General features: G+C 39.6%; 2 protein-coding genes and 1 long non-coding RNA gene across 3 annotated transcripts; 1 reads left to right on the top strand and 2 right to left on the bottom strand.

Annotated features, from left to right (window-relative positions):
* Positions 1–28,035: 28,035 nt before the first annotated feature.
* LOC125260766 (patched domain-containing protein 3-like) lies at positions 28,036–36,687 on the bottom strand. Its single transcript, XM_048179281.1, has 4 exons — positions 35,943–36,687; positions 30,798–30,925; positions 30,568–30,713; positions 28,036–30,489 (listed from the first exon to the last, which is right to left on the bottom strand). Exons 1-4 carry the CDS (start codon positions 36,621–36,623, stop codon positions 28,865–28,867), a joined length of 2,580 nt encoding a protein of 859 aa, XP_048035238.1. The 5' UTR covers positions 36,624–36,687; the 3' UTR covers positions 28,036–28,864.
* Positions 36,688–46,187: 9,500 nt separating this feature from the next.
* LOC125260669 (probable polyketide synthase 16) lies at positions 46,188–57,908 on the top strand. The gene is made up of 6 exons (XM_048179146.1): positions 46,188–46,245; positions 46,339–46,492; positions 50,256–50,416; positions 50,780–50,986; positions 51,212–51,393; positions 51,486–57,908. The coding sequence occupies exons 1-6, from the start codon at positions 46,188–46,190 to the stop codon at positions 57,051–57,053; spliced, it is 6,330 nt and encodes a 2,109-aa protein (XP_048035103.1). The 3' UTR covers positions 57,054–57,908.
* A 10,918-nt stretch (positions 57,909–68,826) lies between these two features.
* Positions 68,827–69,210, bottom strand: LOC125259909. Its single transcript, XR_007182929.1, has 3 exons — positions 69,120–69,210; positions 68,975–69,039; positions 68,827–68,837 (listed from the first exon to the last, which is right to left on the bottom strand). It is a non-coding gene; the product is annotated as an uncharacterized LOC125259909 (long non-coding RNA).
* Between the last annotated feature and the right edge of the window lie 2,879 nt (positions 69,211–72,089).

Below are 72,089 nucleotides of genomic sequence, written 5' to 3'. Positions count from 1 at the left end.
AGAACACAGGTATGAAGAAAAAGTGTAATACAATATTTGATTTGGGGTAAAACTAGCTACTCATGGACAGCAGGCAGTTCATCTGGCCAGTACGTCTGTTCATACACACACACACGGACAGTAGATGTGTCGACCTTCCTTAATGGTGTCATTATGTGAGGAACTGTTTGGACTATGGTAATCCCTATTTCTTAAAAAAACATATTTGTCAAAATTATTCTCTTGTTTTATCATATGTTTAATTAATATTTACTAGGAATTGAAACTTTGTAGAAATAAGAAAAGTAAAATCAGATGGCTTTGTGTGACATGCGTCACCTTAAACTGTAATTTTAAATGTAAGGTTTTTAAACACAAATAAACATTTAACAGACATCATACACTAGTTTTAACAGTATATATATATATATATATATATATATATATATATATATATATATATATATATATATATATATATTCTGTCGCAGGACATCAGGGTCTAATGCGAACATGCCAGGTAGTGATTTGGCCTAATGTTTGGTTTTTAAGCACAATTACATTTTCTCTCAGGAACTCTTCTGAAAGACCTCACATGTGTGAATTCACTCGGTTGAAAAATAAATAAATAAATAAATAACTGAAATTAATGACTACCTTGTAGGGTGTTTAACACCCTGCAAAAACGATGGGTGTCAAAGAGCATTCTTCCTGCTAGAGTCATCACTGCGACCAACAGACAAACTGTCGCATCAACATTTTTAAAAATCTACATCTATTTTTGAGTAGATAACCGATATTATACATTTTTGTATATTTTCAGTAAAGGGTATGTTTCCACACTGATAAAGACCACATTCAAAAAATGAACTGTTGGTTTTACTTACAAAAATAAAATAAATAAATAAAAAGTAAAATTTTTAAATAAAAAAAATAAAAAGTGTCACAACTATATTGAGTAATTTGTACAAATAACAATTTAAAGCTGACAAAATGTCTGAGTAAATACAAATCATTTGAATTTGTCAGTTACATAATATATATGTGCAGTTTATTGTTATGTCCATGTTTATTATGTATGGTGAATACATTCATTGACTTAATTTACCTTATTGAATTACCAATTTGTTATACAAAATGCACTCAAAATTAACTCATTGATCAAGCTCGTTTGAACTGCGAGCAAGAACTCCATCCTAAACATGCATATACGAGTGCACACAGCCTAAACACAGGCGACACTCTTCTGCATAATGGTAACCACAAAATTCAAAAACATTACAGAAACTTCTCTCAATGTCCAACATAACTGAGCATTTAACACTATCATAAACAACCAACATATTTCCCTTTACTGAAAAACTGAAAATTTTCTCTCCTAATGCAGACCCTTGCAAAGCATGCTGGGAACTATGGATCCACTGCCCAGTTAGTTATGTTTACATTAATTTGTGTGTTTCACTCAGCAATGTTACTTGTGCAGTTGACTTGAACAAACACTTATTATGTAAATCTGACAATATTCATTTTTAGTAAAAACAACTCAGTTAAATTATGTTCATGTAGTTACATGAGTTTGAAGAGTTACATGATTTTTTTTTTTTTTTTTTTTTTTTTGTGCATGTGAACAAGGATGGATTGAGTGAAATTAACAACAGTGAAAGTTCATTTTTTAATGTAACTTATTTTGCAGTAGCCATGATCTAGTATTGCACTTATGTCAGATGTTGAGCACACCATAAGAGTATGACAACATATGACCACTTTTTTATTTGAAGTTTAAAATAATATAATGCTTCGAATTAAGACGAGTAAAATTAAATATTCACTCAAGACTATTATTTTTTCATGGGAACAGCACAGAGGAACACCTGGTCTCTGTTTGAATATGTGTGAATTTCTTAAAGATACAACTTAAGCTAAACAAGAGCAATGTTAAGCCCTCGTTCGAGGTTACGTGAGAGTTGTGAGGCATCAAACACACAGACACCTTCACATTTGGATTTTTAAAAATCGAATTAAACATTCGCAGTTTATCTTAAAAACATACAGATTTCTCAAAAACCTTGAGTGTTGCATGGACGAAAATACTGTTAGATCTTATTTCTCAAAGATTCAACGAAAACTAAGTACAGGTTTTTGATTTCAACATTTTACAGTTCTTGATTAATTAAAATAAAAATAATACTTTAGGTTAAATTTAAGCAAATCGTTTCTACCATCGGTCATCAGATGTTATCTTTATACAGCAGACTTCCAGAAAGATAAACAAGATACAATATTATTAAATCTTTAAAGACTGGATTTAAACAACCTTTTAAAATTAAAAGATCATTTTTAAACTTTTAAGATTGTGCTTTGAAATAAATTTAGTACAAAACATTCACTCTGGAAAGGAGTTGGCGGTCTTAACATATGCTGTGACACAGAGTGCTCATGTAGTCTGACTCCACCCGTCCATGTGAGGGTCTGAAGCATCATTTCACACTGGAGTTTATCCCTGCATGGGAGGATCTGGGAGTGTCTTGTTTATGATACAACTATTTATTTCACTTTTATTTTATTATTATTTTTTTTTTAATCTTTGCATAAAGGACTACTTTGTCAGCTCTCTGAAAATGTAAGTTGTTTTCATATTTATATGTTATTTATATATATATATATATATATATATATATATATATATATATATATATATATATATATACATTTAATTTAGGTAAAACTATAACTAAAATGGTTTAAATAAATGTTAGTACCATATTTGTGTCACAGTTCCCTCGTCTCCAGGACTCCATTTCCCATGTTCCTCGTGTTTCCACACCTGCACTCACTTCCCTCGTCATCTCCCCATCATCACGGATCACCTGCACCTGTTCCTGATCATCATCACTCCCTATATAATGGACTCACTCCCTTCACTCCTTGTCTGTCCTAAATGTTATATTGTAGTGTTTGGTTGTTTGTTACGCTCCTGCTTTCATTAAATACCTATTAATTGTGGATGTCCGTATACGTCTCGTCTCTTGCAACCAGCACCCGTAACAATTTGTTATTATTCATTGTCTTATTTTTTTTTTTTTTTTATAATCATTTCATTTAAAATAGAGATGAATTGCTTTTAATTGTGTGGACAAAATGCAGCCAAAAGTATAGTAATACCACCCATTTTTACCCCTGAGCAAAATTTGTCCCATAAGAAAGCTTTTAAAATATACTTATTATTTATTACCTAAATGTAAAAATGCAGAAAGGTTTCTGCGAGGGTCGTGTGTTTGTGTTTGGGCTAGAATATACAGTTACACTACAAAAATCATGTCTATGGAAAACCCCCATAAAACATGGAATCCCCACATGTGGAAGTATCCAGAGATTGTTCCCTGCCCCACTGCTGTGACTGTCTCACATTCCACACCTTGGTGTGAGAAGTGGTTAGAGAGATAGGGTGAGAGAGAGTTTGTTTCAACTTATTGCATTCAATAAATATACATCATATAGCCTAAGGAGTTACATCTTCAAATATAAGATATTTTATACTTTTATTTAACTAAAAACTATAATAAATGTTTAACATTGTTTTAGTAGCACGTTTATTGTAGGGAGTGTTATATACAATCATAAATACTATTTATAATCGTTTAAAAGAAGTGTATGTTTTTTGAATGAACTTTTGATCTAACATTTTAAAGTTATGGTATTTATTTATTTGTATTTATATTTTCATTTAGCTAAAACTATAACTATAAAGGTTTAAAGAAATGTTAGTAACATATTTGTTATTATTCATTGTCTTATATATTTTATTTATAATCATTTAATTGAAACTAGAGATAAATTCCTTTTTATAGAACCAATTGTGTGTGTTTGTGCTAACTGAGCGAAATTTGTCCCATGAGCAAAACAGCTTATAAAATATATTTATTTATTTTATTTATTTGAACTATTTATTACTTGAAATGTGGAAACATGGAAACCCCTACATGTCTGGACATGACACCCTATATCTCTTATGGTTTGATCTGACTGTTTCTTCATTAGAATCTTATTTTTGTTACTTGCAACATAGAGAGAAGGTATTGACAAGATTCATTGAGCAGGCCTAGAGTAACACTTTTAGTGTGTAAACAATTTAAAAACTGTAAGATTAAAATGTTTGGTAAGATCTCTGTCATGTAAACTACAAATATGTAATGCAATAGAAAAAGTGAGTAAAAGTCTTAATAAAAACAAAATAAAACAAATGGAATATCTTCAGTAGGCGTCAGAAATGAGGTGTCATTTTTTGGGGGGTCTCCCAGGTTGTCAGTGTCAGGGGAGCCAGGAAGGAAGGAAGAAAGATTTAGCTTTCATCCCTCGATAATAAACCATAAGAGGTGCTATATCCACCCTAACTCACTTTTAATAGTTTGACACATTGCAAACCAATCACATCCGCAGACAGAGTTGGACCGGCCCACAGCATACGGGAAACAAACTCATTTTCAGTTTAGCAAATGGACTGCATGCATCTCAACTCAACTAGTAAGTTGCCTTAAAAATACTATTTCAGCTTATTACATAAAATTACTGTGGCGACCAGGGCGGGCGAGAGCCGTGAGGGAACGGCGCGAGGCCGGTGACGCGAGTGATAATGAGCATCACCTGCGAGGCGCGCCGGCCTCGAGTCTCTCACGGAGGAGCTCCGGAGGCATAAAAGGAGGAGCGACATCAGTGAAGGACGAGAGAGGACCAGGCCTGGACTTTATTTTACGTTTTATTATGTTTGTGTGGCCGGCAGACGTCCGCGAGGGTCTGCCGGCATTACTTTCGTTTTGTTCTTTGTTTATTTTGAATTAAAGTTTTGTCTAATGTTCGCCGGTTCCCGCCTCCTTCTTCCCACATCTATGAACCACGTTACATTGGTGCCGAAACCCGGGAGGAAGGAGGGACATGCTGTCGGAGAGCCCTCGCTGCTGAGGGGGATCGCGGTGCTGAGGAGTTCGGGCAGTGCGGGAGTGTGAAGACCGCGAGAAGCTGCCCGAGGCGATGGTGCTGGAGCCTAGTGACAGGTGGGACGGAGAGCTCGAGGCCGTGCCCCTGGGACGAGGTGGGGTGGCTGCCGTACAAGAGGGAGCGGAGGAGTCGCCGCCGTTCGCCGTGGGCCGGAGCCTGCTGCCGTCCGCCATAAAGGGGAGGAGCAGGGAACGGGGGACTCGCTGCCGGCTGCCCTCAGCCGGAGGAGCCATCGCCGGCCGCCAGGAGGCGGTCGAGGATCGGGCCGTCCACCGTGCGTCCAGTGCCACCGCATGGCACCGCGAGGAAGAGCCTCCCGGCTGGCTGAGGACCGAGCGGCAGTGTGTCTGGGAACCGGACCAAGATTTTTTTTTTCTCTCTTTTTCCTCTCTTTTTCCTCTCTCCCCTCTCTCGTTCTGTCGCTCCCTTTGCTTCCGTCTCCTTTCTCTCGTCTCGTCTGTCCTTACCCCCAGGTGCTGCGACCGCCGAGACAGGCCCCGGGGGGAGTAGAGCGCAGTCTCGGGAGTACCCCCCGGCCTGCGAGGGGCGATGGGGGTATGTGGCGACCAGGGCGGGCGAGAGCCGTGAGGGAACGGCGCGAGGCCGGTGACGCGAGTGATAATGAGCATCACCTGCGAGGCGCGCCGGTGTTACAATATATTCGGTTCCTGAAATATTATGTTCCACTGGGTGGCGCTTACGCGAATATTCATGATATCCTCCTGTTGTGGGCGTGTCCTGAGACAACGCGCAAGCGAATGGAACTGAAAATATTAGTACACGCTTCTCAAATCGCATCGGTTTAATGGATTATTTCGAAAAGGTAATAAAATATTCCTTTGGAATATACCTTTGGAACTTAGTTTTGATTACAGTCTTCATGCCAGCAGCTACTTAAAGAATGTTATTTTTGTTCAAAATATTATAATTATGATAGAAAATTATAGTTTAGTTTCATTATATTTAAAGTTTGACAAGGCAGGATATTGCAGCACAAAACCCTGAAATGTGTCAAATAACACATGGGCCACTCAAACAACCTTATGTAGGCCTACCTGATTTAAAACAATTTAAAAAGCAGTCAAATAAAATAATTCTGATAATAATAATATCATTTATTTCTGTGAGGTAATACAGCACAAATGCACAGAAAAAATAAAGGGTATAAATAAACAATTGGGTAGCTCTGGCAGTGTGTGATCCAGACATAATGAAGGCTGTTCCCGAATGCCAAGGCCCTGTTTTAATATTTACCTCAGAACCTCACATTTAGCATTTCTTCTTTTCACATATTGTTTTGAATGTCTTTTCAATTTGAGTTACATTCATAGCAATTACTACTGTACTTGTTATAACATTTAATGAAATTAGTATTTATATGATTTGTTTTAAAAAACACCCAAAAAAGAAAAGTACATTTTCAGGATAATATTTTAAAGATAATTTTGTACAATCCAAATGAGCTTTATAGATCTTTAGAAAGGGTTTTAACAATGTTTGTCATGTTTTTTTCAATTATTGCACATGCATCTACAGTATAGGTCATCAGTTACAATAACTTAGAACACTAAAGAGACCTTTTTACTAACTCTGAAAAACAGCAGAATAAAGATGCCCAGGGTCTCTGAACGTGAATGTGCCTTAGTCCTGCTGCAGGAGACAAGAGGACTGCAGGTGTGAACAGAGCAATAAACTGCAATGTCCGTAATGTAAGATGCCTGAGACAGTGGTAAAGGGAGACAGAAGGACAGCTGATTGTCCTTCCAGTGCCAAACCACATGTAACCATAAGTCTTTCAGTGCCAAACCACATGTAACCGTAAGTCCCCCCAGACATGTTTGAGAATGTGAAATGCCTTGGTGGAAGATTGGAGTAACATCTGCAAATCTGGTGCTGAGGATGAGATGCTCTAAAGCAGCTGGTGCCACTTCAGACTTTCAAATACTCCGTTCATCAAATGTACCTCTTCCGATTTCTTCGGAAATCGGTTGATGGATCTATATAAACCCTTACCTCGCCTGTGCCATCGTGCTCTGGACCATGTATATATGTTTTGATTTATGTTATCTGGGTGCTTACGCATGTATTGTGAAGTGCATACTTACCGTAAAATATCCTGAAGTGTTGGGCTAAAATTCCACCATCCATTTGTTTGTGTAAAATGTTTTATGAAGCACCATACAGTGCTGAATGGGGATTGGTCACAGTGTGGGGGGCCCCGCCCCCGTTGCCTATAAAAGCTCTGTGGGGAACTCAATTTCAGTCATTCTGGCCTGCCTGAAGAAGGAAAACAGACTCCGAAACGTCGCGATTGACCCGAATGACTCAGCAAAAAAGCAAAAAAACTAAAAAATATTTAAAGCCTCCACCATTTTGTGGGTAAATGGTGTCGGAAGAGCTTCACAAAAATTCAAAAGATTTATTTTGTTGTTCACTGCCCCATACAGGGCTAAACAACTTTTCTGTGGCCTCCATCATGTGTGTGGGTGATGTAGAGTAGCCAAATAATTCGGAAACTGCCCCCTACACTACACCAGACCCTAAACCTAACCATATTTTACACAAAGAGCCCTCAGAAGGCTAAAATAGCCCTCCTGGGACGAGCCCTGGCTTAAAATAGCCCTCTCTATATTTTTTGCACGACACTAAACGATATTTTCGGCGAGTATCGCCTTCCTGTATGTGTGTGTTGGCCTATTTAGTGTACTTTGGAGCTTATATATGTGGAGCGGCCAGCTGAACGATAGGACCGTGCTTAACCTCTTCCGATTTCTTCGGAAATCGGTTGATGGATCTATATAAACCCATCCCCTTCTTCTAACCCTAACCTCTAGACCTACAGCAAAGGAAAACCCCTTTTACGGCTAACCCGCTACTTTTTAAACCCCACTCCAATTCTAAAACCTAAACCTAACCGTCACTGTTCTTTCAAAAAAATTTTTTTACCCCTCCTCAGTTCTTTTATGTTCAAAATCTACCCACCTTCTAAAACCTAACCCTGAGTCCGCTAGCCCGCTAGCTCGCTAGCCCGCTAGTCCGCTAGCCCGCTGGCCGCGAACCCTGATGACGGTTACCCGTATGGAAAAAAAAGCCCTGATTATTTTTAATTCCTCTCTTTTGGATCCCTTTTCATTTTAACACCAAAATTCTTAAATGACCTTTTGACCTTTCGGATACACAGGGCTTATACAGGGCCACTATCACTCACAAATAAATTAAAAAAATATATTAATAAGGCTAAAAAATAGCTATTTAAATAAAATCTTTTTACAAAAAATTCATGAGGGGTTAAAAAAGTTCATATAGAGAAATTACAATTCAGTGAGTACTAAAGTTTATAAAAATGGAGTGAAGTACAGGTAACTCGACACAGAGTTCCTGTAAAATATCTATCCCTTTCTATCACCTTTTTAGTTTGTTAACATACATTGGGGAATTTTTCTGTGATGGTTTTGGTTTATACAATCTTATTTTCCTTCTTTCTATCATCATGGTGCGTGTATATTTTCATTTTTTGCAATGGACGGGGAAGCGTTCTTGGGCTGTCGATGCGACATCTTCCGATTCTCGTTCTTTTATGCACGTGGAGCGGCCTCTGAGAGAATGGACAGTGCACAACCATATTCGGACTCCTTTGGGGTCCGTTTATTGGACTCATATAAGCCTAACCCCAAACACAGGCGATTCTTCAGATTCGTGTTCAAAGGTGTGGCTTACCAGTATACGGTCCTTCCCTTCGGGTTGTCCCTAGCTCCTCGCACTTTCACGAAGTGCATGAACGCTGCGCTCTCCCCTCTCAGACAGATGGGTATACGCGTTCTGAACTATCTCGACAACTCCAACTCATCCTAGCCAGCTCGCGGTCAGAGTTGGAGCACCACAGATCCGTGCTTCTCAGCCACCTGCAGTGTCTGGGTCTCAGGGTCAATTTAGCCAAGAGCTCGCTGCTTCCCACTCAACGTATCTCGTTCCTGGGTGCAGTTCTCGACTCTGTCAGTATGACGGCAGTAGTCTCGTCAGAGCGCGCTCTGACCATTCAGCAGCTCGCGGCCTCCGTCAAGAACAAAGCTTACCTCCCTCTGAAGCTATTCCAGAGGTTGCTAGGGCTGATGGCTTCCGCCTCCCCGGTGCTGCAGCTAGGCCTGCTACGAATGCGGCCTCTTCAGTACTGGCTGAAATTTCGGGTCCCTCCTCACGCATGGCGGCACGGCCGCTTGCGCCTCAAGGTCAATCAGGCCTGCATAGCAGCCCTGAGGCCCTGGACGTACCCCTCTTGGTTCAGTCTTGGAGTACCCCTACAGGCGGTGTCACGGAGGACGGTGCTTTCCACGGATGCGTCCAACCTGGGTTGGGGCACTCTGTGCGAGGGCAGTCCGGCCTTCGGCTCGTGGTCCCACGAGGAAAGCCATCTGCACATCAACTGCCTCGAGATGCTGGCAGTGATTCGAGCCCTACAGGCCTTTCAGGCTCATTTGACGGATCGCCACGTCTTAGTCCAATCGGACAGCATGACAGTGGTGTCATATATCAACCGCCAAGGAGGTCTTTCATCCAGCCGCCTATGCGCCCTGGCGAAACGACTGCTAGAATGGGCTTCTTCACGGGTTCGGTCGCTCAGAGCGACCCACATTCCCGGAAAGAACAACCTGGGAGCAGACATGCTGTCCCAGAGCAACGTCCCCTCAGACGGGTGGACGCTCCATCCCCAGATAGTTCGCACCATTTGGGAGTTATTCGGGAAGGCAGAGGTAGACCTCTTCGCCTCTCAAGACAGCTCTCATTGCCCAATTTATTTTTCGAAGAAGGAAGATGCGCTGGCCCACTCTTGGCCCAACACTCTTCTCTACGCTTTTCCCCCAGTCGCTCTGATCCCCCAGGTGATCAGGCGTGTCAGGGAAGACAGACACAGAGTTCTGTTAGTGGCCCCGCTCTGGAGGTGCCAAATTTGGACCTCGGAGCTATTCAGGCTTTCCACGAAAGCCCCCTGGCCGATTCCTCTGAGACGAGACCTCCTCTCTCAGGCGAACGGAACAATCTGGCACCCACGGCCGGAGCTGTGGGCTCTGCACCTGTGGTCTCTCGACGGGAGCCTTCTGGCCTCCCGAGAATGTGCTAAATACCATTTCACATGCTAGAGCCCCGTCCACTAGACGCCTCTATGCTCAGAAATGGGTGGTCTTTGTTAGCTGGTGTTCTACACGCAGCATAGACCCTGAGGAATGCGACGTAGCCGATATACTGTCCTTTCTCCAGGAGCGCCTGGACGTGGGGCGAGCCCCCTCCACGCTCAAAGTATACGTAGCAGCCATCGCAGCGTTTCACGCTCCTATTGCTGGCCAGTCTGTAGGTCGGAACAACCTCGTTGTTAGGTTTCTAAGGGGTTCCAGGCGGTTGCATCCACCACGGACCCCTACGGTTCCTTCCTGGGATCTCCATTTGGTCCTCAGAGCTCTAAAGGGCCCGCCCTTTGAGCCACTGCGCCAAGCAGACCTTAGGCCCCTGACGCTTAAAACCGCCCTGCTTCTTGCACTGGCGTCGATCAAGCGTGTTGGCGATTTGCAGGCCCTTTCTGTTAGCCCTGCATGCCTCGAGTTCGGGCCAGACGACTCTAAAGTCGTGCTGAAACCTAAGGTGGGCTACGTTCCCAAGGTGCTCTCTACACCTTTCAGATCGCAGGTCATTTCGCTCTCTGTGTTTTCCCCCTATGCTGGGCGATCAGGAGCAAGAATTACTTTGCCCTGTCAGGGCACTGTGCATCTACATTGAGCGATCACAACCCTTCCGGCAGTCTGATCAGCTCTTTGTTTGCTTTGGCGGCCGCACCAAAGGGTTTCCGGTCTCAAAGCAACGTCTTTCGCGTTGGATTGTCGACGCTATCACGCTCTGTTATTCCTCGGTGGGGACCCCTTGCCCCATAGGAGTAAGAGCCCACTCCACTAGGGGTATGGCCTCATCTTGGGCCTGGTCCAGTGGAATTTCAATTAAAGACATTTGTGAGGCGGCCGGCTGGTCCTCGCCGTCCACTTTTGCCAGATTTTATCAGTTGGACATTCCGACCTTACAGGCTCGGGTCCTCTCGACGTAATTACGCAGCCATCATAGTTCTGCGTTTTACGCAAAACCCGGGAGTCTCTCCCTCGTAGTGCAAGGGTTACGGCGGCTTCGGCCTTCTCACTTGACACTCGGTCCCCTCGCGGTGTCCGGTCAAGTCCAGTCGTTCCCCAGCAGTGGCACGGCGTGGTTGAATTCGTTCCCCCATACGCAGTACGAGTGAAGTATCGAAAGGGAACTTAGCGGTTACTAACGTAACCTCGGTTCCCTGAGATACGGAACGAGTACTGCGTTACTTGCCGTGCCACTAGGCTGCGGCTCAGTATCGTCGCTTCAGTCGATATGGCCTGAGTTGCCTATGGCGAAATGCTCACCTATATAGGGCCTTTCCCCGCCCATTTTGGCGGGAAAGTTCGCACGCTTTGTCGCCATAGGCTGCGCAGCAAAGCCGCGCCGTCATTGGTTCAACGACTTGCAATGAGTGAACCAATGACGATGCAGCTGCACTGCGTTATTGAAAAGGCTTCAGTAGCGGGGAAAAAGGGAGACTTTTCCCCCCATACGCATTACTCGTTCCGTATCTCAGGGAACCGAGGTTACATTAGTAACCGATAAGTTTCCGTTTGAATTAAGATTATTTTTCTTACCCCAAGTGTCAGATCATTTTACTTGTTTCAAGCAAAAGCTCACTTAATTTTGATTTTCCCATCACAGAAAACAAGTAACATCTTATGCCATTTTACTTATCTAGTAAATGCATCTTGATTTAAGAATTTATAGATATTCGGACTGGAAACTAGACAAAAATAGAAAAACAAAAAATTTCTCCCCAGTGTAGACAGTGTCTTGGATTGGATCTTGAAGGAGTTTATGATGCTAACTGCAAATTCTAAACTGTTAGGCATTGCAAATAAGAGATAAAAGCTGTGCCCACTAGAGGGAGCCACAGAATAAGAAATCTTTCAAGATTTTGAAAGATCTTTCTTTTCTGTTGATCAAATGGAAATAAATGCATTGATCTAGCTAGTTTTTTATGTAGTGACAGTATTGTTTTATGTATTTAGTGTACATAAATGTTTAACTTTTGTTGACCCCAATAAAACATTTTATTTTTCAAGTTCTTTTAGTTTCAAGTTGCCAGACATGATTAATATATTGCTGTCCATTTAATAATAATTTTAAAATATCTATAAAGATGTATTTACTATTGTGGTATGAATAATAAAACATTCAAACTGCAAGCAAAAGGTATTCATGTCATCTTTATTTATATAGTGCTTTGTACAAAACAGATTAAGATTATTTTTCTTACCCCAAAATGGCAGATAATATAACTTTTTTTTTTTTTTTTTTTTTTTTTTAGCAAAAACTCACTTAATTTTGACCCCTCCCCAGTAAATAAGACATAATATCTCATGTCATTTTACATATTTAGTAAATGCATCTTGATTTAAGAATTTATAGATATTCAGACTGGAAACAAAACTAAAATAGTAAGAAAAACGTTTTTTTTCTCCCCAGTGTAGATAGTGTCTTGGATTGGATCTTGAATGAGTTTATGATGCTAACTGCAAATTCTAAACTCTAAATCTTTTTCTGTTGATCATTTCTATCACTTTGAATGGAAATGAATGCATTTATCTCATTTATTTGTTTCATATATTGACAGTGTTGTTTTATATAATTATGGTACATAGAATCTGTGAAATGCTTATAGATTGTCAAATGTTAGACTTTTGTGGACCCCAATAAAGCTTATTTTCCAAGGATTTTTTTTTTCATATTGCTGTCCATTTAAAAGGAATAGACAATTTTATCATGCTAGTAAGTACTAAATCCCCACTTTTACAAAGGTTATATTGTCGAGAACTGCACTATAATGTTGCGCGATGCTTGCTTGTGTGGGTGCAGTCAGTTTTGACCGTGAAAGATGAGGTAATTTGATTGAATGTCGTGTATATACGACATTTTACCTGCTAGAAATACATTCAATTTTAAGGTGGAGTAGAATGAAATGAACGGCACTTTTCGCATTCGTCAGTTTGAGAACCACTGCTACACTTTGGTCATTTTGACATTTGTGTCATCTCTCATTGTCTCGTCTTAGTCATGGAAAAAAAGGTCGTCAAATTTTTCGTCATAGTTTTCGTTAACGCAGGCGTGCCGTTGGCACGGGGGACAGGGGGGTCAGGACCCCCGCAGTTTTGAAAAGACAGAAATCGACCCCGTACTTTTGATAAGGGCTGCTTCAATCAGTCACAATATATCATCTTTTAGCTTGGGATATTTTCTTTCAAATTAGACTATTTTCTGTGAGCTTTCTTTCGTAAATAATCAACTGTTTTGTCGCAGATGTGAACAGGAAATGCGAACGGAGAAACACGCGATCTCCAAGCAATCGATCACAGCGTGCTAACGTTTTAGGTCAAGTCGATGGTAGGCCTATATAAATCGTGGCCGAATGTTAGCGTTTGTCAATCAAGCCAAACCGTCCATTTAGAAACCGAGAAATTTGACACTTTAAGGTAAGGAGGCTGATCTCTCAGGTTGACGCGCGAGCTGGCTTGACTGGCGTTTTCATGAGGATTTGTAGTTTATGGACTGTTTTGATTTCGGTAATTACATCTAGAAAGTTAAAAGCATTGATGGCATCTTTAAAAGAGATATCTAAAAGCGAAACGAAAGTTATTGCCTCGACCGGCGACACAGCGGGGAGGACGCACGAGAGGAGACCTGCGAGTTTAATTGATATATACTGTAATATTGCATTTACAAAGCTTATCAGTGGCATGCACTTTGATCGCGAAAGTGAAAGTGCCCTTTCGCATCGCAGTGCCCCCGCGTTCCCATTTCTCTCGATGTGAACTGTGAGCTCCAGTCCATTACAATTTAGGGCCCTACCCTGGTATACTTCATTTCCCGCATTCCGCTCAGTCTCGCGCGCGAGCCTTTCAAAGAAACTCCTTTGCCCATGAGCGCGGAAAGACGCATTCGGTATGCACACTTGCGCCGTCCGTGGTCACAACAATAACAATCTAACCGAAAAGTTCCTCTCGTTACTTTATTTTAATGCTGTAAATGTTAAGAAATGCATAGTTTATTCCAAGCGCGCTGTCTCTTTTTTCATGAACGATGCCCTATCCACAAATTAATCACTCTTTTGAGTCGATTCAAAGACTTGATCAAACAAGTTGGTAAAACTGTCTAAATTGGTTTGCGAATCAGTTTGAATGATTTGTTAAGTTCCTGCACACACTGAATCGTCTGAAGCGGTTTCTCACTCGGAGCGCTGGGTGACAGTGGACCTACAGTCAATTAAAAACAAATCTGCAAATGCATCCTATTGTTTGCCAGCGATGAAGATCCTATTAGTGTCAGGTTTGGTGGGTGGTGGAAGGATGAGGACTCAAATGCAGGAAGAGGATGGGTCTTTATTAAATGAATAAAAATAAAACACAACACAACACAACACAACACAACACAACAAAAACTACCCCGTGGGGGAAAACAGACTTGAGGGCTTGACTTGAACTTTACTTGGAGGAAAACATGAGAGAATAAACGACAACGATCCAGCACAGGACTACAAACACAAGGAGAATAAATAGGAGAGCAAACAAGGCAGGTAACGAGGGAGGGCAGGTGGGGCAAATGAACCAATAATCAGGTAACAAGATGGGCGGGGTCAAGACAATAGACATGAGAGCACATGGCACAAAGAAACACTACAAGCCATGTGCTCACACCAAACATAACAAAAACACAAGCACATGGCCAATGCAGACAACCCACAAGCCATGTGCTTACACAAGAGGAGACATGAACACGCAACTATGAAAACTCATAAGCCACGTGTTCACACAAGACAAAAACAACATGAAAGCACACGGCAGGTGGAAACAACCGCGTGCTACACAAAACATGACAATACAAGAGCACAAAACACAAGAACGCATGGCAAGTGAAAGTACACTCAACCGTGCGCTCACAATAAAGACAGGACTGGGAGCGCGAGCGTCCGAATCCCGACACGAAACCGAAACCAAACTAGACATGAGTGATCCGAACGCCACACTCCCAACATGAAACAAGGCACGCACGCAGATAAGAGAGCGCACGGCTCGAGAACACTCGAGACCGTACGCTCACACAAGGACATGACAAAAACGGGAGTGTCAGAGCTCTGTCACAAAACCAAGAAATAAACTAGGCAGAAGTGACAGAACCCTGACAATTAGTTGAACTGCGTATGGTGTCTATGAACAATTCCACAGGTATCGATTTTATTTGATATTCCAATTCATACAGCCAATAGCCAACATTTTACAACCAAACAGATTAGCCTATTAGGCCACGATAATAAAGTATGTAGCATTTCTTTACCGTTGTTTTGGACATATAGCTATCCTGTTTGTTGCTGCCGCACTGTTTGAGCTAGAGCTCTGTCGAGCTGATTCCTAAGTGCTTGTTTTTGTCTCTTAAAATCAAACTTATAACATATCACTCTTTCTTTTTCGGCGGGGGAACACATCCCCAACAATATTTTACATAAAAAACACTCGGATTACCTTGATATCGCTAGTTTTATCCGACTTCCCGAACATTCGCTATTAGCTTTAGCCAGTTAGCAATAGTGGCGTGGCACACTAGCGTTTGTACTCTTCTCTCACTATATTATTGTTCATCTATTCTAATGGTGAGTGTATCGGATGCTTCTCTACCTTTGTGTGCAGGTGAGGACACGTTTGAGCTGCATACGGTGCAGTTGGAACTGGAGGACGTGGAGCGACAGATCCGGATCCTTCTCGAGAAGCAGGCCGAGCTACGCGAGCGGCAGACAGCGCTGGAAACTTCCCGTGCTGACGCTCACCGCTCCTCGGTAAGTTTACAGCGCGATATTAACACTCCTGCTTCCTCTACGCCGTGTGTTTCTCTGCACAGGGCCCGAGCTCCCAGAACGCGTTCATCCCAGCCCTCGTTCACTCCGGCGCCGTCTCAACAGGGACCTTGGGTGCTTCAGCAGCGGAAGACGTGAGCCAGGCCTCGGACCAGGACCTCTCCTCCGCCACCCCCGATCTTCGAGGTCTCGACACGGAACCGCTTCTCCCCTCTTCGCGAGGCAGAACGCGACGCCGTGGTCATCGGAGACTCCATCGTCCGCCACGTCCATGCTACCACAGCCAAAGGTAAGGTGCGCAGTCACTGTTTTCCTGGTGCTCGTGTTCTCGATGTCGCTGCGCAGGTTCCCGCGATCCTCAACGGTGCTGAGACCATCGGAGCTGTAGTGCTGCACGCGGGGGTGAACGACACCAGGCTGCGGCAGACGGAGGTGCTGAAGCAGGACTTCAGGAGCCTGATCGAGACGGTACGAGCCACATCGCCCGCGACGAGGATCATCGTGTCCGGACCGCTTCCGACGTACCGACGAGGACATGAAAGGTTCAGTAGATTATTTGCTTTAAATGAATGGTTGATGTCTTGGTGTAATGAACAGAAGCTGCTCTTTATAAATAATTGGAATCTTTTCTGGGAGCGTCCTAGGCTCTTCCGTGCTGATGGCCTGCACCCCAGCAGAATCGGAGCTGATCTTCTGTCGGAGAACATCTCCAAGATGCTTCACACCATATGACTAGTAAGTCAAACCTCTAATCACAGTCTGTGTTCTGCCCACTTAATTGATAGAAATGTGAGTGTAGTACAGTCCATAGAAACTGTGTCTATTCCCCAAATAGTGAGGTCTAACAATAAAAATAAAGGATCTAGAAAAAATCTGATCGTGATCAAACCAGAAATTCGCAAAATTACTGAACAAAAACAATTTCTAAAGCTAGGGCTACTAAACATTAGATCACTGACACCTAAGGCGGTTATTATAAATGAAATGATCATAGATAATAGTCTTGATTTAATTTGCCTTACTGAAACATGGCTTAAACCAAATGATTATTTCGGTCTTAATGAGTCTTGTCTACCTGGCTACTGTTATAAAAACAAATGCCGTCTGATTGGCCGTGGCTGTCACGATCACCTGTGAGAGTGCCTTCAGCCTCTAGAGGGCACTCCTTCCCGGACTCATTGTTTCACTCATTTCATGAACTACATTTCCCATATACACTCCCTGGACTAATTACCATTCATCATTGCACCCAGCTGTTTTGTGTTTGTTAATTAGTGTTTGTCTATTTAATCTCAGTTGTGTCTGTCCCTGGTTGTGGTTCGTTGTATTTGTTACGTGCACTGTTTATATCTCTGGCTTGTTGTTTTGTGGACTGATTACCTGGATTTTGACCTCTTGCCTGCCTTGGATTACGTTTCTGGACTCCCCAATAAATACTTATGCTGCACTTGGATCTGTTACATCTTGTTCTTGTGCACCCGTGACAGAACGAACCACCACTATGCAAGGATCCAGCAGCAGGAGACTCCGGTCATCAGTGGGGGCTGAGGAGGCTCAGGCCCTTTTGGCGACTCTCCGCCAGAGGAGAATGGGAGTGCGGGCATTCGTCCAGAAGTTCTGGTCACGGGCGGAGGGGTATGGTCTCTCTGATACGGTCCTCAAAGACACTATTAATAACTGTCTGGATAGACCTCTGCCGCAGTGGGAGATGGAGCTGGTAAGGGGGTTAAACTTTTGGAATTTCTCCAATTACCTGCATCTGCGTGGGAATGGGCCGCTTCGACTACCTCCAGCACCCGCTCCAGCCCGTGTGCCCGCTCCAGCCAGTGAGTCCACTCCAGAGCCCGCTCCAGCCAGTGAGTCCACTCCAGAGCCCGTTCCAGCCAGTGAGTCCACTCCAGAGCCCGCTCCAGCCAGTGAGTCCACTCCAGAGCCCGCTCCAGCCAGTGAGTCCACTCCAGAGCCCGCTCCAGCCAGTGAGTCCACTCCAGAGCCCGCTCCAGCCAGTGAGTCCACTCCAGAGCCCGCTCCAGCCAGTGAGTCCACTCCAGAGCCCGCTCCAGCCAGTGAGTCCACTCCAGAGCCCGCTCCAGCCAGTGAGTCCACTCCAGAGCCCGCTCCAGCCAGTGAGTCCACTCCAGAGCCCGCTCCAGCCAGTGAGTCCACTCCAGAGCCCGCTCCAGCCAGTGAGTCCACTCCAGAGCCCGCTCCAGCCAGTGAGTCCACTCCAGAGCCCGCTCCAGCCAGTGAGTCCACTCCAGAGCCCGCTCCAGCCAGTGAGTCCACTCCAGTCTCGCATGCTCTCCCTGTCAGTCCCGTGATGGCCAGGAGGGCTGTCTTCACTTTTTATATTTTGGCTGTCTTGCGTGCCTGGAGGATGCACTCAGAACAGCCCGAGCCCGCTTCAGCCAGTGAGTCCACTCCAGCCAGTGAGTCCACTCCAGCCAGTGAGTCCACTCCAGCCAGTGAGTCCACTCCAGCCAGTGAGTCCACTCCAGCCAGTGAGTCCACTCCAGCCAGTGAGTCCACTCCAGCCAGTGAGTCCACTCCAGCCAGTGAGTCCACTCCAGCCAGTGAGTCCACTCCAGCCAGTGAGTCCACTCCAGCCAGTGAGTCCACTCCAGCCAGTGAGTCCACTCCAGCCAGTGAGTCCACTCCAGCCAGTGAGTCCACTCCAGAGCCCGCTTCAGTCAGTGAGTCCATTCCAGAGCCCGCTTCAGTCAGTGAGTCCATTCCAGAGCCCGCTTCAGTCAGTGAGTCCGCTCCAGCCAGTGAGTCCACTCCAGAGCCCGCTCCAGCCAGTGAGTCCGCTCCAGCCAGTGAGTCCACTCCAGAGCCCGCTCCAGTCAGTGAGTCCACTCCAGAGCCCGCTCCAGTCAGTGAGTCCACTCCAGAGCCCGCTCCAGCCAGTGAGTCCGCTCCAGCCAGTGAGTCCGCTCCAGCCAGTGAGTCCGCTCCAGCCAGTGAGTCCGCTCCAGCCAGTGAGTCCGCTCCAGCCAGTGGCTCTACTACTGAGCCCGCTCCAGCCAGTGGCTCTACTACTGAGCCCGCTCCAGCCAGTGGCTCTACTACTGAGCCCGCTCCAGCCAGTGAGTCCACTACAGAGCCCGCTCCAGCCAGTGAGTCCACTCCAGAGCCCGCTCCAGCCAGTGAGTCTACTACAGAGCCCGCTCCAGCCAGTGAGTCTACTACAGAGCCCGCTCCAGCCAGTGAGTCTACTACAGAGCCCGCTCCAGCCAGTGAGTCTACTACAGAGCACGCTGCCGTCCCAGAGCAGCCCCAGCTTGAGCACGCTGCCGTCCCAGAGCAGCCCCAGCCTGGGCACGCTGCCGTCCCAGAGCAGCCCCAGCCTGGGCACGCTGCCGTCCCAGAGCAGCCCCAGTCTGAGCCCGCTGCCGTCCCTGAGTCCTCCGCTCTCCCTGATACGGCCACGGAGACCGTTACCGAGCTGTCCGCTCCCCTTGATACGGCCACGGAGGCCGTCACCGAGCTGTCCGCTCTCTCTGATACGGCCACGGAGGCCGTCACCGAGCTGTCCGCTCTCCCTGATATGGCCATGAAGCACCCTTGGCCTACTGCCCTGCCGCCGTCCAAGCCTTCTGCTCTGCCGCCACCGCCCAGATCTTCTGTCCTGCCGCCGTCAACCAAGCCGTCTGTCCTGCCACCGTCGTCCAGGCTTCCTGCCCTGCTGCCACTGCCCCGGCCGTTGGAACCGTTGGAACCCGCCTGGTCAGTTCCGCCAGCACCGCCCTGGCACTCAGCCAGGATTCCAGAGGCGCTGGCACCAGCCTGGTCAGTTCCTCCAGCACCACCCTGGCACCCAGCCAGGACTCTAGAACCGCTGGAACCAGCCTGGTCAGTTCCTCCAGCACCACCCTGGCTATCAGTTGGGGACCCTGGATCTGGCCCACCATCCCTCCCCCTGATCCTCCTCCTGTCCACCTCCCTCCTGAGTTTTTTTTTTTTTTGTTGTGTTTTTGTTTTTTGTCTGGTGGAGCGTCTGGTAGCCGCTCCTTTGAGGGGGGGTAATGTCACGATCACCTGTGAGAGTGCCTTCAGCCTCTAGAGGGCACTCCTTCCCGGACTCATTGTTTCACTCATTTCATGAACTACATTTCCCATATACACTCCCTGGACTAATTACCATTCATCATTGCACCCAGCTGTTTTGTGTTTGTTAATTAGTGTTTGTCTATTTAATCTCAGTTGTGTCTGTCCCTGGTTGTGGTTCGTTGTATTTGTTACGTGCACTGTTTATATCTCTGGCTTGTTGTTTTGTGGACTGATTACCTGGATTTTGACCTCTTGCCTGCCTTGGATTACGTTTCTGGACTCCCCAATAAATACTTATGCTGCACTTGGATCTGTTACATCTTGTTCTTGTGCACCCGTGACAGTGGCGGTGGTGTTGCAACAATCTATAGAGAGATACTTAATGTTACTCAGAGAACAAACTACAGGTTTAATTCATTTGAAATTCTTATGCTAAATGTTACACTCTCAGATATAAGTAAAAAGTCGCTACTATCTCTTGATTTAGCTACCGTTTATAGACCTCCAGGGCCTTATGCTGATTTCCTAAAAGAGTTTTCAGACTTTCTCTCAGACCTATTGGTCAACGTCGATAAAGCGCTGATTGTTGGAGATTTTAACATTCATGTTGACAATACAAATGATACGTTAGGGGCTGCGTTTACTGATTTACTAAACTCATTTGGGGTCAAACAAAACGTCACTGGACCCACTCACCGTTTTAATCATACACTAGATTTAATTATATCACATGGAATCAATCCAACCGATATAGAAATTCTACCGCAAAGTGATGACGTCTCTGATCACTACCTTGTAACATGCATACTGCATACTGATGATATTTGTCAAATTGCTCCGCAATATCGACTAGGCAGAACAATTCTCCCGACAACTATAGATAAATTCACAAATAACCTGCCTGATCTGTCTCAGCTGCTCATCGTACCTAAACACACAAATGATCTCGAGAAAATGACTAGCAGCATGTGCACCATTTTCACTAGTACATTAGATACTGTTGCACCGATGAGATTAAAAAAGGTTAGAGAGAAAAATACTGTACCTTGGTACAACAGTATTACTCGCGCTATCAAAAAAGAAACTCGCAATCTAGAACGCAAATGGAGACAAACTCGTTTAGAGGTCTTCAGAATCGCGTGGAAAGAAAGTTCGTCTTGTTATAGAAAGACTCTAAAAGCACCCAGAGCCGAGCATCTCCGCAAACTCATAGAAAATAACCAAAACAATCCACGGTTCTTGTTTAGTACAGTGGCTAGATTAACAAATAAACAGACATCACCAGAACAAAACATTTCATTACAATTTAGTAGTGATGACTTTAAGAATTTCTTTACTGAGTAAATCGAAAGTATCAGAAATACAATTGTAAATGTACAACCTTTAACAGATTTTTATGATTCAGCCTCAATTATCGCCCCTCAAGAACAGTTGCAGTGCTTTACAACTATAGGACAGGAAGAGCTAAATAAACTTATCACTGCGTCTAAACCAACAACATGTTTATTAGATCCAATACCCACTAAACTACTGAAAGAATTGTTACCTGTAGCAGAAGAGCCTCTTCTCAATATTATCAACTCGTCTTTATCTCTAGGTCACGTCCCCCGACCGTTCAAGCTAGCAGTTATTAAGCCTCTCATTAAGAAACCACAATTAGATCCAAACGTATTAGCAAATTACAGACCCATCTCAAATCTTCCATTTATGTCTAAAATACTAGAAAAAGTAGTGTCGGTCCAATTATGCTCCTTCTTGCAAAAAAACGCTATCTATGAAAAATTTCAGTCAGGATTCAGATCTCATCATAGCACAGAAACTGCGCTCGTTAAAATTACAAACGACTTACTTCTAGCTTCTGACCAGGGCTGTGTCTCAATACTAGTGTTACTTGATCTCAGTGCTGCGTTTGACACTATAGATCATAAAATACTCCTAGATCGACTACAAAATTACACTGGTATTCAGGGACAGGCATTGCGGTGGTTTAGATCGTACCTATCAGACCGTCACAATTTTGTTTATATAAACGGGGAAAAATCTAAGATAATGATAGTAAACTATGGAGTGCCGCAAGGATCAGTGTTAGGCCCTCTGCTATTTTCAATCTACATGCTGCCACTCGGCAATATTATAAGAAAACATGGAATTAGTTTCCACTGCTATGCCGATGATACTCAGTTATATATTTCAACACAACCAGATGAAATCTCTAAATTATCCAATCTGACAGAATGTATTAAAGAAGTAAAACATTGGATGACTAGTAATTTTCTTCTATTAAATTCAGATAAGACTGAAGTATTACTTATTGGGCCAAAAACCTGTACACAGAATCTCTCAGACTACAATCTGCATTCAGAAGGATGTACTGTTACTCCATCCTCGACAGTTAAAGACCTGGGTGTTTTATTAGACAGCAACTTGTCCTTTGAAAATCATATTTCATATGTTACAAAAACAGCCTTCTTCCACCTCAGAAACATTGCTAAGATTCGGAATATGTTATCTTTTTCTGATGCAGAAAAGTTAGTTCATGCTTTCATGACGTCTCGACTAGATTACTGTAATGCATTATTAGCTGGTTGTCCTGCTTGCTCAATAAATAAGCTACAATTAGTACAAAATGCAGCTGCTAGGGTTCTTACCAGGTCAAGAAAATATGATCATATAACACCAATTTTATCATCTCTACACTGGTTACCTATTAAGTTCTGTATTGATTATAAAGTATTGCTAATGACCTATAAGGCTCTAAATGGTTTAGCTCCTGTGTACTTAACTGATCTTCTATCGCCCTACAATCCTTCACGCTCTTTAAGATCACAAAACTCTGGACTTCTGGTTGTACCTAGGATAGCTAAGTCCACTAAAGGAGGGAGAGCATTTTCACATTTGGCTCCGAAACTCTGGAATAGCCTTCCTGATAATGTTCGGGGCTCAGACTCGCTCACCCAGTTTAAATCTAGATTAAAGACGCATCTCTTTAGCCAAGCATTCACATAATGCATCTCATATCAGATCAATTGCACATGACTATCTTTGCTTAATGTTATGAACAGCAGCTACGCTAATTATTCTCCATTTGCTTTTCTGTTTTGCCTCGGGACACCTGTCCCGAGGTGACTAGAGAGGACTTCAGCTTCAGTTTGGATTCAGCCTCTTAAGAAGACCTCAGATGACCAACTACTATGAAGAGACGGCGCCAACTCCTGCGAGGACTTCAGAAGACGCAATCATCTGGATCAACATGTACATTGCACAATTTCTATATCCTAATTATTGTTAATGTAATTCATTTTTCAGGAGCTCATTGCTTCTACGTTCAGTTGAACTGCTAACGGTGATTGTAAATTAATTGCCTAAATTATTACATTATTTGCTAACTGCATTCTTTAAATTGTAATGTTGACATGCATTCTCTGTAAAGCTGCTTTGAAATGATATGTATCGTGAAAAGCGCTATACAAATAAATGTGAATTGAATTGAATTGAATTGAATATATACATTAAATAAGCTCCCATTGTTCAGAGTATGAAATGGTAATTTGTGGGTAGTGCAGTGGCGGCACCGGCGACCTGTTCGTTCGTTGAAAATGAACGCCTTTTGGTTGACACAGTTAAGCGGTTTATACTGCGCCTGCTGAAATATACATTTGATTAGGATCCCTCAATGTGCATTTGATCATTGTTTGTGTTCAGATGTTCAGCGGTTATGAGCGCGAGCACATTTCTTCTTTCAAATGTAGTTGTATAGCCTACGTTATTATTATACAAAGCAAAAGAATGATATTTGGACTACAGATGCCAGAAATATTGCTAGTCTCTTCTGTGTTTGTTGCAAAGATATCTAATGATGATGATGATATAATAATAATAATAATAATAATAATAATAATAATAATTTAAATATCTTAATAACATGCTATTGTATTGTGGCTACATAACCTACATACACAGCTCATAAGATGGGTAAGATTTTTAATGATTTTTTAAAAAAGTTTCTTCTGCTCACCAAGGCTGCATTTATTTAATTAAAAATACAGTAAAAACAGTAATATTGTGAATTATTATTACAATTTAAAATAACCGTTTTCTATTCGAATATATTTTACAAAGTAATTTATTCCTGTGATCAAAGCTGAATTTTCAGCATCATCTTCAGTGTCACATGATCCTTCAGAAATCATGCTAATATGATGATTTGATGCTCAAGAAACATTTATGATTATTATCAATGTTGAAAACAGTTTAAGGATTTCTTCATGAATAGAAAGTTCAAAAGAACAGCATTTATCTGAAATACAAAGCTTTTGTTATATATTAAACACTACCGTTCAAAAGTTTGGGGTCAGTAATAATTTGTATTTTTATTTTTTTTTAAAGAAATGAATACTTTTATTCAGCAAGGATGCATTAAATCGATCAAAAGTGGCAGTAAAGACATTTATAATGTTACAAAAGATTAGATTTCAAATAAACGCTGTTCTTTTGAACTTTCTATTTATCAAAGAATCCTGAAAAAAAAAATATTGTACACAAATATTTTGTACAATTGTAAACAATAAATGTTTCTTGAGCAGCAGATCAGCATATTAGAATGATTTCTGAAGGATCGTGACACTGAAGACTGGAGTAATTCAGCTTTGATCACAGGAATAAATTATATTTTAAAATATTTTAAAATAGAAAACAGTTATTTTAAATTGTAATAATATTTCACAATAATATTACTGTTTTTACTGTGCCGTTTTTACTTTTTACTGTACTCTGCATTAAATGCAGCCTTGGTGAGCAGACGAAACTTCTTTTAAAAACATTAAAAATCTTACCAATCCCAAATTTTTGAGTGGTATTATATATACAAAGAAACTAGTAACTAGCTACTTGAGTAGTTTTTCATTGGATACTTTTTTACTCTTAATTGAGGAACTATTAAGATTATTACTTTAACTTTGACTTTGAGTACTTGTACTTTTACTTGAGTACAGTTTTTGGATACTCTACCCACCTCTGCCTCTCTGTCAGTAGTATGTATGGGGGACAAACTGTCAAAAAATTGATTGATTGTGACCTCTGAACTTGACCACCCAAATCACACCCTCCTTTGACCTTGACCTCCCACATCACGTTCACCTTTGACCTTTTCATATGTGTTGCCTTATGATCTTTGGGGAACAATACGACCTGTGACCATTTTTATTGTTTGACATCACATATTTGAACTCTCCAGGGTCATTTTTGACTTCTCAGATCACATCTGTAGAGTGCGCAAAACCACATGGACATGTCTGTTTGACAAAGTTTCTCCACAAAAATATAGACTATGTGAGAGGCAAATTTGCACATGCAAAATTATACCAGGAGAAGAACCCTGTCTGGTATTTCATGATAAAGACTGGACATGATTTTACAGTCATGTCTGGAAAGATCTGAATGACTGCAGAGAAGAACCTTTGTACATTGCGGAGTGGGACAGGGTAACACCGAATGCCCGGTACCGAGTGGTTGGCGATCACTCTAAAAGGATCCTGATGAATGCATTTTCATATTCTTCTGCGAAGACAAGACAAAGCTTCGCGATCGCTCATGGGCCAGCTTACATAATGAACATCATGACCTGTACGAGCTGTAATTTTTGTTCAAGTGATGCGCTCTGTTGACTGCCCTTTATTCAATCATAAACAAAATGTTTGGTGTGACATGCATGATGGATGCAGCAAAATGAAAGTGCAGCAGTTCATGCGTTCTGCATTCCCCGCACACTTACTACAGCCATTATAAAGCACAGCAAGTCAGACCCTTCCCACATCACATTTTATACACCGTGTCTCAAGATGATGCTTCAGAACCCGGTCATATCCACAGCTGCGGCGGCACCTCTTTCGGCTTCAGCCTTAAGTCTCCTGATGACAGTGCTACTGATCATATTCTGCTGACGATGGGCCTTTAAGCCACAATGGCGAAGAGCGTAGGCTATAATGATTTGAAGATCGGGTTTAAACAGTTTGCGGGTCAGCTCGTCAAAGTCAAAAGCATGTGGGTGGTTCAAACAGACAGGAATGCTGCAGCTGGCTCAGATGATCCACTGCATAGCCCTCACAGTCTTCCTTCAGCCTGCCATCAATGAGGTGTTGCAGCAGCACCACGATCGTAGCTTTTAGGATTTTAAAATCTGACGTCGCCACGTGTGGCATCCAAACCCGTATTGTTATTGGCTGTAGTAATGAATACTATTCAATTATATCAATACAATTAAAAAAAAAAAAAAAATTGTAGTATCATGCATGTCTGACAGGAGACTATGTATTACGTTCAGTGAATTGCCTGATTTGACTGTTACACTGGAGGGCAGCAGTGCACTGCTTTAAAGGAATAATTGCTGCAAGCCAAAATCAAAAATGAATCAAAAAACTAAAATTCTATTAATGACAACTGTCTGTTACAGTACAGAAGGGACGGAGGCAGATGTGAAACAAACAGTATGGTTTATTGATACCAGCAGAGGTTGACAGAAGTGCAGGTGCGTAATACGTGATGTAGAGATGGATATAGCAATGCAGAATGGTGATACTGTCCTTTATGTGGTCGTAGGATGAAAGAACCAGGATGGCGCTGGAGACTTGGAACACTCACATACAGGAGGAGAAGCACACGAGGGGAACAGGAGACAGGTAAGTAGTTCATCTGGAGTCCTTAAGGTAAGGATGTATGATACAACAAGACCAGACAGTGAGTGTGTGTGAGTGTTGGCTTCTTATAGTGCTGGTGATTGCGGTGATGATGAGGTGCAGGTGGCGGTGATTAGTATTCGGGTGATTGAGTGCGCTGGGACTGAGTGAGGGTGGAGCCTGGTGTGTCTGTGACACTGTCATATTCAACTTTTATGAATTTATGTTGATAAACTATGGGGAAAAAGGTGAATAAAGACTGAGAGGAAGAACCTGAACATCCAGAAAATAGTATTTCAAGAAATGTTCAGCATTTGTACTGGCTCGTCTATTTGTCTCGTGTTCTGTGAGAGTTGTGAGTGGAGGGAGAGGAGTGTTTTGTTCAGCTCTGTGTTTTTCTGAATGTCAGGATATGCAACTTCATCTGTTTGCCTGTATTGTTTTCACCTAGGCTGTATAACTGTTTTACAAACTACAAAATTATTTAAATTTAAATTTCTAAAAAAACGCTATTATTTTATAAGAAAAAAATAATAATTGCTTTTTACTGAAAAAATATTCTAGTTTGTCATGTATATTTTTTAAATTAAATCAGATTACATTTTTAGCTGTCATATGGTCATGTTACAACATGCCCCATCACGTTACTGTCACGGTTTGAGTTGTGTTTTGTCCTGTTTAGTTGTATACGTCTAGACTCTAGAGTTTGTTTTTCTTTGGTCACATGTTCCCCTTTGTTCTCAGTTTCCCGCCACTTGTTTGTTACTATGGTTTCTGATTTGATTAGTGTTTGAGTTCAACTGTGTCCAGTTAATTAGTCTCGTTAGTCCTTCTGTTCGCTGTGTATTTACACCCTGTGTTTCCTTCTGTTTCTGGTCAGTTCTCTGTTGTGTATGCCCGGTTGTTTTGTTCTGTTTCTTAGTGAAGAGTGTTTTGTTTAAAGTTGTTATGAATAAACCTTATACTGCTTGTGATTAGATCCTACACCTCTTCTTGATTTCAACCAAGTGTGACAATTACAGCATGCCCCACCTGTGGGGCATGTTGTCACATTTCACTTCCCTTCTTTCAGGGTAAATAAAGAAAAAAGTATACACTGTATTAATGAAACAAAACCACATATTTGTACCATACATGTGTGTGAAATTAATGTGGAACAAAATAATTTTTTTAAAGATTTACACAAACTGAGAAGAATCAAAAAGCATTAGATTGTGCCCAGCTCTCCCCTATGCACATTATACAACTTTGTAAATGGTCTACACAGTTTCAGCTATTGTCCTGTGAACATATTACAGAAAATTAAAATCGTTATGTTCTTATTATCTGTTTAGTGTTTCAGTCAGGATATATTTGCTAACGTTTAACTGAACCTAATACAGGATAGATTAATTACTCTTTATCTTACTGTTTATATACTAACACTTTTTACTTTAGCATTCCACCAGGATCAGGAACCAGGAAATGTTGACAGGAGATATTGCTTTTGCTCACATCTATCATGGCGTCCAAGAGAGAACATAAGCAGCAGAGAGGATTATGAATTCATGCAAATACTGTCATAAATTACTCTTTCACTTCAGTGACAATAAAGCTGAGATTAAATTCTTTTAATGCCAAACATAAAATTCCCAATGTCCAGTAATTAATGGACTTGAATGTAACTTACAAAAGCAAAGTTGTGTTGCATTCACGTTTAAATGAATTAGAACTTAAATAGTGAAAATATTGATGACAAGTATAAAGAGAAAAAACAAAAAAAGATAAACTTGATTAAAATATAAATGCACAAAACATGTTAGATGCAGTTTTTACATAAGAACATAACAGAATGATTGCTGTTTACTTGCATGGCCAAATCAAAGTGTCATACAGAGATAAGCTCATACAAAAAGAAAAAAAGTTTATCCATTTTCTAAACCATTTGTCCTATCAAAGTGTCTATCGCAGTGTCACGGGCCGTAAACAGGGAAACACTCAGGACCGATGACCAGTTCATCACAGGGTGAACGAACACGAACACGAACACACACACACACACACTCACACACACACACACACACACACACACACACACAAACACACACACACACCTATGGGCAATTTAGTCAACAGTTCACCTGTGCCTTTGGATTGTGGGGGAAACTGGAGCACAATAGTATATTCAGAAATTAGCCTTGATTAATTAATTCTACAGGTGAAATTTTTCAGAAAAGTAAGCTCAGTAGCAGTCAGGATCAGCATACACATTCTGAATCACAACTGATTTTGGTCGTCGTTCGCTTGTGTCACTGTGTTCTGGAAGATTTTCTTTGTTTTTATCATGACTGTTATTGCAAGTGCCGAGGAAGGTAAGGAACACCGGTATGAATACAACGCCATGGACGGCCCCAAACAGAATGACTAAGAACATGATTTTGAAGAAGGTCCTGAAGATGTAGCTTTTAGCAGCCGCGAGCACCACCACTCCTGCGATAGTAGACACGGCACCCTGAATGATGGGATAGCCCAGTTTAGTGAGGGCGTCCGTGGCTTTCTCATTCGCTGAGGATTTTTCACTTGACACAAAAGCATAGGATATGTGAGCAGAGAAGTCGACAGAAAACCCGATACAAATAACAAGATTAATCATAGAAACGGAGTCTAAACTGACATCCCATAATGCCATGAAACCGGCCACTCCCACAATGACAGATGCAATGGCAAATGTCACCCAGAGAGAGCAGAGAGGGTTTGGGATCAACAGGAGTGAAATGACTAACATTGCACACGTAGCAACCACTAAGTTTTGGATTGTATTGCTGATGATGACAGCATATTGGTCGAAATAGATGAAAGCAGGGTGGTACACTATCAGATCAACGGGCGTCTGCAACTTCCCACATTTTTCTGCGGTATCTCTAAATGCATCCAGCATGTTCTTCTCATCGATCGCTGTACGGATGTTCACAGTCTGAATGAACATACGTGATGCGTGAATTTGACTGTTAGTGAAATTGACATCTTGACTAAATCCAGACTGATTAAGAAATGCAGTTAAATGGCGTTTGAATTGCATTTCATCATCTAAATTGACACCTGGAAACTGCATGTATGCACTCAGCCAAGAAACAGGCGGAATGCCTGAACGTGCCATTGTCAGATTTTGAAAATTTTCCAAACACAAGTCAAGACTTTTGCGAGCAGTTGGGTTCCAGTACTGAAATTCTTCATCCTTTATAACTAACATGACATTGGGACCATAGGAAGAGAAGAATTCATCTTCTTTGTCATAGTAACTACCAACATATGAGCCGTCTGCTGCTAAATGTTTCAGATCTAGACCTTCCTGCATTTGGAAGCATCCATAGATACTCACTGCCAAATACCCAGCATAGATCACACACACGAGCGTCTTAACCCACACTCTCGTCAGAAAAGGGCCGTAATACTTTTTAAAGAATGAATCCACTGGCATTTCAAATTCCTTTTGTGTGTTTTCATCATACGCCCCACCGACACAACAACCTCCACCATCACCAGTGGCTTCTGGGACTTTCATGCAGGTCAGCCAGTGCCTGTTGCCTTTCTCTCTCTGTCCGTTTAGTGCGAGACACGCGCCGAAGAAGGTGATGTTGAAGATGTAGCAGAACAGAAGAGCTGTGCTGGTGTACATGCAGAAAGACTGGACTGAGCGGAAGGGCGTCATGAGACCGATGTAGAAAGCCAGAACATCTGTCAGGGTGGTGATAGTGATGGACACGCCGGCCTCTTTATACGTTTCTGCTAAACGAATCTCAACAGCTTTATTAACTTCAGTCTTCTGCCAGCAGGAGATCATAATGAACATGTCATCAACACCAACACCTGGAGGAAAACAGAGACTGTGAACTTATGAACATCAGCTGTGAGACACTTACTAGGTGATGAAATGAATTAACTTACCAAGGATCAGAAAGGGGGCTGTGGCCACGGTCATGGCAAACGGCATCCCACAGAACAGCAGCAGTCCAAAACTGGCCAACACGGCCATACCAGCGGAGACGACGCCGAACGCGGCCACCCACACCTTCGTCCTGACACAGTCTAATCTGTGGAAGGAGACAAGGAATAAATGACATAGCTAGTGATAGAGACATGTGCTTATGTGATTATTTTTTAATTATTCGTAATACCTCAAACAAGACAGAATTGAAATGGTAATGGCCAGGAAATATGTAACAGAGAAGAGAGGGATGACAGAGTCTGAATTGGTCTCAAACTCATTCTGTCTTGACACTGATGTAAAGTAAGACACATGGACCTGTAGAAATGAAAAGAAAAAAAAAAAGAATAACAAAACACTTTCTGTATAATTACTGTCAGGAGTGGAAATGGGGTTAAAAACAGCCACTAAAAAGACTGATGAAAAGAGGGGAAAACATGATGATGATCCTGCAAGCTTTTTAAACTTCTCATGACCACCTTTACTAGAATTTATCACGTTCTGTTGTATTTATTGTGGTACATTTTAACTAACTTGAAGAATTTATAATCTGTTAAGGTTTTAGATTTTAAAGAAGAAAGAAAAAAGTTAACATTGTCCTAAGCATGCAATGAGGAGTCATCAATAGCCTTCCTGTATTATATCCTTTTTGTAACAAATGCTATGGTTAAACAATTACAAGAAATACTTTTCATCACAAGGCCAAGTACAAGTTAGAATCAGGAGCTTAAAAGTATGAACCTTTTTGAAGTATGGACTAAACATTGATTTTCCTCATATGTAAAATGTGTTCTGCTAATATGACAGATGCTATATTAGGAAAAACCTGGCTGTATCCCAAGAAATGACAGGGAATTAACATCAGAAAATTTAAGTAAAGATAGATTGACTTCCATGTCACTTTGTAAACAAGTCATTGTTAACTATAGCCTGTTACTTTATTGCAGTTGTGTTGTCAACCAACTTTGCATGTGTGGACCATTTTGCAAAAATAAAGCAACAAACAAATAAATAAACCTCACGAGGGTGCAAACCCAAACTACGCCCTTGCAACAGAGGGAGACAACCAGTCCCCCATCCCAAACAGAAGCGAACACAGAGTAAATCACCCTTTGAAAGTAAAGATTGTATCAATTACATCGTTACACCAGTAGGGGGTGACAAGTGACTGATAAAAATGTATAACCGATTTTTAAAAAATAATAATTAATTCAAATTAATTAAATATGTTTTTGTAAATAGACTGCAGCAACTAACATTATGTCAGAACCTATTTTTTTTAGTTGTCTATTCAGAATTGTGAACACTACTTTTTTTTTTTTTAAATGTGATTCTCAATTTCCAGAATCTTGCAGCTCATTGAGTAACAACAGCATCATAACCTCATGTGATGAAACAGGTTGTGAGAAGGAGAACAACTCATTAATAGGCTACTCTTTAAATTCTGGGGGAAAAATAGAATCAGCAGTTAAAATTATTTTAGAGAATATTAGAATAGAACTAGGCTACATGTTTAGGTTGCAATTTTTTTTTTATCTCCATGTCTATGGTAACATCCCCAAAACAAAGTTTTATAAAATGATAAACATGACATTTCAACCCTTTTAACCATTGTTTAAGAAAAGGGATGAGTGAATATTATTATATATTCTACATACATTAATATCCAAAATATTTTGCTTTTTAGAATGCACATTAGCTTCCTTTTCCGTTAAAACTGGTTCCCCTTTAAACGTGTTTAATAATTATTGATTTTAAAAGTATACTAAACTGAGAGGTAGCCATCCAAAACATTCAGTTTTCTTCAACCTGAAGACACAACCTGAGGACACCTTAACTACTATGTACTTGCATTTAAATTAATCATTTGATACATTGTACTTATTGTGTACATACATGTTTTTACATTGTACTTATATTTAAAAAAAAATCTGCATGTAATTACATCTGTAATTAATTTCTGTAATTACATTTATAATTACACTGTTGACCCATCCCTTAACCCTTACCCCTACCCTCAAACCTACCCATACCACCAAAGCTTTCCCTAACCTTACCCGTATCCTTCTCAATAGCAGCACAAGTGTTTTGCAATTCAATATGAACCCAATAAGTACATTGTACTTATTTTTTGATGTAAGTACATAGTAGTTAAGGCCACTTAATATAAAGTGGGACCAATATATTTAAAATGTTTGCAACCTGTTCAATTCAACACCACATATGCAAATTCCTAATGTATCTTTAACTTGGCCAAAATCAAATAGGAAATATGCCTGTTTAATGTTATTATAGATTATATAATATTTTATACTTTAATACATCTGAAAAGTCATTGAAAGTAAAAAAATAAATTAATAATAATAAAAAATCTTCGCAACTAGAGTCCCCCCAGTGAATCTCAGCCATTCCAGCCCTGATTACTGTCAGTCCTACTTTGATGATAGGAGCCAGAGGGTTGATATTAAGGGTATATTATCTAGTCCTTTATTTATTAATTGTGGAGTTCCTCAAGGGAGTATTTTAAGTCCCTTATTTTTTCTTTTATACATAAATGACCTTAAAGCAGCATGTTCAGAGGAACTTTTTCTTTATGCTGACGATGCAGCAGTTTTAGTGTTTCATCATGATAAGGGGGTCTTAGATGAAACAATGACTTCACAGCTACAAGAGATGTCCAAAATGTCAAAAATGTAAAAAAATGTAGTAAATTATTTGGGTTGTTTAATAGATAATAAATTACCAGGTGATTTTATGGCTAGAAAGGTATTCACAAAAATATGTGGTAAAATTAGGTTTTTAGCTAGGCAAGCTGATTTATTGGATGTTCAGTCCTTAAAATTGTTGGCAGGAGCCTTGATTCAGCCCCATTTTGATTATGCTACCTCCTTTTGGTACAGTAGTTGTTCTCAAGGTATGAAAGATAAATTGCAAAAGGCTCAAAATAAATTAGTTAGAATTATTTTAAAAGTGCATTCACGAACACATTTGCATAGGAAATTATTTAAGGAGTTGGGTTTATTGACTGTGGAAAAAAGGGTGTTTTTTAAAATTGGGTATGACTCATAAAATTGTTAATAATGGTTCTCTGGTTCTCTAGTTATTTAGAAAATTATTTTTACATGGTGAGACAACAGCATTCTTATGGTACTGGGGTAGAAATTTTAATATTTGTCCATGCAAACTTAAAAGTAACTTTTCTATATACTAGTGCTGTAGAATGGAATAAATTACAAGCGTCATTAAATGGAGTAAAAGATTTTGGGAGATTTAAAAGTTTGGTAAAAAGATGGTTGTTTGGTGATGTAAGCTAGCTTGCTTTGTGGTGTGTCCAAGGGCGTAGATTTGGTTTCAACATTGGGGGGGCTGAACGTTGGTATGCTGCCTGTTATTTATTTATTTATTTATTTATTTTTAAAAATAATCTGTTTTATGTTTAGCGTTATTGGATAATTTCTTTTCTATCTATCTATCTATCTATCTATCTATCTATCTATCTATAATAACTTAAGGAAATTTATGTATAATCATTCATTAAATTCTAACATAACTGAGTGATTCTAAAAAGAAAGAAATTATGTTAAATATTGAAACCGCCAGTAGGTGGCAGTGGTTTGCTTTTTTATTGAGTGAGTCACTTAAATCGTTCATTCAGCCAATTCGTTCAAAAGTCAGATTAATTTAGGAAGAAAAACACCGATGTGAATACTTTAGTCATTGATAATTGCAGACACTATTGAAAAATGAACTAACAAAACAGACAGCTGTTTTTGGTAACTGGTTAAAGTTACACTGATAATAAAGTAACGTTAAAACAGCAGACACTTAACATATAATCACTGAAACACCAAACTACACAGACAGGTGTTTGAATCCTGTGAGCCATAATTAGGACGTTCACTCTACAAATTAAAGGTGCTCTAAGTGATGTCACGTGTTTTTAGGCCAAAACATTTTTTGTCACATACAGCAAACATCTTCTCACTATCCGCTAGCTGCCTGTCCCCTGAACACACTGTAAAAAAACCAGTCGCCACAAGCTCCGTAAACGGCAATAAAAACAAACTGGTGCAGCCTGGACCACAAAACATAATAAACATGCTCCAGCCAATAACCGACAAGAATGATTTTAAATGCGCGTTCATGGCTGTTTCAGGAAGCACGGAGGGGAGGAGGAGGAGGAGGGAGGGTCTAGCTATCCTCTGTTTTGTTTGACAACACTTCAAACGTCAAAAGGAAGTTACTCCACCCAGGATCGCTTAGAGCACCTTTAACTTTGTAAGTAATTATCTGATGACATTTGACCTTTCATGTTTGGAAAAAAGAATATTAAACAAACCTTTAAGTAACCTAGATCGTTTTTTTCTCTGGGGCTGTTTTGCGGTCTTCTTGGGGCATGTAAACGGCGCATGCTCCTTGACCTTGCGAACAAGCCACGCCCTCGTGCTGTCGTCAGACTCGAAACCCCAAGTAGTCTGAGCCGATAGTTATGGCTTAATTGCAATTGGATTAGCTAGCTAAAATATATATGGAGTGAATTACACAATATTCTCATCCCTCCTTCTCAGTACATGCTTTATTCTTTTTAACGTCCCTCTTTGACCAGCAGTTTAATATAGATGGCTGGGCAGCGCTTCTCTTCATTTTTGGTGTTACCTGTGCTCACTCATTCAAACAGTAGAGCGCCACTCGCGTTGTTTTGGTGAAAGTGCGATGCATTGGTTGGGCGTTACCAATCAGTTCAATGGAGAGGGAGTATTTTTTTGTCTAATTTATTATGACAAACTCATATTTGATTAGAAACAAAATTAGTGTTACAAAATAAATGAATTCTACATATTTTTCATTTGATCTACTGTGATTTTCAGGGGGGTTGAAACTGATGGATTTTAATATTGGGGGGGTTACCCCCCCCCCCCCCCCCAACCCCCACACCCCCCACAAACTACGCCCCTGGGTGTGTCTATTGTCAAAAGTGAATGTATTTTATTATATATTTTATGGGATACTTGTTATTTTGTAAATTTTTTATAAAGGCTTGTAAAATAAATAAAACTAAAACTAAAAACTAAAACTACATAAATGTGTTTCATTGTGTGGAATCAAAATGCAGAACTAATTATTACAAATTATGACAGGACATGACAAGGCAGAAAAATCAAACAAATGTCTATACAGTTAATTATCATGGTATATTACAGTTGCTGTCCAAATGACTTTTGGTGCTTGACTTATTGTAGATGGTTGGAAAAATGTCACATGAGGTACTTTTACACACAATGGTCATTAGGTATCTGTATGTGTATAGATTTAATTCACAATCATCTTTACTTACCGTTTTCTGGTCTGTAGAGTTTGAGAGGAGTTTTAGAAAGCCATCAAGCCAGTTTTCAACCTCCTTCTTCTCGTCTAAGAAATAAAAAAGCCTGACCGCTTTTGCACTGGTGAGCTTTGAGCTATCCAGCTCTACACCGCCGATGGTTGTTCCCAAAAACATGCCATTATTCATCGGATATGTTATGTTTAAAGAAACTATTTCAGTAGCATTGTAATTTATAATGTCTAAAATTGCATTTGACATACAGTCTCCCTTTGTTTTTGCACAGAGGTTTTCAAAATTGTTTCCCGTCGATATACTTTTCACTTGTCTGTCTAACTCTATAATGTCATTAAAAGCTGCTACAGTTAATATATTTTCTCCTTGCAAGCCTGTAATAATCAAAGAGGCATAAGTGCCATCAGACGAAAGCCGTAGCTGAGAAAACTCTTCAGATTGTGGGAAATTTTCCACCACAATCGCCCTCTCCAACTTGGCAGGTCCATTGAGAGGCGTAAACTGGTCTTCAATATCATTTGCCTCCCTCTCCTGAAGAAAGATGAAACCAGCTCCAAGGGCAGCAGCTACACATATAGCTAATAAAAGAAACACAAAAGGATATCTACCAACAACACGACCAAGCTTTTCAAAGACCAGGGACAGAGGCCTTTCGATGCAGTCTGTTTTACACTTCGCCATCCTCTACCTCACTTCAGCAGTCTAGTCCGTCTTCAAAGCTCCAGCAACACCCTTCGTTAGTGTCTCAGTGTTGTTATAATGTCATCATATCATAAAGGCTGAGCTGAACACTAACAACTCATTTGTTACTCATTAACACACTTTATTGTTATCTCCTGCCTTCTGCATCACTGCCAGAAATAACTTGCTTTACTTGCTTTACTTTAGTGGCATTTTTATTTCAACTAAGGCTTTTAATTTTTTTTTTTTTTATAACCATATATGTCTATTAAACATAATTCATAGGCAAGTTAATGAATTAGTTAATGATGAACAAATCATTTACAAAACATGACCATTTATGTTCATAAATGATTAATAAGTGATATGCTAACAATTTACAAACGTGTTGTAAGTTATCTTATAATATGTTTAAACCATTCAATAAATCAAACAGATCATTAGTAGATGGTTTATAAGTTGATACATTATTTATCACTGATAAATCAATTAAGTATTTATGATAAAAATATTTTAGTAAGAAATAAATATTAACTAATAACTTATAAATGACTTATAATGGCCAGCAGCCATATCACCCTGTAGCCCAAGACTGGTCACCCACTGAAGCTAAGCAGGGCTGGGCCTGGTCAGTACCTGGATGGGAGACCTCCTGGGAAAAACAGGTTGCTGCTGGAAGAGGTGTTAGTGAGGCCAGGAGGGGGCGCTTACCCTGCAGTCTGTGTGGGTCCTAACACCCCAGTGTAGTGATGGGGACACTATACTGTCAAAAAGCACCGTCCTTGGGATGAGACGTTTAACCGAGGTCCTGACTCTCTGTGGTCGTTAAAAATCCCAGGCTCAAAACCTGGCCCCATTGTCCTCTGTCCATCATGGCCTTTAATCATCCCCATACACTGATTGGCTTCATCACTCTGTCTCCTCTCCACCAATAAGCTGGTGTGTGGTGGGCGTTCTGGCGCAATATGGCTGCCGTCGCATCATCCAGGTGGATGCTGCACATTGGCGGTGGTGGAGGAGATTCACCCTTCAATATGTAAAGCGCTTTGAGTGTCCAGAAAAGCGCTGTATACATGTAAGGAATTATTATTATTATAACTGAATTAATTGAACATTCATAAAATGTTAAAATATCATTAATCATTTATGAATGTATAGTCATGTTTCGTAAATGATTTGTTCATCATTAACTAATAATTTATAAGTGACTTATAACTGAACATTATTATAAAGTGTTACCAGCATGGACATGGACAGTCGTTAGCTTCTTTTACTACTCTTGAGATTTTTTAATATACCAGGTGATTTAGATGTTACTACATTTTTATTTTACTTGATAAAGCAGTTTTCCGTCAAATCGGCCTGTGTTCAGATGGTCACTGCAACCTCTAAATCCAGCAAACCAGACCAGAACATTTTTAGCTATTATTCTTTGTAAACACATTATTCTCTTGTAATTACTGACCCCTTTTAAAAAAAAAGGATCAGGAAAAAAACAAAACATTTTAGCAGCTCCCAGTATGTCCCATTTAATGATTTATACAATCTTTATGAGTAAAAACATTATCACAACTTTTATGAGACATTTTTATTATTATTTTATATGATTGTGGTTTGTGTCTTTTCAGAAAGTAGCTATTGGACTGTTAATGAAGAGTTTATTTAAAGTGTAAAGGTCAACTTACCTAGGGTGACCATACATACTCTTTTTCCCAGACATGTCCTCTTTTTGGACCTAAAAAAATGCGTCCGGCCAGGATTTTTGAATCGGCCAAAATGTCCAGGAAGTTCATTCTTTGAATTAACCTTTTTTTTCTCGGTTAATAATGACTTTAATCTCGAGATGGTTTTATTTTTTTTATTATTGCTTGGCCCTAATCCTCTTCTGTACAGGGCTCCATAAATTGGCACAATCCCTGATCAAGGGAAGGTAACTCGTAGTCGAGTGGTACAACATTGGACAAAACCAACAATAACACGAGTTCAAATCCCACACAAACATGGCCTACTGAGATGTGTGTATGAAATATTTAACAATAAATACTTGTATGTAAAATGGCATGCAATTTTCTTCATTATCTGCACTTTAAAATATTAGGCTAATATCTAGAATAGCGATTTAAGTCTGAATTGTTCCTTTGTGACTTCTTTTGTTTTTATTCAGCCTCAGATGCTCAGGTATGGGGGTTGGAGAGTTTAGTAGCTTCACGGTGCGGGTTCAGGACAAAAGGTGTAAATCGCGTGTCAGGGAGACAAAGAAACCTGAAGATCCAGCGCTTTGGCGAGAGTGACCAAAATAAAAACTTCTATTCTTATCTTGCTTGTACTGCTATTTTTATTTTGCACGTTAAAAATTGTAAAACGTCGCAAGCATACGATTTTGTATTCCTCATTTTACCTAGTAAATCCATCAAAGCAAAGTTATATTCACTTTTTTTTTTTTTTTTTGATCCAAGAACTAATACCTCTGTATTGTCAGAATTGAGAGAAAGGAAAATACTGACCATTCAGTTTTTGATACCACCAATACATTCTGCTAATTTGGCAAATTGAGAGGTTTCTTTACGTCTGGGAAAAATATAAAGCTGATTTGGGTTAGGCTATATCTAAATATAAAACATGCGATAAAGAGTCGAGTCAAATTGATCTATTCCAGTGTAAATGACATCATCCAACGTAAGACACTGATTACAGTCAGAGGAAATTTCCTAAGAAATTAATTTATGAGCTTACAGGGAGTCCCGTAAAAAAGCATTAACAACAGATAACGAGTTCCAGCTAAATGAAATGTACTAGTCAATCATTAGCTAACTGTATCCAGGTAAGTCAATGTTTATCACTTCATTTGCGTTATATTTCTTTCTAGTTCTCAGAGCCAAAATTGAACATAATATTAATAGTAAATGTAATAATACAAAAGCACATAATGAGTTTCACCTTATCAGTGTATATTATAGATATTCTTACAAAAATAAAATCATTTAATGTACAGTGAAATCTATATCTACTTTTAAAAGCTTAGGCTATTTTCTTAGCTATATGGGCAATTCCATGCAAAGGTCATCTTTACCATGAGAAAAAAAAAGTTTTTACCAAAATAACAAAACCCTTCTTAAGTTGTCCATTTAGGTTTGTAATATACTGTATTAATGTGCTCTAACAGAAATTTTTAAGAAAATCACCTTGTTTATCCACAACAGATGAGTTAAGCAACAATGCTTAAATTAAATTTTCAACCAACCATATTTCATGCTTTCAAAGAAGGAATCAAAGACCCCCTTTTTTAAACTTTATTTTAACACTAAGCATTGTGTAGAAAGATGGAGGCATGCCTGAGAAATAAATACAGTCATTTCGAGATAACAGCACTGCCTGATGAATTTATAAGGGCGATAATAAAGAGGTCAGGACGCTTCAGTGCTCTGTCACTTCTGTAACGTTTTAAAGATTAACATTGAAACTTCATATACAAAGCTGAATTATGTTTATGCTTATTGGGATAAGCAGTTCATCTCAGTACTTTGCTCCGAACAACCATAATAAGCGTTACGGACGCTTCATATTAAATCATATACAATATTTTGTAAAATTCCCTTAAATTTTGCTAAAAAAAAATTATTGTTGATTTAAATATTATTGAACAAAAATCTGGAATCACCCCTTATCAGGTGAAATATGCATGTATCAGTTCAGATACTAGGCCATACTAGACCTACTCTAAAGTAGCATCAAGATTAACTAATTAGAAGCTAATTTCATATGGCCTGCTGAAGAGGATAAGGAGAAATATAAACTGAATACACAGAAATTTTCTTAACATCAGCTTGAAATACAGTATGAACACATGGCAGGCAGCTTAATGGTATAAAGCTTATAATGGATCATGTTTTAAATATTATTATTTATTTTTTTATGTATTTTAATGCATCTAGTGTGTTTATTGAACCAATCAGAAGAGAGTAAATCGAGAGTCAGCGAGAAGCTCATTTGATTGGCTACAAGAAGAAGATCCCACCTTCCTCCTCACGGATACAATTTTTTAAGGACCGAGTATGAGTACCGATACTTTTTTTCTAGTACTTGCCGATACCAGTACCTATACATTTATTAATTTCTCTCTCTCTCTCTCTCTTTGTGATGCTGCAGTTTTTCAAGCACAACACAGTGAGACTAATGAATCTAGGACAGCTTCTTGATTATTACTCTAATGAAAAAAGTAATATTTTTTATGTGCTTGTCATAAACTTTCACACATGAACTTTCACAGTGTCCAATAAACTTCCAAAGGCATAATTACTAATATATATAATTGTTGTTATATAAGAAGAAATTTAAAAACAATACAACAAATACTATAGAGATACAAATTAAATAAACTTGTTTTTTCAGATACAGTAGGTTTATTTACCATGTATACATTTATTTAACACGTTTTGTTGTTTTATTAACATTAATGACAAATATAGGCTACGGTCCCTTTAAGACCGAATCCATGGATACTGACACATATCCTGTTTTCACCCAAACGTTTACGTCCACTTAAGCCATAACCGACACAATGGACATTTTGACAGCTGTGTGTGCATTTGACCATTCAGGCGCGAGGAGAACTGATCGCGCGCGAGAAAGAGAGCGAGCGCTTCTGGTCTGTGTCATTCAGCGTGATTCCACCTATCCCACCTTCACTAATCGATAACGAATTATGATTGAAAGCATGCAGTTCGCAACGTGTGTGTTGTCATCATTAATTTTGAAGTATTTCCACACCTCTGAGGCTGACATTGTTTCTGTTGCTGCCGTCGGTGTCTCTGTGCGCGGAAAATTCTGTCGGTTACGTCACGTGAGGTATCGGTCTTTGGTATCAGGGGTATTTTTACGAGTACGAGTACAAGTACGAGCTTGGTATCAGGCCCGATTGCCAGGTAGACGTATATAACCGTGTCCTACCATGGAAAGATTTTACCCCAGCTCGGAAATTGCCAGTTGTGACGATTAACATCCCCTGTATGTGTGTGAGCATCAGCAGCCATGAGTCACACTGAAGTGATGTCATCTCCCTCTCTTCAATTGATTGGCTAGAGGAGGAGCTGTCAATCTAGAACTAGTGGACCAATGGTGACGCATAAGCCTGCAATAATTTACATGAAACTCAAACTGCAACATTTGGAAAAGCAATATTCAAGAGCTTGTGGAGTAGCCATTGTAGCTTTGCAGACTGTTTCCTAAAGCTTATTCAGTAGGTAGGGCCTGTAGGTTGTCTAGAGAGAATGTGACGCCTTCAATAGTCGTAAAACACCTGCTGTGTAACCTCTAACCCCTGGAGGGTAAAACGTCTATATAGCGTTTGAAGTCATTTAAATGTTTTAGAAGATAAAATGTTTCAAAGATCTTTGCTCCACATTCTATACCCTAAACTATAATATAGTATGTAAAATGACTCTAGAGAATGGTTAAACCATCATTTTATTAAATCAACCAAATGCTACGAACAAAGAGATGATGAGAATACCTAAAGTTCACTAACATTACAGCTAAATGTGTAGGAAACATTGCTTTTCAGACAAGATGGAATGGGTAAAACGATAAAGGAAAGTAAACACGCTCATAATTACAATTACAGACGAATAAAGAATGGCCACGATAAAAACTGTTTCATAAAAATACAAGCAACCGACTACCTAGGACCTGTTTTGTTATTTTGATCCGACTGTTTCTTCATTAGACTTTTGTTCAGAAGACACCCAAAGGTCCACAGGGTAACATCGGTATTCAAAATATGCTGTCAAAGGTCATGTCGGGTCCCCGGAGGATAACCATCAATGTCAAAGGTCATTGGGGTGATAGAAACGGTCAACCATGGGGGGATGGGAAAACTTTGTGGGTGGCCCCATAGAGGTTAAAGGGGTCAGAGGTCATGATCAATCATCTTGACAGTAGGTCCCTCATATCACTACTTAAAATGTTTTATATTGAGACAAATGTTGTTGATTTAATATGCAGTTTATTTGAACATTTAATATGAAGTTGCCGAAGTTGTGGAGAAAGGCCACGGATTGATTTTTTTTTTTCCCATTAATTTTCCTTTTTATTCATTCAGAATATAAAATGGTCTGAGGAATCTCTGTTGTCCGGTCTCATTAAATTGTCAACACAACGCAGAGCAAAGGTCCAGACCAGTCACATATACAACTTCCTGGATTGACATTTCACTTGGTAACATTAGCCAGTTTTCATTTATATGCTGTTTATTGTTGACGATCGCATTATTTTTCATATGCGTCTGCTTACATATGAGATGGCTAATTTCTTCATCTTCCTAGCCTGTGTTTTGGTCTGGTGATTCTGTACTCATTCAGGAGAGGTGTAATAGCGCCCCCTAGTGTATAACAGTGAAAATATGAAAACCTGGAAATATATATATATATATATATATATATATATATATATATATATATATATATATATATATATATATATATATGGACAGGTTTGTTGGTATGGGTAGGTTTAAGGGTGGGTTAAGGTTTAAGGGAAGGTCAACAGTGTAATTATAAATGTAATAACAGAAATTAATTACAGATGTAATTACATGCAGGTGTTTTTAAAATATAAGTACAATGTAAAAACATGTAAGTGCATTGTATCAAATGATTAATTTAAATGCAAGCACATAGTAGTTAAGGCCACCTAATATAAAGTGGGACCCTATATACAGTGCCCTCCACAAATATTGGCACCCTTAGTAAATATGAGCAAAGGCGGCTGTGAAAATAAATCTTTCATTAAAAAAAATTCAAAAAATTCTAACCTTTCATTGAAGAACATAATTGAAAGTGGGGGAAAATCACATTATGAAATAAATGTTTTTCTCTAATACATGTTGGCCACAATTATTGGCACCCTTAGAATTTTTAAAGAGTAAAATATCTCTGAAGTATATTCCCATTCATATTTACATTTTTTAGCACACCAGGGTGATCATGAACATGAAATTGTCCAGCCATGACTTCCTGTTCCACAAGAGAATAAACAAAGAATATATGAGTAAACACGTGTTTGGACTAATTGTTATATACTTGCACTAGCATATTGTATATGACAATTTAGTTCAAACTTTGACCTGTGGAGGGCAGTAATACACTTAGCAGTGTCTACACTGCCAGAATTCAAATAGAGAAGAAGAAGAGAGCTAGTTCAAGACATTTATGTTTAAAATGTATCAAATTAAAAAACATTTTTTTAGAAAATGTCTGATGGCTTCTCTAGATAAGACTCTTATTCCTCATCTCGGATCATGTAGAGCTCTTTGAAGCTGCACTGAAACTGACATTTGGACCTTCAACTGTTTGGGCTCCATTGAAGTCCACTATATGGAGAATAATCCTGGAATGTTATCATCAAAAATCTTAATTTCTTTTCCACTGAAGAAAGAAGGACATGAACATCTTGGATGACATGAGGGCGAGTAAATTATCAGGAAATTTTAATTTGAAAGTGAACTAATCCTTTAAGAGGCAAGGCTGATGTATTTAGGAGAATATGGATGCCTCTCACAGACCTCTGACTCTTTGGCTACCGAAGGCGGACATGCTTCAAAAACTGTATGACCATAACCATATTATTGACCATAGTTGAAACTATATTTCCTTTTTTCCCTACAGTTTCCACATTTCTACAGTTGTTATTTATTTACTTTTATTATAATAAACATAATTGCTCTACTGTCTGTTACTTACTCTATCCATTGTTGTTTTTGTTTGTTTTTTGTTTCTTTTTTTGTTACCTTATTTCTCTCTTTTGTAAAAATAGCAAAACTAATAAAAAGACAACTTCATTACTTGAAATAATCGTTACCTGAAATAAAAAATAAATATATAAAAAAATGTAAATGTAAAAAAAACAACAAAAAACACACACATATATATATATATATATATATATATATATATATATATATATATATATATATATGTGTATATATATATATATATATATATATATATATATATAAATACATATACACACACATACATACATATATACATATATATATATATATATATATATCCAGGACTAGCTTAAGCCTCGACTGTGAAACTAGGGGATAGACATTTAAAAGCAAAAACTACAAGACATAAACACACAAAATATTACTAAAACTTTTAACTAAAATTACAATGAAAGCAGAAAACTAAAAATCAAATCTAATCAAAATTTTAAACAAAAACTATAATAGTACCTCAATGATAACTGTGTCCTTCCCTGACAAGTACTGAATTGATCTCTTTTTGCACTTGAATGGCCTGCTTTGGCGAGTAAAGTACAGTTTGTTGTCTTAAGTGAACAAACAGTTTAGAGAGTATATCAGCTGTAATCAGTGTATTGGATCTGTGTATTGTTAGAGAAATGCTTACTTAATGCATTACAATCTAACTAAATTAGATTGAACTAAATTAGATTTTACAGTAGCTTTAGTCGACTACAATCTTATGACATTTAGTCAACTAAAACTAAAACAATTTCTGATGACTCAAATATGACTAAAACTAAATCAAAATTTGCTGTCAAAATCAACACTGCTGTCTTTTGAGATGCTGACTTAGAGTCAGGCAGGATTGAGGATGTCCTTATAAAGACAGCACCCCTGGGGTTCTCAGGGGCTGAACTAGTGACAAGACGAGGGAACACTGTTTTCTCTTTGCCTGTATTCCCTTAAAGGTAATGCCAATCAGGGACTGGCATTACCAGACTTTGAGCTCTGCCCTAGGACTGGCACTGTTTTCTCGCTTCGGCAAGGGTTCTTCCATGCTTAGGGCATGGGCCTAGGTTGTGGGCTTAGAGAATAGTGTCACTCCTCGTGTTGGACCTGAGTGAGGTATTGGTCTCTGGCATCTAAGTCTATTGAGCGAGTTCCCATTGGAAAGAGTTGAGTCAAATCTATCTATTCCAGTGTAAATGACAGCATCTTACACAAGAGACTAATTAGTCAGAGGAATGTTCCTAAGAAATTGTTTTATGAGCTAACAAGGAGTCACGTCAAAAAGCAACAGATAATGAGTTCCAGCTAAATGAAATGTTGTTCTAGTCAATCATTAGATAATTTGTTTACTCCTCCTTTAACTAAATAAATATTGGGTAGACTTGGGCTCATGGAAGCATTTTCAACAAGACAGGATTCAACATGAGCATCCAGGTAAGTCAGTGTTCATCATTTCATTTGTTTTATATTTTTTCTCATTCTCTGAGCCAAAATTGAATAATAATAATAATAATAATAATAATAATACAAAAGAAAACCAATTTAACAAAAAATCATAGACAGCTTCAGCTTACCAATATATACATTCTTAAAACAATAAATATGAAAACTAAAAAATAATTATTTCCTGTACAGTGAAATCTATATGTACTTTTAAAAAGCTTATTTACCTTGGCTATATGTCAGATTAGATTTCATATTTTATTAAATGTCATAGATGAATATTTAGTTAACTGCCTCAAAGTTTATTTTTGCTGTCTATAGATTGTAAAATCAAATGTATTTACACACACAGCCAATGAAACATGATGGATGATGAGGTAGAAATCGCTGTTGTTGGCATTGGAAGCCATTTTCCTGGAGGTAATTGTTAAAAATTCACAGTGTTTCATTATTTTTTCATGTTATGATTTTTGCCTAAATTGTATTTACATTGTATGTTCTCATCTATTTCAGGTGAGGGACTTGAAAACTTCTGGCGAGTCCTTCTTCATGGAGAGAACTGTGTAGTTCAGATACCAAATGACAGGTTTAATCTGTCTCAATGGTACGACCCAGATGAGAGTAAGGCAGGAAAGACGTACACAGCAAAGGCAGCACTTATTGATGGGTAAGACTTCAAATCATTTGTCCTCATTTAAAAGAGCTAATGATGTTCACTTACAGTGCAAGTATTCACAGTGCTTCACTTTTTCACAATTTGTTGTGTTACAGCCTTATTCCAAAATTGATTAAGTTTATTATTTGGAAAAGGCCCATAATGACAACGTGAAATAAGTTTGTTTGAAATCTTTGCAAATTTATTAAAAATTACAAAAAACGAAAAAAATCACATGTACATAAGTATTCACAGTCTTTGCCATGACACTCAAAATTGAGCTCAGGTGCATCACTTTTCCACTGATCATCCTTGAGATGTTCCTAAAACTTGATTGGAGTCCACTTGTGGTAAATTCAGTTGATTGGACATGATTTGGAAAGGCACACACCTGTCTATATAAGGTCCCACAGATAACAGTGCATGTCAGAGCACAAACCAAGCCATGAAGTCCAAGGAATTGTCTGTAGACCTCTGAGACTGGATTGTATCGAGGCACAGATCTGGGGAAGGGTACAGAAACATTCTGCAGCATTGAAGGTCCCAATGAGCACAGTGGCCTCCATCATCTGTAAATGAAAGAAGTTTGGAACCACCAGGACTCTTCCTAGAGCAGGCTCCAGCGTTTCTCTGTGGAGAGAGGAGAACTTTCCAGAAGAATAACCATCTCTGCAGCACTCCACCAATCAGGCCTGTATGGTAGAGTGGCCAGATGGAAGCCACTCCTCAGTAAAAGGCACATGACAGCCCACCTGGAGTTTGCCAAAAGAGACCTGAAGGACTCTCAGACCTTAAGAAACAAAGGTTAATTTTCCAACAGGACAACGACCCTAAGCACACAGCCAAGATAACAAAGGAGTGGCTATGGGATGACTCTGTGAATGTCCTTGAGTGGCCCAGCCAGATCCCAGACTTGAACCCAACTGAACATCTCTGGAGAGATCTAAAAATGGCAGTGCACCGACACTCCCCATCCAACCTGATGGACCTTAAGTGGTCCTGCAAAGAAGAATGGGAGAATCTGCCCAAAAATAGGTGTGCCAAGCTTGTAGCATCATACTCAAAAAGACTTGAGGCTGTTGGTGCCAAAGGTGCTTCAACAAAGTACCGAGGTACAAAGGCTGTGAATACTGTAGATGTGATTTTTTCCCCCGTGTTTTATTTCTTAATTTGCACAGATTTCAAACAAACTTCTTTCACATTGTCATTATGGGGTATTGTTTGTAGAATTTTGAGGAAAATAATGAATTTAATCCATTTTGGAATAAGGCTGTAATATAACAAAATGTGCTGTGAATACTTTCAGGATACACTGTATGTTTGTCAAGTTCAAAAACTGTCAATTTAATTATAGGAGCATTTATCGATCTGTCTCGGATACTCTAAAATGTGACATTAATTTTTTTTTTAAAGTGACACTGTCCATCAGTGACACCAGCAGTTAGAAACAAAGTTACAGAGGGAGGCAGCATCCCCCTTTGAGCCCCAACCTCAACTGTTCATTGACCCCAGAGATTTAATGCACAAACAGCAGAGCTAACTCACCTCAAAACAACTAAATAACTTTTGTTCTTTATCTTCTGAAAAACTCAATATGGGCAATATGCACTTGCAAAACTAGTAAAGCAACCCTTGCTTTTCATTCATCCATCCATTCTCCAGGTGTAATGAACACCTGATGTTAACAAGCAGAATCACTGAAGGAAAGAGGAACAGCAAGCACAGAAAAACAAAACAAAACTAAACAAGAAGAGCAGAAACACAACAACTGACTTATAGATACATAGCCTAAGATGAAACCAACTGCAAATAAAATAATTGGCCATTTTTATTAAAGGTAGGGAAGGTCGTTTTTAGAGAGGCTAGCAAGAGTGACGTCTCCTTCAAAACACATGAACGCGCACAGCAGGGAGCAAACAAAAGTGTCATGAGAGATGGCTTTAAACTACTTCTTGTCTCAAAGCACATCACATTACATAATGAACATAAACAACTTACAGAGCTCTGACTTGTACCCGACTGCTGCAGATTCATTTTGGCATTGATAGTGTTGCCTTTGAAACATTCATTCGAGTCAAACCGCTCTGAGTATAACGTCACAGATTTCATTACATAATAATAGATTTATTTAGACCACTTTACTTAGTGATTGCTATCAGGATGTGAAGAGACTTTCATCCAGCACAACAAAAAATGTTTTTGAAGCAAGTTACCTACCCTGCCTTTAAGGGCCAGTTATACAAACAGCTCGGGTCAGCGCAAACTATCGTTAAAAAAAACTACTGTCAGGATTTACTAAAAACACAGTGAAAAATTAGCGCTAAAAAGGCCCTGTTTACACCTGGTATTAAAATGCATTTTGGTCGATCGGATCACAAGTGGATGACAGTAAATACAGGAGTAAATGGCGTGTAAAACGTTTTGAGCTTGTCCACTTTCGACCACTATCAGAGGGTAGTCGAAAACCATTTCTGATTTCTAACATGCATTCACAGCGTTCGGCGTGGTCTTGCGGCTGTCAGAGCAAAAAAGGAAACCTGCTGCTTTCTGTATGTTTTTCCGTTGTCTCTAGGAGCGTTAATATGTAAATTGTGCAAGCTTATTTCATCCATTATATCTGAAAAAGCCCATATATTTACTAGCCCATAGACCCTCTCCTCAAAGAAATTGGACAAAAGTGGACAAAAGAGATGGATTAAAATACCAGGTGGAAATGGGTATGTATCTCCCTCGTCCACTTGTGATCCAATTGACCAAAACACATCATAATACCAGGTGAAAAACAGGGCCAGTTATTTGGTGGCTGACCTTTATTGCATACGCATTTGTAGAAGTTTTCCTTTCAGACGCAAAATTTATGGGAGGAGATTATTTAAATGAATCATGCAAGGTAGTTTAATAAAGTTTGTTCTAGTCAATTTACTTGTATTGTGTAAACTAGACACTAATTTGCTCTGCTCTTGGTTGATTGCGTTGGATCCGGCTGTGTCCGTGTTCTTTAATATGCGCATCAGTAAATTAGTAAATCACACACAGAACTTCCTACTCCCATTGGAATTGTGCTCTCAAACCAAGATCTCAGCAGAGAATTATTAAACAACTCAACAAACAGCATTACCATCATCACGTATCACCAGTTTGACTTTATTTCTTTCATACATCTACAAAAGTTCTTAAGAATTAACAGAGGTTTAGCTCGAGGCAATGTAATAATAGTCACATGAAAATTCGAGTGATGCCATTATGGTGATTAGTGTTTGCTTTAGTTGGAGACTCGATCCTTGATTTCCTATGTTTGTTTTCTTTTGACAATTGTAATAGTGTGTTTATAAACACATCTATTGCAATAAAGGAAGCTGAGATTAAATATGGTTGTGATGTTGGCTACATATTGATGATGACAAAAGATCATCTTGAAAATCATGATTCACCAATCTCATCTAGTCTAATCACTGATTTTAAATGTGTTGTGTCATTGATATTTTGCATTACCAACCCTGTGATGTTACACCATGAGATCCAGCAGTTACAGCAATCAGCAATATTCTGAAAAATGTAAACATATTGAGCACAAAGAGATTTGATCTACTGTATAATTGAAACACACATAGCACATGAAAACTCAACAATGGTGACAATCGATAAAAAGCTTCATGCCGCAATGCTTTCAGGGTAGAACTAGTAAACTGACTGGACGATATCCATTTAGTGGCACACTGAACTCCATCTAAACTCCAAAAGCAATAACCCTATAATTTACCTTTTTTCTGTGTAGCTTGAATGAGTTTGACCACAAGTTCTTCGGCATCACTAATGCTGAAACAATCACCATGGACCCTCAGCACAAACTTCTGTTGCGGTGCACCTACAGGGCCCTAGAGGATGCTGGGATACCAATGGAAAAGGCCAGTGGAACGCGAACAGGAGTATTTTTGGGTAACATATAAGCTAATTATAAGATAAATAAAGTAACTTTTTTGTGTCTTAAATCCCAATGAAAAGGTATATGCACTAACTGGATGGGAAGTACCTTCGGAACAACCTCTGGTTAAGAAGCCTTGCTAAATAGCACATAGATTTTCCTTTGTGTCACCGTGACCACAAAAATAGCACACGAGTTGGCTACAGCTAAGGGCTGATGACTGAAATGTTTCTCGTCTAAGCCCACCAACTATTGTTGCCTTGACACTTAACCTCAGGTTGCACTGTAATACACTAAAATGTTCTATGGATAAATGCATATTGCCAGCTAACATGTCTAACATGTTTTTTGGGGGGGTTTTTTTGGTTGTTTTACAGGCCTAATGAACAAAGACTTTGAGCTGGCAAATGTGAGGATTAATCCAAAACACATAGACCACACCAGTGGCACTGGTGCCGCTATGAGCATAGCTGCTAACCGCATCTCATACATTTTCAACTTCACTGGCCCCTCGCTGTCCATCGACTGTGCCTGCTCCTCATCCCTCGTCGCCCTTCACTTAGCTTGTCAAGCCATAAAACAAGGTAGTCTTCAAAAATATGTATGTAAATCCTGCCGATCAACTTATTTGCAAATGTTAAGAAAATTGTCCATATACTGTATATTGGATGTGTACATTACTTCACAAAAGATATTAGATGCCTCATGTTTCATGAATGTTTTGCTTTTTAATTAATTAAACAAATTGTTAGCCATTAATCTGCCCTCACCCCCTTAAGTTGTGTGGTTATCTGTATTCCACTCAACAGGAGATTGTGATATGGCCTTGTGTGGCGGTGTGACCTGTATATTGGAGCCGACCATATTTGTGACTCTCTCCAAGGCCAAAATGATCTCCTCTGATGGAACGAGTAAACCTTTCAGCAGCAAAGCAGATGGATATGGTAGAGGTGAAGGATGCGGGGTTGTTCTATTAAAGCCTCTGAAAAAAGTAAATAAACGAATGTCTCATATAAACACAGCACTATGACAGCAATGTACCTAACTGCAAGAAACATCCATATGTTTTCTGTATTTTGACAGGCTTTAGAAGACCACGATCATATTTGGGGTATCATCAGCAAAACTGCTGTAAATCAAGATGGCCACAGTGTTAGTCCAATCACCAAACCATCCATGGTACAGCAGGAGGAGCTTCTCAGAAAAATCTACTCAACAGAGACTGACCTGACTAGTGTCCAATACGTTGAAGCTCATGGGACTGGGACTCCCATTGGTGATCCAACAGAGGCAGGTAGCATTTCAAATGTCATTGCCAAAGCAAGACCTCAAAAGTCAGGGCCACTCATCATTGGTTCTGTTAAAAGCAATATTGGACACACAGAATCTGCAGCAGGTGTTGCAGGGCTCATAAAGGTTCTTTTGATGATGCAGCATGAAACCATTGTGCCCTCATTGTTCTACTCCGTGGAAAACTCCAGCATAGACACTGAATCTCTCAATATGAAAATCCCCACCACAGCAGAAAAATGGATCAGTGACTGCAGAGCAGGGAGGTCAGCAGGAATCAATAACTTTGGGTTTGGTGGAACAAATGCACATGCAGTTATCAAACAATACGTGCAGTCAAAAAAGCCAAAAGCTCAGCTGATAAGCAAATCCCATCAGTATTTTGTGGTCTCTGCAGCCTCCGAAAAATCCATGAGAAATATTATTGAAGATACTGCAAAACAGATCAGTGCAGGGAAAATATCAGATCTACAGTCTTTACTGTACACATCCGCATGTAGAAGAAGTCACTTGAAACACAAATACAGAAAAGTATTTCAAACATCATCACTGGCAGATCTGCAAGATAAACTTTCTGCTGCTGTAGAGAAAAAGCTTGTACCATCAAAGACAGACTCCAAGCTAGTTTTTGTGTTTTGTGGCAATGGTGTTACATATCAGGGTATGTGCAAGCAGCTCTTAAAACAAGAGCCAGTGTTCAGAGAGGAAATCGTGAAGATTGAAACTCTGTTGCAAAGCTATACAAGTTTAAATCTGATGGAGATGTTGGAAAGTGAATCTGAGAAAAGTACAGAGCCATCTGATCCAAAGATTGTCCAGCCTCTTCTGTTTGCTATTCAGGTTGCTGTTGTCAAACTTTTGAAACACTGGGGCATCAGTCCTGATGCTGTTTTAGGGCACTCCATTGGAGAAGTTGCTGCAGCTCATTGTTCTGGTTTGCTGTCACTTGAAGATGCAGTGAAAGTCATCCACTATCGCAGTTCTTTGCAAAGCACTGTGACAGGAGGCAAGATGCTGGTTGTCAGTAATATGGCTGTTTCTGAAGTCTTGAAAATTCTTCCATCTTATTCAGGAAGGGTTTGCCTGGCTGCCTATAACAGCCCTCAGTCATGCACCCTCTCAGGAGATGCAGATGACATTGATAGGTTGCATCAGAATTTGAGCAACTCAGCCAGTGGAAGAGATTTGTTCCTTCGCATTTTAGACGTACCTGCAGCATACCACAGTCACAAGATGGATCCCATTTTATCCAAAGTGAAACAGAGTATAGGCTCATTGCAGGCACACAATTTGGAGACAGAATTGTTCTCAACAGTGACAGGTGCTAGTTTGTGTTCCTCGGATTTTATTACTGGTGAATATTGGGCAGAGAATATCAGAAAACCTGTTGAATTTGAACAAGCTGTAAAATCTGCAGCTAAAAACAAAAGGAGTGTGGTGTTTGTTGAAATTGCTCCAAGAAGGTCTTTGCAGAGGTACATCACTGAGACACTGGGAAATGACTTCACTGTGATTCCATCAGTGCAGCCTGATAAAGATCACGAGACAATGCTTGCAGCTGTTTCCAAATTGTTTGAGCTTGGGGTCAAAGTGGATTGGGAAATATTCTACAAAGGTTTTGAGACTGAACCAATTCCCTACCCGCGATACCAGTTTGATGATGTGAAGAGAGATGTCTTCAATTCACGTTTGCAGTCGATCAGTCCCACTGGCAACCATCCAGTAGTTACACAAATGGGTACAGACAGTTCAGTGTTCAGCTGTGATTTATCCTCTGAATCAGTGGCCTTCCTGAAGGACCACAAGCACAGTGGGGTTGCCATCATTCCTGGGGCATTTTTTGCAGAACTGGGTTTAGCAACTTGCATGGCATATGCAAAACCTAAGGTTCCACTAAGTTCTCTGCAGCTCAGCATAACATTCCAGAGTCCATTCATTTTCACTCAGAATGCCCCAGATTTAAAAGTACAGCTGGATCATTCAGACCATTTGGCTGATAACACATGCAACTTCACAATACAGTCTACTTCTGCAGTTTATGCATTTGGCACAGTAGAAGCAAAACCAGGTAGAACTCCTGAAGAACAGTTAATTTCATTAGACTGTATTTCTAAAAGATGCACATTCCACATGACTACTGAAGAGATCTACAAACATCTAAGTCAAACAGGATTTGAGTATGGGTCAGTCTTCAGAAATAATGCAGATATTTATTGTGGGGAAGAATTTAGAGAGGCGATTTCAGTTGTGAAGGTCCCAAAGGAATTACTTCCTCAATTACATGACTATCACCTTCACCCTGTGGTCTTGGATTATGTCATGCAACTTGTTCCTGCAACTATAAGGCATGACCTATCAACAAGACCCCAATATCCTGCGCAAATAGGAAGTGTGACTGTATTTGAACCATTGCAAGAGGAAATGGTTATATATCTTAGAGCAGTACATGTGGGAGAAGATGATTTTGACATTTGTTGCTGCTTAGCCAACAAACAGGGTAGGGTGTTAGTTGAACTGAGGCATGTGAAGATCAAACTGCTAGGAAGTCGCTCCCAAGTAGTCAAGGAGTACTTCTTCCACAACAATTTCAGTATCGTCTCTGAAGTTGCCACGTTTGATGCACAGATTAAGGCACTGGTCTTTTCTGACCATGTAGGAATGTCTAAAGCTTTGCAACAGTACTTGGACCCAACATCTAGATATGTGTCTTCTTCAAACAGTAGCTTACTGTTAGAAGATGGAGTTGAACTTCTTTTGTCAAAACTGCACATTTCAAATGTGAAGAAAAACTTCCAGGACATTTTGTTCATGTGGGGTGATGCAGACCTAACCTCCCTTGAATCAGAAAAGGTCTTGGACAGTATGGCGGGGTGTTGTGAGATTATCCGAAAGCTTGTCGGATATCTCAAGGCACTTCATTTCCCAGGTGATATCAGAGTAATAACCTATAGGTCATCTGAGAGCATAGTGGACCACATAAACCCTGGGTTTGTTCTGTCAGGCATGATAAGAGCGTGTGCAGCTGAATTGCCAGAACTTTCCTTCCAGCTGATTGACATGGGCTCTGCCACTTTTGAAAACGTCAAAGCTTTGGTTCAGGTCTTAAGATCATACCCCTGTAACAAATATCCAGAGCTAGTAGTGAAGGAGGGCGAAATTCTCACACCCGAAATCACCCACACACCTTTGCCAACCATGGCAATCTCTCCAAGAAATCTCCATATGTTGAAAGAAGAAGAAGTCTTCATCTTGCAAACATCTGACCCATATATAATGACAAATGTGTCAGCGACTCAAATGGATAATTCCACTGAACTGATTCAAGGAAAAAATATTGAGGTTCATCTCAGTAAAATCTGTGTTCATTCATCAGATTACTTTCCAATCAGCATTTCTGACCTGAATTATGGTAAGACACTGTACTGGAACAAGCACACAAATGAAAACCATAAGCTCTTAGCCCTTGACTTCAGTGGCACTGTCACAGCTGTGGGTAAAGATGTCAGCAAATTTAAAGTTGGTGATCATGTTGTGTCTTGTTACCCTGTGGCTGCCACCACTAAAGTAGCTCTCCCTGCAGCTGTTTGCTGCAAAGCAAAAAGGCTTTCATTCCTGAATGGCATACCTTGTGTCTCTTATATGGTACTGGCGTGGGAGATCTTGCATGAGGCTTTACCCAAAGCTAAACAGCAATTGAAATTGGGCATTTTCTCCACTGTTCCTGACTCAGCATTGATGAATGTGTTAATTGCTATTGCAAACAGATCAGGTTGGAATGTCAGAGTGAGCACACAGGCTGATCAGCTGTCTTGTGATTTCAGTGATGTTGTAGGAGCTGTTCTTCTACCTCCTTACAATGTAAAAACAGCTGAAATAGCCAGCAGTGTCAGAGGCATCAAAGACATTGTTCTTGTCTATGACAAGCAGACAGAATTTCCATTCAATACTGCAACATTTTTGGGTACAAATGAGGAAGTCCACTTCCATGCCCTCCTCATGTCCCAGATAATGCAAAAAGGGTCTCTGCAAATGCAAATGCCACGCATCTACCGTTGGCTGAAATCCATGCATTTGGACAGAAAGTCCTTGTCTTTGGATGCAACAGCTGTTCAAAGAGTGAAATCTCAAGACATTGATATTCTATCTATAAAAGGATCTGAATCATACTTCAGATGCCAGATCCTACCCATTATCTTCCTGAACAGTGAAGCCAACAACCAGCTGTCTGACATTCCAGTGATGCCCAAACACAGTCTATTCAAGACAAATTCAGTCTATATTGTCACTGGTGGTCTAACAGGGTTGGGCTTCGAGACAGTAAAGTTCATTGCTCAGAAAGGAGGAGGAAACATTGTCATTCTGTCTAGGAGTAATCCAGACCCTCAGATGCAACAAGAGATAGGTCAGGTCAGTAGCCGTTGGGGTTCTGTCATTAAGTCTCTGCCATGTGATGTTTCTGTATCTGAGCAAGTGGACCAGACAATTGTTCATATTGGAAAACTATTTCCATCCAGTCCCATCAAAGGGGTATTTCACAGTGCGGTTGTCCTGCATGATGCGCTGATTGAACATCTTGACAAATCTCTTTATGAGAAAGTTATGAGGCCAAAAGTAAATGGAGTGATTAACCTTCACCGTGCTACCATACAGTGCAATCTGGATTACTTTGTGTGCTATTCCTCCATCTCTGCCTTCATTGGCAATGCCTCACAAACTAATTATGCTGCGGCTAATACATTCATGGACGCTTTCTGTCAGTACCGCAGAAACATTGGGCTTTCTGGACAGTCCATTAATTGGGGGGCTTTGAATCTTGGTCTTTTGCTGAACAAAGTCCATTTCCAAAGATTTCTGGAGGCAAAGGGAATCATGCTTTTGGAGATTCCAGAAATCCATGAAAGTCTTGAGCAGTGCCTCTTGATCAACAAACCTCAACAGGTTGTGTGCAAATTCAATTTTAAAAGCAACTGGAATAACATTCTCAGCCAGAACAAATCACTGAACGTTCGCTTGTTCAAAATAGCCCAGGAAGCTATTAGTAAAGCTGGAGTGAATTTATTTAGACCTGAACAACCCAAGAAATCATCCTCACCACGTGATTATCTGAAACTCACGATTAGTGAAACGGCTGGTATTGAGGTGGATGAGCTGAATGATGATGTTCATCTTTTCAATTTAGGCATTGACTCAATGTTAGCCATGACTCTGCAGAATCTTATCTTCAATGATAGAGGTGTGAATGTCCCTCTAGTGACTCTGCTGGATCCAAATAGCACACTGGCAACTCTCATTAAAATCCTGGAGGAGGATTGTGTCGATGGATATCAGAGTGAAGATGAGAGCAAATCCACATACTTATGAATTGTAATTTGTATTTCTCTAAAGCAGTCTTGTTGTAGCCTCAAAACATGGACTTTTTTGGCATTTTGATGTGAAATGCGGGTATAGATAGTTAAACAACGCAATTAACTCAAGTTCATCTAGTTTAAAAAGGTTAATATTGGCAGATATTCTAATATGTATAAATTTCAGTAAACATCCCTCCAGTCTTTTTAAATGATAGCATTACATAGCAAATTGTGGACTTAACATTGTTTATTATTGTTTTGATTTTGTTTTTTATCTTGAGATCTCACTAGGTTTAAACACAAATTAGCACTATGAGTGGAACATACTGACATGCTTGCTGATGATTAAGATGATGATGATGATGATGATTTTGTTTTATTGCTATTATTATTTTGTCTGGCTAAAGAGATCATGTAAAACCTATTTTTAAGTTGTGTCAGATGTTACAGCAAAAATGAAATGAAATCATTGAAAGTATGAAATAAACTTTAATTAATGAATCAATCAATCCAAACAATAGTATTAGTATAGTAATTTAAAAATACATTATGGTTTGTATGCTGAATGATGTTTAAAATACTGTCTATAATGACAATTGTAAAGATATGTTAATGGATTAATGTATAGATTGAGACTTTCTGTAGTAAATACTAGTATAGTAGTAAATGTTGAATCAGTAGTGCAAAATAAGATATCAATATATGATCATTTATCAGTAAAACTACAATGAAAGGAGTAACTGAGTAATAAACAGTAAACTACTGTTGTGACTGGGAATCATATGTGACTGTAATAGTATATGATGTGTGGGTATACATACAGAAACCTTGTTAAATATCTGAGAAATAAAGAAATGTAATATAGAAAGTCATCTCTTTTTATTTATTTATTACACAGCTCTCTGTACACCTAGTTCTGATTAGCCATTGCATTGGTAACACTTTTTTTCTTTTTTTTTTTACAAAAAGGTTAATTTGTTACCATTAGTTAACATGAAATAATAATTAAATGCACTTCGACAGCATTTATTATTCTTTGTTCATTTCAGCATTTATTAATACATTATTAGGTAACACTTTATTTTACAGTGCTGTAGTTACACGTTGCTACATGTACTTAATATAGTCATAATTACAAGTAATTAACCCTAAACCAAAGCCTAACCCTAACTGTAACTCTATAGTAAGTACATGTATTTAATTAATAGTACTCAGTACTTATTTGATTAATTACAATGTAGCTATGGCACTGTAAAATACAGCGTAACCCATTATAAAAATCAAGAGTTTTGTTAACATTAGTTAATCCACTGTCAACTACCATAAACAAACAATGAACTGCTGTATTTTTATTAACTAACATTAAGGAAAGATTAACAAATTCAGTAACAAATGTATTGCTCATGGTGCAAGTGCTCTGTAAAAGAATGCTTATGCAGGTGCGTAGTCTTTCTTTACAAACTGACATCACCAACTACTGGCATGCATAATACAGTGTTTTCAGTCTTTTTCAATCTTTTTGATAACGTTGTCACCCTGAATGCTTCAGCCTGACCTCACAAATGCGCTTCTAGAAGAATGGTCAAAAATTCCCATAAACACACTCCTAAACCTTGTGGAAAGCCTTCCTAGAAGAGTTGAAGCTGTTATAGCGGCAAAGGGTGGCCCAACTTCTTAAAAGATTAAGAATGGGTTATCATTAAAGTTTCTCAATAATAAGTATGCAAAGTTTGGACTTGCATCCTTGGTAGTTTGCACCCTCCAGCAAGCGTCAATAGCAGAGAAGTGGAGGAGAAAACCCACGTAATTAAAAAAATACTATTACATTGTTTTAAAAGTTTTTTAGGCGAGAATGTAGTTGTTTAAAGCTCAAATCTGTGGTGTATTTATAAAGATGGCACTTATTTGAAAATTTGATCAGATGTTTTCGCAGTTGTGAGATGTAAATAGCAATGGAAAAAACAATAAATAAAATTGCCAACAAAATGGATGTAAATGAAATCAAGATAATTAATTCATATGCAAGTTATTCATATCCAAGTGAGACATTTTCATTACTGTTGTTACGACCCCTGGTGTGGTCAATCAAGGTGTAAAGGGGAGTAACATTCAATTGAGAGGAACACTCATTTGCAAACACAACACCACTAAATGAGGAGTAAAATCAACAATGCAAGGCTGAACAGAACTGCAAGTGTTTTATTTACAAGCTGTGAAGTATATATTTATAGCACAAATTCAAGAAGTACATTTACAATGAGAAAAAGTGAATTAAACAAATAATAAACAAGTGAACTAAAGGTATAAAAAAAAAAAAAAAAAACAGATGGCAAATGGGAAACACAAAGAAAAGTGGGTGAGAGTAGGAGAAAGGATGGGATGGCATCCAAATCAAAGAAACACACAGAACAAAACAAAAATAACTTGTGGCCCAATATTCTAACTAAAAAGAAAACAGAGAAATGAAAAGAGTCCTTGCGTCCCTGACACACTACCTGACCTACACTAGCTACCCAAACGCAGGAGCTCGCCCCTAACTAGTGTATCTAATACTAAATGCAGTGCAACCTTCTTACAACACAACCCACCCTAAGTATTTAAACAATCAACAAGATGACTTTCAACAACAAAATAAAGGAAAAAAATAAGACAAGACAGCAAATATTGATATGATCATGTTTCATCCATTGTTATTAGCCTATGTGAGGTTTGTAAAAAATATGTTTTGCAGGGAGTTCGTAATAACATCTACATTTGAGGGGATATCAAAACATCAAGAGGATGAAGGGAGACTTGATGGGCTGAAAAACAAAACTATCATTGACTGAAATTGGAATGAACCATTTAACCCAGATAGCATGGTGACACTGATACAATGTGGAGTTTTGATCCAAACAATCATTTTAGTTGAGATTGAAAATTCAGTGTTTAAAGTGTGTTGGATCAGCTTTGAAATTTCGATGAAAGTTAACAGCACAAATGGGGGGAATAAAACACTAAGAACACACTTTAGCATCAGAACAAAATAATAAACCTTTATGAATCCAAGTACAATAACTATATACAAAAACATAAGGTAAATTTAGCATGTTGCTGCTGTTGGATAGGAATTTGCAGTCGCTGCACTAGCAAGGAGGCTAAGGACGGCTCCTAGTGTCAGTTGATAGTGCCGCGACTGGGGCTAACCCTCACCAGCCACTTCTGGATTCATGTTTTGAATCCAGGAATTGCACAACATCAATGTTATTTCGATAGACTCCCTCCAATTGTTCACCAGGAAAGCCCATTACTCTTAAATTGGCATTCCCCAAAACTGTCAAGTCGACTAAACTATGTAGCAGGAACCAATATAACAACCACACAAACACAAACAGTGCATAACACAAAACAGCAATATTAGGAACAAGACAATGTAAAACATAATCCTCCCGGGCTGATAGGTAGAGAGCATGAAACATGGGCTTCAGCCTCTTGGGTCTCGAACCGAGGGCATGAAAACAGGAAATATGCCGTCGTGTGACTAAAAAGATGCAACTCTGACACTGTGATGCATTACAGATGCTGTCGGACTGCTACAAACACCTGGAAATGACAAATAGGGTACAACAGGGCTAAAGGCACCTTTAATTTTATTTTCCTCTAACCCACTAGATGGCACAAAAACTTTCCTAAATATCCGCTTTTCAAAATGCACGTGCAAATTTGTCTCATCCTTGACACGATCTCGGGCAGCAACGTTGATTCTGAGGTAGTTTGATCTAATATTTGATGTTTTTTTAAAAAAAAATGTTGTTGATTAAAGTAGCAAATGAGAATCCATTAAATTAATGTTTATATTTTCAGACAAAGGTCTTCTTAATGATTTTCAGAAAAGTTGGGACACTGTACAAACTGTGAATAAAAAGGAATGCAATAATTTACAAATCTCATAAACTTATATTTTATTCACAATAGAATATAGATAACATATCAAATGTTGAAAGTGAGACATTTTGAAATATCATGCCAAATATTGGCTCATTTTGGATTTCATGAGAGCTACACATTCCAAAAAAGTTGGGACAGGTAGCAATAAGAGGCCAGAAAAGTTAAATGTACATATAAGGAACAGCTGGAGGACCAATTTGCAACTTATTAGGTCAATTGGCAACATGATTGGGTATAAAAAGAGCCTCTCAGAGTGGCAGTGTCTCTCAGAAGACAAGATGGGCAGAGGATCACCAATTCCCCCAATGCTGCAGTGAAAAATAGTGGAGCAATATCAGAAAGGAGTTTCTCAAAGAAAAATTGCAAAGAGTTTGAAGTTATCATCATCTACAGTGCATAATATCATCCAAAGATTCAGAGAATCTGTAACAATCTCTGTGCATAAGGGTCAAGGCCGGAAAACCATACTGGATGCCCGTGATCTTCGGGCCCTTAGACGGCACTGCATCACATACAGGAATGCTACTGTAATGGAAATCACAACATGGGCTCAGGAATACTTCCAGAAAACATTGTTGGTGAACACAATCCACCGTGCCATTCGCCGTTGCCGGCTAAAACTCTATAGGTCAAAAAAGAAGCCATATCTAAACATGATCCAGAAGCGCAGGCGTTTTCTCTGGGCCAAGGCTCATTTAAAATGGACTGTGGCAAAGTGGAAAACTGTTCTGTGGTCAGCCAAATCAAAATTTGAAGTTCTTTTTGGAAAACTGGGACGCCATGTCATCCGTACTAAAGAGGGCAAGGACAACCCAAGTTGTTATCAGCGCTCAGTTCAGAAGCCTGCATCTCTGATGGTATGGGGTTGCATGAGTGCGTGTGAAATGGGCAGCTTACACATCTGGAAAGGCACCATCAATGCTGAAAGGTATATCCAAGTTCTAGAACAACATATGCTCCCATCCAGACGTCGTCTCTTTCAGGGAAGACCTTGCATTTTCCAACATGACAATGCCAGACCACATACTGCATCAATTACAACATCATGGCTGCGTAGAAGAAGGATCCGGGTACTGAAATGGCCAGCCTGCAGTCCAGATCTTTCACCCATAGAAAACATTTGGCGCATCATAAAGAGGAAGATGCGACAAAGAAGACCTAAGACAGTTGAGCAACTAGAAGCCTGTATTAGACAAGAATGGGACAACATTCCTATTCCTAAACTTGAGTAACTTGTCTCCTCAGTCCCCAGACGTTTGCAGACTGTTATAAAAAGAAGAGGGGATGCCACACAGTGGTAAAAAATGGCCTTGTCCCAACTTTTTTGAGATGTGTTGATGCCATGAAATTTAAAATCAACTTTTTTTTTTAAAATGATACATTTTCTCAGTTTAAACATTTGATATGTCATCTATGTTGTATTCCGAATAAAATATTGAAATTTGAAACTTCCACATCATTGCATTCTGTTTTTATTCACAATTTGTACAGTGTCCCAACTTTTTTGGAATCGAGTTTGTATCTTAGAGATAATCCCCATATTTATAAAGGAACAATTTGAAAATATATTAATCATATCATAATAAAATATCATTTATTGGTACTACTGTAAATCTATATTAAATAGGCTATTATGAGATCTCCTTCAATGCTTTCAGAATCTTTACTTTTTAAAATAAATGTTTCTGTATTTCTGTATTTTTAAAATCTATTTTTATATTTTATATATAAAAATATATATCACATTGTCATGAGCCAGGTTTGATTGTTTCTTTGTTCTGTCTTTTTCCCTTCTTTGTTCATCCTTGGCGTTCGATTGCAGTATCTTTCTGCTACCATTATAACTCTACTTGTGTGTGTGTGTGTTATCAGTCTGAGTCCCAGCACCAGTACCTGAACTCGTGGTCCATCTGTCTGAGACTTCTGTCTGCAGGCCTGGTTCCTTCCATCCACCAGCCTTAGTGTTCTCCATCTACCTCCTGAGACTTTTCCAGATCGCATTGAACCACCCCTTTAAGACTCCTTCTTTGTGAACTGGGGCTTCCTTCAGAGAATGAACTGTTGCTATTTCTTCTGTTCTCCAGCTGCAGCGTGCTGTGTGACGATGCCTGGCAGTCTGTTTACGTTAAATGTTGTTTGGGACTCTGAATTCTGTTAACTAGCTCCTTTTGCCTCTGGGTCTTCTGCTGTCGCATAACACACATAGGCCTATTTTAATGACAGTATATTTATTGAACAAAAATGAATTATTTTATTTAATCAAAATAAACAGAAAATAGTACAAACTTTGCTAAAGTGATTCTTTTGAACAAGTATTAACCTAGTCATTATTAAAAACATATTATTTTAGCTAAATTATTTGCATAAATACTGTGTGGCTTTTACCCCATGCTGGGGGGCCTTTTACCACCTCACCACCTCATACATTTATAAGATTTTTAAACAAAATTAACTACGTCATGATTTTTTTTTTTTTTTTTTTCTCACAGAAAATGTGTTTGCTCCATCAATGTCCAATACAAACATATATATTTTTCCTGCAATCATATACTTTGATAGTAGTGAAAAGCACAATTTTTCTTAAGGTGTGCCTTTAGCCCCGTTGTACCATAAGCCTGAGGCTCTAATAACCAATACAATCAATAAATGAATAAATAAAAGTGGAAGTATAAATATGACACACAGACCTCTCCTCCTCCTGACTCATCACTGGCAGAGCCAAGTTCACCGCTTTGAGTTTAAACATCCATGTTGTTCCCATGACAATGATTTTGGGATAGATGTACGTCAGGTGTGTTTCTGGTCAGGTCCAACACAAATCAGTCTTCCTTGACAGCTTGTCTAAGATTATTTCTATGAGTAAGTAACCTGTTGTAAAGCACAGCTCGCTCGACGCGTCTGTTTTAGCACTTATACAGACACGCGAGCACGCTCACCTCACGATAAGGTGCACGAGCGCCAGGACATCCCTACAAGTCATCCTAACCATAAATATCTATATGCTATGACTGACAGAAGCACATAATCTTCAGAGCTCTGCTGCCACCATGTTTCCAACACCTGGCCCTGCCTTGATGCAATGATTGACAGGGTGGGGTGGAGACGTGATCGGCTCGAAATGCATTTTCAAATCCACACTGAATTTTGCTACATTCATTGCGGGACATTTAATGAAAATGCAATTGCAAGTGTCTTAACTGTGAGTGTAAATACAATAAAGAAAAATACTGTAATGAACAGAGGAAATGATATACTCACTTAAAGGTACCCTAGAATTGAAAATTGAATTTACCTTGGCATAGTTGAATAACAAGAGTTCAGTACATGGAAATGACATACAGTGAGTCTCAAACACCATTGTTTCCTCCTTCTTATATAAATCTAATTTGTTTAAAAGACCTCCGAAGAACAGGCGAATCTCAACATAACACTGACTGTTACGTAACAGTCGGGATCATTAATATGTACGCCCCCAATATTTGCATATGCCAGCCCATGTTCAAGGCATTACACAAGGGCAGCAAGTATTAATGTCTGGATCTGTGCACAGCTGAATCATCAGACTAGGTAAGCAAGCAAGGACAACAGCGAAAAATGGCAGATGGAGCAATAATAACTGACATGATCCATGATATCATGACATTTTTATTGATATTTGTAAATTGTCTTTCTAAATGATTCGTTAGCATGTTGCTAATGTACTGTTAAATGTGGTTAAAGTTACCATCGTTTATTACTGTATTCACGGAGACAAGAGCCGTCGTTTTAAACACTTGCAATCTGTGTAATTCATAAACACAACTTCATTCTTTATAAATCTCTCCATCAGTGTGTAATGTTAGCTTTAGCCACGGAGCACTATCAAACTCATTCAGAATCAAATGTAAACATCCAAATAAATACTATACTTACATGATCCTAAACAAAATGCCGCCACCCATCATCCAAATATGTCATGGATTTTTTAAATAATGTAAATCTTTCATGGGTGTTCTACTACATATTTCAGTAAGAGACATCATTTATGTTATATTAAGCCATGCAAGTCTTAAAGGGGTGGTTCAATGCGATTTCACTTTTTTAACTTTAGTTAGTGTGTAAAGCCCCAGGTATACTTCACTTTCTGCGCCCGGACGCGTCTGCGCATCTTTCAAAGTATACTAAACCAAGGATGCGCGCGAATGATGTGCAATTTTTTCTATACTATTACCAGACATCGTGTCATCAACGGGACATTCGCTGAGAAGGATCGGAGAAGAAAAATAGTGCATCCACCATTGCAACATAGTTCAGAAGATACACCAAGAAAACAGGAATCAAAAACGATGTAGAAGGTATGCTTCTGAGTTTACTCATTTTGTTTTTGAGTCGCTCTTTACACACTCTTCTTCGACAACTGCACATTGTGCTCAGTACTGTGCATATTGCCACCTAGTGGACTCTTCTGTCCTGCTTGCGCATGCGCTGTTGTACGCGCACCGTCCGCGTGGTCTTGAAATTTGGGCTGCACGTGGATGGGGTGTGGGGCTGGCCATGAGTCCTCAGCATGACGAAAATTACGCCATGCGGACGGTGCACGAATGCGGACAGCCGAAGTATACCCGGGGCTTAATGTTACATAAACAGTATCTGCAAAGTTACAGTTCTGAAAGTTCAATGCAGTCTTTATTGTCTTTTAAAGTTAAAGTTGCAGTTTAATACCTACAAAAACAACCGGTTTGGACAACAACGAGCTTCTTCCTGGGTTGGTGACATCATAAACCCTGCAAACCCTGCAAAGACATAATGGACAAAACAAAAAGTGGGTGAGGCCATGTCGCGCGGCATATGGAAGCGGAAGAGTTGTGTACACTGGACACGAGCAGCGCAATGCGACACGTCAAAAGATAATAGAACCCATTATAATCAGTGATATTTTCTACACTAGATGCGGTGCAGAAGACAGCTTTCAGAATCTACACAAGTTCAATGCTGGATTTGCACAAAGGCTTTTACTGAAAGATGAAGCAGTGGAACGCTACTCTGGATACCGTAACTTTGATTAAAGTCAAAAGACAAAAGTCCTGACAGCACAGTCAACTGCTGGTATCCAATAACATTCAGCTGCAAGCAAAATCCGAACAAAATTGCTTAAAAATAACATCGTCGCAGCTTAACTTGATAAATGAAACGGTGTAATTACCCATAACAAAATATTTGGTGGTCAGTCCTCCTCCTCAAAATCACCATCCTCACCATCATCAAGAACTACAAGTTCATTGTTGAACAGCTCCTCTTCATCTTCCTCGTCCTGAAGTGCTTCACGCCGGTTCTCCCGGCCCTGCTGTCGGACCTGATCGAGCGCCTCCCTTCCAGCGGCGCAAGGCTGTCCCTCCCTGAAGCAGAGAATGAGGTCATCTTCGCTCCCGTCAGTTTTCACAGACAGTCCACAAACTTTGAAAGACTTTTTGATCATATCCACGTCCAGTTTGTCCCAGGCGGCGACCACCCAGTCCACAAGCAGGCGTCGGGCGGGGGCTTTTAAGTTACCTCCGGCTGTGTACTCCTTATCTGCATCCCCTGATCGTACACAGTAAAAAACGTTGGGTTATTTCATACTTTATACTTTATATTTTTATTATATCCTATAGGCATTGTGCAGGCTCGCCTTGAAGGGTTGGTTCCACATCACATCGGGGGCTTGGATATATTTAGTACAGCCTCCTGGGATCACCGCTGTTGTGATATTGTAGCCACATTTTAGTTCCTCTTTGGTGGATGGCGGCACTGATGTGGCAGCGGTACGAGTCCCACGCCAGCAGCCACGGGGTGAAGTTGAATTTTCCCACCACAGACTTCAGCCAGTCAGCCGTGAGAGCGTCATTCATCCAGCCATTCACAGAAGTGGTGATTACTGCGCTGGAGATCTGCTGCTGCATCGCCTTCACTTCACGAATAGCCCCTTTAAAAACGATATAAGGCTTCAGTTTGGTGCCGTCGGCTTTGCCAGCGAGGACAACGGTAAGATGGCTTTTTTCGTGTCCTGTGGTTTTTAGAGCCACACTCCTCGTGTGTCAACAGTAGAGGGAGACACCATATCGAACCAAACTGCAGTCTCGTCCATTGCAATGATGTCCTTTTCCAAAATCTTTTTAGAACTGACAGCCTTGCTAACGTAGTCAACGTACGAAACAAGTTTCTCAGTTAGATCTGGGTCTTTCTGGGCCATAGTGGTGCGACGTTGAAGTGAGAAACCATTGCGCTGTAGAAATCTTTGTAGCCAACCCCTGCTAGCCACAAACAAATCTCCTCCATCACTCACGGAATTGTAGATCTCCAACGCTTTATTTTGTATCATTTTTCTTGATACTCGGTTGTGTTTGTCCCGCATGGAGTAGATCCAGTCAGGTAGCATTGTTTCTAGCTCCAGGCTAACTTTTTTCCTCCCACCTCCAACTAGCCATGCTCTGCTTTTGTCGGCTAATCTTGTCAGCTCATCCTTCTGTTTCTTCCAGTATCGGATTCTCCTGGGGTCAATGTCGAAATATCTCTGTGGCGACCAGGGCGGGCGAGAGCCGTGAGGGAACGGCGCGAGGCCGGTAGCGCGAGTGTTCCCTCATGGCTCTCGCCCGCCCTGCTCGTCACAATCTCGCAGCTTTTTCACCCGAGTTTTCCTCCACATACTTTAAAACTCTTTGTTTAAATTTTAATTCAACTTTTCGTCTGGGTGCCATGCTCTTCAAGTTCGTTTTCAATGAAGTTGTTGAAAAGTCCGTCACTGGCACTAACTGAGACACGTGTTAAATCCAATGTTGCTACTGCCATCTATTGACACCTGTACATTATATGAAAGGAACTTAGGAGATTATCCACACAAATTTTCCCCCGGCCTTTATTTAAGACCGGCCTTTATTTGTCCATGTTGACCACGCCCCCGGCCACTATCAGAGGCCCGGCGTTTATTTGACTACCGGTTTTTATTTGAGGAATTATTACGGTATTTTATAACAGTCCTCCTGCCCACAGTCAAAGCGCCACCTGTTGGCAGCAGGAAGTGTGGCACTTTGAAATGACTTTGCCATATTTCCCTTGCATTTTACTCGCTTACATGCATGTCGCCCACTGTTCACTGTTTCCCTAAGGTCAACGGGTGGCATTGAGGCCGGGTGCGAGGGCCCTTTCATCGCTGCAGCAGCTTTAATTTATTTTGTGTTCTGAAGATGAACAAAGATCTTACGGGTTTGGGGCGACATGAGGGTGAGTAATTAATGACAGAAATTTCATTTTTTGGTGAACTAACCCTTTAAACAAGGGAACAAATTATTTTTATTTGTGCAGGGCTCCGTAGTGTACAGCATGAAATATGTACTGAATGCTTATGTGCCTGTAATTAGTCTGAAATGATTACATTACAAATAAACAATTTTCTGTTTGACTTTTCTAATGATTCACATTAGTATATTCTACTATAGTGGTTGCAAAAATCATGCAAAAATCTAAAACATCACAGACATAAAGTAACCACGTCCTTGACATGAAAGAAATTCATCAACTAATCTTTTCACCCTCCAGAGACTTTGTGGACAGTGACCAATTACTCCTATTATAAACAGCACAACAACCTTAATGACCAGGCTGAGTGATATATGAGCTTGCAATGTATGTTTTTGGAGGAAATGTTAAAAGAATGTTCCAGGGTTCAAGAGGACACTGGAAGTATTGGAAGGCAATTCTTCTTATTGCAATAAGAAGCTCACTGTGGTCTGGATCCAGGACAGACTCAGCAAAGGGTTGGAAGGACATCAGCTGTGTCAGCATGACATCCATGGGAACCAGAACCGCCACTCCCAACTCCTCACTAAGGGCAGGAGGCACAGACAGGGGGAACTTGCTCTGGAGGGGAAAACCACAAAGTTAATTAGACATAATGGACAAAACAAGTAGGGAAATAATATGAAACTCTGACATGATTTTAAAATGAAAATCCTCATGTTAAGTGTTGACCTTATGAAGTATATTTTTGATTACCTGTGGATTTGGAGATACAACTGATGAAATCGACAGCATGACTTGGCAAGGAATGTTTTAAATTCCTATCACAAGAAAAAAAAAAAAAAAAACATAATGTCATAATCATGGTTTTGATAAATAAATGTAGTTTTCCCTCAGTTACCTTCATGTAGTGGACTAATGTGTTGGCAAAAAACCTACACATCTTTGTTAGTTTTTGGAAAAGCTTGTATTCTGGACAGTGAACAACTTCCTACAAGAAACAAAAGGAGGTATAGATATGAGCTGACCTTTTATATAAAAACATTTGCTTTCCAGTACGATCTAACAAAAAAAAAATCCCTGAAGCACATTTTTAGGTCACCATTACCACAGCAACCAATAAATAATCGCATACCCTTAAAAAATGACATGGACCCTGTTCTGTTGAAATTTAACAAGTGGTCAACCGATACTGATTTTTTTTTTTTTAATGCCGATGACATGCTGATATTTTAGAGAGCAGGGTGGCCAATAGCTGATATAAGGCCAAAATATATACACTACGTTCCAAATTATTATGCAAGTGACATATCAGTAAGATTTCAGTACAATAAACATTTAGATTTTAGTTTTTCTAAGTAAATGTTTGTTTGTTTATTTATCCATGTCTTTTTAAATAACTGGTATCATTCTCAGACAAAATAATTTGCCAGGTCTATGGAAACCCTACTTAGAGGTTGTTCCACATTATTAAGCAAGTCACAGTTCTCATACAATATAGGAGGAAGAAAGATCTTTCTGAAGATGAAAAGCATGAAATGGTGCAATGTTGTGCAAAAGGCATGAAAACAAATAATATTGTGTGAAAACTGAATGGAGATTATCAAATTATCATAAGATTGTGAGTGATTTAGAGCACAGCAGAACCCGGTCAGATAAAGGTTTATTAATGAAAGTTCCTGTCAAAAAAATGTATTGTATTAAAAGGGCAGCTATAAAAGAGCCAGTGTTGAGCAGCAAACAGGTATTTGAAGCTGCTGGTGTCTCTGGAGTCTCAAGAAGCTCTCCATGCAGGCTGACAGTTGTGCGTAAAGATGCATTTCAGCCACTCCAAACCAAAGCTCACAAAGAGAAACATTTACAGCGGGTGTAGAAATACATTTTCAAACAGTTTTATTGCTGTGGTGTTTTTTTGCAGCATGGGATAGTGCATAGTGCATTGTATTTCAGAAGGCACTATCCTCCTTTTTATACCATAACTTAAAATGGCCAGTTATGAACTCCACATATCTTGCATAAATGATTTTAATACCCTCAGAGACCCTAAAGGGACCTTTCATCTCACTTCCCAATATTCCAGGCCAAATCATCACCCGTCATCTCCTTGCTGACGTCACAGTCTTGTTGGAACGTGGTGGCCATTCACCAGCCATCTAGAAATCCATCCATTTAGACCATCTATTGTAGTACGCCATTCGTCAGTGAATAAAAATATTTAAAAATGAGTCTTCCTGTATTTCTACACCCACTGTAGATGTTTCTCTTTGTGAGCTTTGGTTTGGAGGGCCTGAAATGCATCTTTACACACAACTGCCAGCCTGCATGGAGAGCTTCTTGAGACTCCAGAGACACCAGCAGCTTCAAATACCTGTTTGCTCCTCAACACTGGCTTTTTTATAGCTGCCCTTTTAATACAATTAATTTTTTTGACAGGAACTTTCCTCAATATGCCTTTATCTGACCGAGTTCTGCTGTGCTCTAAATCACTCACAAATGATTTTATATGATAATTCAATAATCTCCATTCAGTTTTCACACAATATTAGTTGTTTTAATGCCTTTTGCACAACATTGCACCATTTCATGCTTTTCATCTTCAGAAAGATCTTTCTTCCTCCTATATTGTATGAGAACTGTGACTTGCTTAATAATATGGAACAACCTCTAAGTAGGGTTTCCATAGACCTGGCAAATGATTTTGTCTGAGAATGATACCAGTTATCTAAAAAGACATGGATAAATAAACAAACAAACATTTTCTTAGAAAAACTAAAATCTAAATGTTTATTCTACTGAAATTTTACTGATATGTCACTTGCATAATAATCTGGAACGCAGTGTATAAATAATCTCACACTAATTTAAAAATGGCAGAAACACATGTATAACAATTGCTATAATTAAATTGTCATTTATTTTACTTAATATTTACCACATTACAAATAAATACCTACTGTCAGAGAGTCGATTAGGCAAGGCAAATCAATTTTATTTATTTAGCACATTTCATACACAATGGTAATTCAAAGTGCTTTACATAAAAAGGAAACAAATACATAAGAATAAAAATGGAATGCATAAAAAATAACAATAAAAACAGAATACCACTAACGTTATCTGGTTGAAAGAGTCACATTTACATTTTCATTCAGCCCGTTGCTGTTTTTCTACAGACCAATGTGAAAATCGCCATGTTCTTTTCTGTTCTTTTCTTTTCTTATTCGCCAGAAGGGATTACATAAATAGCCTACATGAATACCATCAACAGATAGATTCTACATAATTAACATCCACGCATACACCTTACATTAATTTGGGAATAGTAACAGTAAAGAAAAAGACAACTGAAGGACGGTATTATGATGGGTTAAAAGCCAATAGAAAGTTAGGCTATACAAAAAAAAAAAAAAAAAAAAAAAATATGATGCCTTTTAGTCTGAGTCCGTTTCATCCGATGCCTTTTCGTCTGAAGCCTTTTGGTCAGAGGCTGCCTAATTGTACGAGACCTGACAACTGACATAGTTTTTCCTGAGACCTGAAGCCTTTCAGTGTGAGGCGCGATGCCGTTTTGTCCGATGACTGAAGCCTTTTAGTCTGAGGCATGACTCCTTTTCGTTGTATAACTGAGGTGTGAGGAAGTCCTAATATGAACACCGTAATAAAGGGACTCAATTACAGAATGCAATAGTTATGTTGACCTACTGTTAAAAGTTGGTGCTCCAAAATCCCAGAGGGTTATCATAGGAATTTGCATTCATACCAGGCTAACACTGAGGTTAAATTTATTAGCCCATAGTAAATAAAACAATTTACAGTGCAAATAGCTGTATGTCAGGGGGGTCAAACTTACGGCCCGGTGTCCAATCTGATT

The sequence above is a fragment of the Megalobrama amblycephala genome, linkage group LG24 (genome assembly GCF_018812025.1).
Source record: "Megalobrama amblycephala isolate DHTTF-2021 linkage group LG24, ASM1881202v1, whole genome shotgun sequence".
Taxonomy (NCBI): Eukaryota; Metazoa; Chordata; class Actinopteri; order Cypriniformes; family Xenocyprididae; genus Megalobrama; species Megalobrama amblycephala.
This window is presented reverse-complemented; position numbering and strand designations above follow the sequence as displayed.

Coding starts and splice junctions, on each gene's coding strand:
- LOC125260669 (XM_048179146.1), top strand. CDS start 46,188: ATGATGGATGATGAGGTAGAAATCGCTGTTGTTGGCATTGGAAGCCAT. Junction 46,246..46,338: donor TGGAAGCCATTTTCCTGGAG/GTAATTGTTAAA, acceptor CATCTATTTCAG/GTGAGGGACTTGAAAACTTC. Junction 51,394..51,485: donor TATTAAAGCCTCTGAAAAAA/GTAAATAAACGA, acceptor GTATTTTGACAG/GCTTTAGAAGACCACGATCA.
- LOC125260766 (XM_048179281.1), bottom strand. CDS start 36,623: ATGGCGAAGTGTAAAACAGACTGCATCGAAAGGCCTCTGTCCCTGGTC. Junction 30,926..35,942: donor ACTCTACAGACCAGAAAACG/GTAAGTAAAGAT, acceptor TCATTTCTACAG/GTCCATGTGTCTTACTTTAC. Junction 30,714..30,797: donor TCAATTCTGTCTTGTTTGAG/GTATTACGAATA, acceptor CTCCTTCCACAG/ATTAGACTGTGTCAGGACGA.